The sequence below is a fragment of the Sciurus vulgaris genome (assembly GCF_902686455.1).
Source record: "Sciurus vulgaris genome assembly, chromosome: 13".
Taxonomy (NCBI): domain Eukaryota; kingdom Metazoa; phylum Chordata; class Mammalia; order Rodentia; family Sciuridae; genus Sciurus; species Sciurus vulgaris.
Genome location: NC_136474.1, coordinates 85406624 through 85478712, shown reverse-complemented (window position 1 = coordinate 85478712; position 72089 = coordinate 85406624). Strand labels below are relative to the sequence as shown.

Genomic DNA, 72089 nt, shown 5'->3' with positions numbered 1-72089 from the left:
TAGAAAAATGAATGTTCTCATTTCCAAGGCCCTATGTCTCCTTCTTTTCTAGTTTAGGGGAAACCACAGAAATCAGCCTCAGGTGGTTTGGCCACTCTGATCTCAGTCAGTGTCCAGTGGGCCATGTGGGAGAACCCAGGCTCCTGTCATAAGAGCGATTCATCCTCCCCACTTTAGTTTCCCTCCTCAGAATGAGGCATGGGGCTGTGCCTGTGAGGACTGCCAGGAGAGCTGGGTTTCACACGTGACCTTTACAGGTGGCCTTCGCCCAGTGACTGATAGGGATAAAAGCTGGGAGGCAGTGGTTGGTGGGCCAGGGGTTGGCCAGCCTCCCTAGGTGAGCAGAAAATCTGAGGTGATGCAGAACAGATGAAAGAGGGAACAGGCCAGGCTTGTTTACAAGCCCGAGGGGACTTTGGATTACTGACATGACTGTAGCAGCCTCTCCATTGAAAGGTGGTGGCATCATCCATTTCCATGGGAAAATAAACCCTACCCTGCGCAGGTCTACTTAGAGAGTCAGGAGGGAGTCAGGGAGGGAGAGCAGGAGACTGAAATGTCATGGCCACTGGAGCGGATGGCCTTGTGCAGAGGTAGGATGGGGGCTGAGTCTACAGCCAGGGAGCCACCTTGCCATTGCTATGAAAAGCAACAGGACTGTCAGAAGTCCAGAAAATGGAAAAGCATGGCCTTGGAAAAAATTGCCAGGGGGATGAATAGATAAAGATGCAGAAGATTACAGAGGCTGTGGAGAAATCTGCCCCGTAAGAAGTCCCCAGCGAGGGGCCTTGTGGTATTCATGACTTGTATTTCTACAGGGCCATAAATAATAGTGGTCTGGAGTTTGTACTAGGCACTTGGCTGTCTGCCATGGTGGTTTCCCTCATTGATCCCTCACAATGGCTATTAGGAAAGAAGTGCTATCCACGTCCTCAGTTTGAGGTTGAGAAATGGAAGCATAGGAAGTTAAGTAACTTGTCCAAGACCACAAAGCCTTTCACCAGTGGGGACTCAACACACAGCCTGAGCCAGAAGTCCACTCTCTTGACTACCAAACTGCCACTGCCACAATCTGAAGCAAGGCCGGTGACCCACTAGGCCTTTGGGGGAATTCGGAGGGCTGAAGGTGGTAGGGACCATCTGGGCTCCCTGACTGGGCAGAGAGGAGCACAGTGCTGAGAGGTGGACCAGGTAAGCAGGAAGCGTGCCTCGAAGCAGCGCCCAGAGAGCTCCTGCCCTGGAGGATGCGCAGGAGTCTTGGGGAAGGGCCACAGAGCTAGCCTGCAGCTCAGCGGCAGGAGGTCCCTTGAAGGGCTTCAGAATCATATGTCATCCTGGATGACATTAACAATTTCCAGTTTTTACCAGTTGGTTTTCATGTAATTAAAACAAAATTAAATTGTGACAAAATACACATATTTTGCTCTTTTGATCATTTTAAGTATATCATTTAGTGACATAAGGTATATTCACATTTTTGTATGACCATTATCCCCATTCATTTCCAGAACTTTTAAATCTGCTCAAACTGAAATTCTGTTCCCACTAAACAATAGCTTCCCATTCTCCACTCACCCCAGTCCCTGGCAATAACCGCTGCTGTTATTTTGGCACATATGTGTCCATTCCCATCTATGTAGTGTCTCCATGAAGTTAATTACTCTAGGTACCTCATGGAAATGGAATCAAACAACATTTGTTCTTTGTTGGCTTAGTCAGATAATGTCTTCAAGGTTCATTTATGCCATGGCACATGTCAGAATTTCACTTCTTTTTAAGACTGAATAATATTACATTGCTTATGTATGCCACACTTTGTTCATTCATCCACCAATGGATGCCTGGCTTGCTTCTACCTTTTAGTTATTGGGTCTGAAGTGGCCCTGGACGTGGGTGTACAAATACCTCTTTCAGTCTCTGCTGCCATTCTTCTGGGTCTATACCCAGAAGTGGAGTTGCTGAATCATATGATAATTCTATGCTGATTTTTGGAGGAACCCCCACATTATTTTCCACAACAGTTGCCCTGTTTTACTTTCCCACCAGCACTGCATAGGGGTTCCAATTTCTCCACCTCCTCACCCACACTTGTTATTTTGTGTGTGTTTTGACAATAACACCCTAGTGGTTGTGTTGCCAGAATATTTTAAGATTGTATAATTGGAATCACAGTGTAATTTTGTCTCATGCCTTTTTTTTTAGCTTATGCATATTATTGTTTGTAGCATTATATTCATTTTTACTCTTGTAGTGTAGTCAACTGAAAGACGTGTCACACCCCATTCTGTGGCTAAAGGACATCTGGGTTGTTTCCACTTGGGCCATTTTGAGGAAAGGTTCCAAGTCTTCTTGCCCATTTCTCCTATGCACTGCCCTGTCTGGGTGGGTTTCTCTATGGTGCATCCCTCAGAGTAGAATTTCTGCATCGTGGGGGATTTGCCCACTGTTCTGCGAGGTGGCTGTCCCTGACTCACATTCCCATCAGCAAGGTCAGAGGTCCTGCACTTCTGTTTCCTCACAGCTGATATTGTCAGAACTGTTCCCATTTTGCCAGTTTGCTGGGTATGTGACAGTATTACACTGTGGTCTTACTTAGTATTTTCTTAATGAAAAATGACCTTGGGAAGTTTTTCATATGTTTACCGACAACATGGATTTTTTTTCCCCTTGGAAAGTTCTTGTTTGTGTGTTTTGCTTCTTTTTAGAATTAATTATCTTTTTCTCCCTATTAATTTTCTTATTTCTAGGATCCTTTACACATTTGATACCAGTACTTTGCCAGTTCCTTGTATTTCCTATATTTTCCCCTACTCTGAGGTTCTCACTTATGCTCTTTTCAAGGTGTCTTAATGAAGAGAAGTTCCTTTCGTGTCATTGAATCTGTCAGTCCTTTCATTATGTGTCTTCCTTACGACCATTCCCCTATTCTAAGGTCATGGTGATAGTCTGCTTTTCATTATCCCAGACATTCTTATCTGGTCCTCTTGTGCTCAGCCCCACCTGCATCTCTTCTTTCTGAGGCTCTAAATGCCTGAGCTCTTCTGGTTCCAAAACACTGAGAACCCTCCTTCTGTTCCACTTATTGATGGCCAAGACTACTTTTGACTTTCTCTGATCTGCCCTCAGTTACTTCTCATGCATCTGCCTCTGAGCTGTTAAAATGTAGGTACTTTCACCCTCTTCCCCTGTTATCTTTGTCCTTGAAGTTTCTACCATCTACATCTGTGAGTGTTTATCACCTTGGTAGTCACGCTGTCCTGTTAGTGGTACGTGAGGAGAGAAAGGCAATACATCAAAGTGTTCTAATCTGTATGTCCCAGAGGAAGTCACAGAAGCAGTAACTATACAAGCAAACAAAACTGGAGACCACCTAAACACCCAACCTCTTTGCTTAAAGTACTTCTTCACACAATTACCTGGATACAAAGGAAAACAAATGATCATCTTGCCTAAGAGTGTGGATGGAGGAGTCCTTTCTGCTACTTGTCCCCCAGGTTGTTGTAGACCACATGTATGCTGAGGCCACATGGGCAGGTATCACCTTCCAGAACAAGGACAAACAGGAACAGAAATCTCACATTAGCTCTGTGATTGCTGTGCCTGGCACAGAGCTTGGTGCTGAAGAGAGACTCATACTCATTGAATGAGAGGATGGAGAAAGGATTCAGGAAGGAGATGCTGTCTCGCCATGAACCTCTTTCCCTCCTGGATCCGGGAGCTGCTTGACGGGAGAGTCTATCCATGATTGTCTTTATAGCCCTGGGGCCTGCTGGTACACTACAGATCTGAGGTTCAGTGAGGCACAACTTGAATGAATAAGAGAAAAAGGCAGGACCCATGACACTGTTTCAATCACCTATGGCTAAATAATAAAACTCCCCAATCTCAATGGCTTACAATGACCTCTGTTAATTGCTCACAATTTTGTCTTGGGCTTGGCATTCTTAGGCTCACTCATGAGTCATCAGTCTCACCTGGAGGCTCACCTGGGGTTGCAGGGTCTAAGAAGTCCTCCTTCAAATGTCGGGGGCTATTGGCCAGGGAGCCTCGGTTCTCTTCCTCTCCAGTAGGATAACTGAGGCTTTTCCGTGGTGGTGGCGGAAGTCTCTCAAACCGTCAGGCCCCGGTGCACGGTGTTTATTGGGCCTCTCTGTCGGTGAATGTTCTGGTGACTATTGGCCAAAGCAAGTCACATGGCCACACCCAGCATCACTGTGGGAGGGAACTAGTTTCGGAGGTGTGATTCATTAGAGGCTATGATCAATGTAACAGCTTACCACAGGCAATTAACCCAGGTGTAGCCCTGAGGCCCCAAATTCCAAAAGGATCAGTTTCTTTCCCTGACTACTAATGAACTTGGAATAGAGGTGAATTCACATTTGCATCAGTGACAAAATCAAGAATGAGTTAAGATTAGAACAGGATAACGTGGGGGTGGGGGTTGATTATGTAGAGGGGTCTGTTTATCCTGATTAAGGCTTCTAAGTCCTTCTGCGCAGTGTAGATCATAGTAGGAAGTAAAGACACAGGAGACCCTCTTACCCCCTCTTCCCCTACCAGTGTGAATGACATTGGGCTGGGCGTTGCTTCGTTTTTCATATCTTCAAGATGTTCATAGAACTAGTCAGAATGGGGCAAAGGAGTTTGGAGTCAGGGATTTTCTGCTGGCTGTTTCTAATTACTGAGGTCGATCTGATCGGAAACCATGACCCTATGTTGACAACTATAGAGTGATTCCCTCCTGAATCCCTAATTCTGGTACAAGGTGCTTATGTCCACCTGTTGCTATCAAATGTTAGTGTTTGTTCAGGTTGGGACATTATCCCAGAGGTGTGCTGTGGTAAAGTGACTCTCAAACATTTTGGGAGGTTTAAACTCTTTCAGTGGGACCCAAGATATTTCTGAACTATTTTCCTTTACCCACTTCCTCACCCAAATTTTAAATAGAAGAAATAAAGACCTCATCCCCCAAATGTGTTGGATGAGCACGGGAAGTCACAAGGAATAGTGTGGTACAAAGGGCTGGGAACAGTGCAGCATTACCATCCTTGGGTCTAAAGATGCAGGGATGGAAGGGCTAGTGGAACTGGACACAGAGAAACTGGGTGAAGAGAGGCAGGAGCTGTTACCTTCAGTCACAGTTGCCCCTGCAGAGTAGGAGTTGGAGGGATCGAGGCCCAGCTTTGCTCTCCCCCTACTATCTCCTGCTATGGTTTCCCACTGGCCAAACCCAACCAGAGGTCAGAGGGCAGGGGACCTGTTGGTGTGGTCCATCTTCTGTCAGCCTCCACACAAAGCAGGGCAGATGGAGGATAGAGTATAGATTCAGATGGCAAACCAGAACACTTCCAAACCAAAACACTTCTAGAACAAACAGAGACCATATCAGGAAACGCATTCTGACCATGGAAGCCTCTTTTGTCTGAATATCTTTATGTTCTAGAAAAGAGTGATAGATCTTTGGGGCTGCCCAGTACAGCTGGGTCACTAACTGCATTAGTGTCTTAGGGCTGCAGTCATGAGCTATCACAAACTTGGCGGATAAAAACAACAGAAATTTATTGTCTCATAGTTTGGGAGGGCTCAAAGTCCAAAATCAAGTACCCAGGGAAGGATCCTTTCTTGCCCATTCCAAGCATCAGGTAGTTTCTGGCCATCCTTGGAGCTCTTTGGCTGGTGACAGTATCATTCCAACTCCTGCCTCTGTCTTCATGTGGCTGTGTTTCTGTGGGTGTCTGTACGTCTGAGTCTTCCTCTCCTTGTAGGGACACTGGTCGTTGGATATAGGACCTGTACTTATCCAGTATGATTATATAATTTAATCAAATTATAAAGACCCTATTTCTAGACATCCCAGGGGCCAGCAGTTAGGAGTTCACTGTATTTGGGGAAGGTGACACAATATGTACCGTAGGCTACAAGTCTGGGAAAAGTTTGTTTTCTGTTTTTTGTTTTGTTTTAAACAGGAATTGAGGAGAGAGGTGCCTACCCTTTTGCTTTAGGAATGCCCTTTTATTTATGCAAACTAAAGCAAATATCCTGTTCTGAAATAAGGTGGTTTAAGATAAAGCAACTTATATGATAATGTAAATCTGTCTTCGTTAATGGCATGTTCCCATCTTCTGGGCCTAGATAATGGGGTAAGGCAAGAACAGGTTCAAGTGCATTTGCCTTGTTAGGGTGGCCAACAAACAAGGCTGCCATTGTCTGGCTCCCTCTGGAGCCAGACTGAAGGCCAAGGAGAGGTTTGTCCTGCGCCCACTACAGTGTGCTAGAACCTGCTGTACAGACTTGGAAAACCAATCGAAAAAGCTTCAGGAATTCTGCAAGCTGATTGATCAGCCAGACTATCATTTAAAATTAGATTATATAAAATTTTAACTACAAAATTTATATTAAAAACAAATAAATACTAATAATTATTTTACCGCATGTTTCTATCAGCACTCTTGGGCCTGCTGCATGGCGTGGATGTGGGGAGATGCTATACAAGGCTTACGCCTCTGTGTGTCTCTTCCCAACTCCTGCTCAATGACATCGCAAGGGAACCTTGAAATCTACCCCAGGGGAGTATTATGCCACTGGAATTACGATCACTAGGCATCGGCCCCCTCCAGCAGCTTGGTAAACATTCACTAGCAGCCCACCTCTGGGGACACTGTGGAAGTGTTTGGCCTGCTGACTCTGGCAGTTGTCTGATACCCAGTGCTATTTGTCTTTTCTGAGCTGAGAAGCATGCACAGGCTAGCAGCTATGCCTGGAATCAGTGTGGAAGAGCCAGCAGTCTGGGGAAGCAGGTGACAAGGTTTCGAGAGGGGAAGTAGACAAGATGGAGCTCAGACCCGAGAGCCGACACCTCTCAGGGTCTGCAGTCGTGGCTGAGCCCTGTTGACTCAACCTGGTACCGAGGGCCCCCAAATAAAAACAGTTTATGTAAACATGGCTTGAGGAGTGTCAGGAGCAGACTCAGAAGGGACCTGAGTGAGGATTTGGTCTCCTGTCATCCTCCTGGAAGGGGGCTCCATGTGTTTCCAGACAGACTGACAATGTTGAAGTCCCAGAAAGCTCACAGAAGTCATTTCTATAGGTTTTCTCAGAAACTTTAATAATCTAATGTGCCCCCATGATTCTCTAAGAAGATGCCTTCTGTAGTAACTCCCAAAGTTATCCGTCCACAAAACAAACAGCTCATGGCTAAGGCTCCACAAAACACATTTTGGAAGGTCCTAAACTAGACACCTGCGTTTCTGGAATCTACCTGGCCAGTTGACATTTTCCAGCCCTATTATAGTTCAGTGAGTTGTAAGAAGGACCTGTTGGGAAGTGTGGGAAGGACCCACACTTGTTTGTGCTTAAATAGTCCCCTTCCTTAAGACCTTTGTTCATCACCAGCACCCAAGAAAATACTACGGAAAATATTCTTTGTGAATGATTTTGAAAGGAAGAGCAAACTAGAATATGGACATGTCTATCATGTGGCCAGAATGTATCAATGAGGGCAAGATTGCTAGATTTAGCAAATAAAAAGACATAATATCCAGCCAAGTTTGAATTTAAGATAAACAAAGAATGGTTTTTAGTTTATATGTTTGTCTCATGCAACATGTGAGACATACAAATACCAAAATCTTATTTATTGTTTATCTGAAAATGTAACTGGGCAGATTATTTATTTCCTGGCAACTCTGGTGGGAGACAGCTTTTTAGGGGATGCCATGAGGTCTTGGGAAGGCAGTTCTGGGGTGGTGGGAAGAGAATACATTTTTGAGTCAGACAGGTCTGTGGGACTTTGAGTTTTAACACATAACTAGCAACATAAGTGAGTTACTGTACCTCTCCGACCCTTGATTTTCCCAGTCACAAAAAATTCTGCGAGTAATATTTTCTTCATAAGATAGCTGGTAGGATTAAATCTGAAGATCCATGGAATAGACCTCAGTGCACGGATGATTAGCACACGGTGGTTGTTTGATTAATGGTAGTTCTACCCTCTCCTCATACTGTTTCCTTTTGTTTGAGGGAACAGTATGAGCGATTTTGTCCCGAAAAATACAAAGCTTTCATCCCTATCTCCCTCCCCCCTCCCTCTCTCTCAGCTTCTTTGGGGCTTCTGCAGTTCTGAGGCAAAGAGCTGATGGACAGCTTCTTGTTACTCCCTGCACAGCCCTTCAGGCCTGAAGACCTCAAGAGACACATCCAGAAGTCATTCTAGGGAAACTAAACCTAGCTTTCTCTACTAATCCACAGGTCTACAACTTCTGCTGGAGACAACTGACCCAAAGCTTCCAGAAGCCTCTGTGTTCCATTTGCAAATGTTGATTTTACAGACAGTGTTTTATTCTCTTGGCTTGCAAACACTGCCAGACAGCAGGCCAGGGGGAACAGAGGAGCCCTGCCCCAGGGGGCACTCCTCCTCTGTGTCTCCCTGTCACTCTCTTGCTGAACACATTTTCAATTTCCCAGGCTAATGAAGAAGAACTGCAGAATTGATGCTCCAAAGAGGGTGAGCACTTCAAGCTGTGCGTATTCTTCTCTATCCTGGCTTATATAATTATTTTGATTACCAAACTAATTCTCTAATTACGTTGCATTTGGACCAGTGCTAATTATTTAACATTAGTTTGTAGCACATGTGGACTGACTGGGAAACAAAAATCACTGTCTTGGGCAATGAGGGGAGTTAAAAGGAAATTTGGGGCAGCTCATTCTACTAAATGGGCTGTGCATCACTGTAAAAGTAGATAATGGATCATGCAGACAGATAACTGACAAAAACAAACACAAAAGCAAGCCATTTCCTAGAAGAGAAACGAGATCAGTCCAAGGCTGCCATTGTTCTAATTATGGCTTTGGTTTTCCCCAGAGCACAGGAATCTTCACATTCTTTTCAAAAAGCATTAAGGAAGTAGAGAGGTTCCTGTTAATGAGAATACAACCTCATCTGAATGCTTAAAAATACCTCTTGAACATAGGACCAATTGCTATCCTACCTATGGGCCGGATGACGAGGATGTTGTTTGTAATAGTTTTAATTAAGTAATAAGAAGGAAAAAGACACAATTTAAGAGTGTGACTACCTAAATTACCCAGAATACCTTATCTCATTATTGATTTCTTTAGCTTGATCTAAAGCCTATAGAACCCTTGCTTCTAGGAAATAAAACAAAATAAGCAAACAAACCCTGCCCATCATTAGGTAAACTATTTTTAGAGTCAGTTTGTGGAAAATTCCAGTGACTGGCGAGGACGTGGCGTGAGCATGTCTCTCACACACTGCTCTACTGCACACAAGTGCCGTGCTCGAGCTGTTCGTGTTCCCCCAAATTCATGTTAAAATCTAACTGCCGAGGTGGGTGATGGTGTTAGGAGGTGGGACTTTGGGGTGACTGGTCATGAGGGCAAAGCCTTCATGAACGGGATTAGTTTTCTTATAAAAGAGACACAGAGAACAGCGTGCCCCACTCACCTTGTAAGGACATAGCAATTGATGGGCAGTCTGGGACCCCTGGAAGGGGCCTCACCAAAACCCCCTGTGCTGCACCCCGCTCTTAGACTGCCAGCCTCCAGAACTATGAGGAATCAATTTCTATTTTCATGGGCTACTCCCTTAAGTTTTATTATGGAACATTTTGATTTCTGGAGTGACCACTATGTATTTTAACTTTCATCATATAAAAACCCCTCAATTTTATGAAAAAGCAAAACAAATCAACACCCAGGCTATGGTATTTTGTTATAGCAGCCCAAAGGAACTAAGGCAATATACCTACTATACAATCCAGCAGTTCCCTTCTTTTTGGTATTTGTTCAAGGGACATGAATGCCTATATCCATAAGACAAACAAACAAAACAACAACAAAAGAAACCCTATATGTGAATGTTGAGAGCAATTTTATTCATGACTGTCTTAAACTAGAAATAACCCAAAGGTAGCTCACTCATGAATGGATAAGTGAATTATAGTACAACCAGGCAAAAAACCCCACATGTACAAAGCAAAACAAAAAAAAAACACCCAAAATGATACTACTCAGAATCAAAAGGAACAAGCAACTGATAGATGCAAAAACACACCTTATGCTAAGTGAGAAAGCCAGGCCTAAACAGCTACACACTGCATGATTCCATTGATGTGACCTTATGGGACAGCAGATCAGTGGCAGCCAGGGGCTGGCCACAGGGGAGGCAACTGAGTCCAGAGGAGCAGGAGAGAGCTGTGAGCAATGGTGAGATGTTCTGTCTTGGCTGTGGTGGTGGGTGCAGGACTCCAGGCTTTTATCAGAATTCAAAGAGCAATAGACCTTGAAAGGGTGCATTTCACTGTATGTAAATGATACCGACTCAAACTGATTTTTAAAAATGAATCATTTTGTGACCTCCCAGGTATCATGCCAATGGTAAATAGACTTCCATTAAAGCACCTAATGCAGGAAAGCTTGGGGAAAGAAGGTGGGCAGGTGGTAGGAAGGGGCAGTGCCTCCTCTTCTCTTCAAATAACTACCCTGGTGCTGCCTTTCTCTGTCGGAGCAGCAGACAGATGCACTAAGTTGACAGGGCTCATGACTGACTGTAGCACTCTTGGAGAACAGCAGCCACCATCTGCCTGTGATGGTAGATGTCCGCCATCCCACAGACACAGGCTCATTGTCCACGCCATCCATGAATGCCCCGACCTGAAATGTCAAGTAATTGCTGAGTTTTTATTAGTTTGCTCGGCTAGGCATTAAAGATCTCTCAAGCATGTCACAGTGGCTGTTCATTATGTACAATAAATGCTGTAATGGCTCTGCCATCTTTGATACAGATCTATAAGGCCCTGCAGCATACAGCTAGCAGGGTGCAGCATACAGCTAGCAGGGTGCAATAAGGATAGATGCCCATCAGCTACTGCGAGAAGGGTTGCTCACCCTTCTTGTATAGCACATGAACTTCTGCTTGCTCAAGATGCTAAAAACAGAATGACCAGTATCATCTTATTCACAGACAGGAATCTTTTCTGGGGTGTAGGACCAACTAACTTTATGTGAAGGCTATTGTACTGATCATGGGTTTCAAGAGAAATAGAACCAATAGGATCTATCCATTTACTGATTGGGGAAAATTTATAACACAACTATCTAGGATGAGCAGTCCCACAATCTGCCATTGCAAGTTGGAGGTGAGTTAAAGGAAAGCCGGAGGTGAGTTAAAGGCCTGAGAGCCAGAGCCCTGAGGACAGAAGACTGGGGTCCCAGCTTGAGTAGGGATGACACTGGAGATGGGAACCTCTGACCAGTGACAGTAGGAATGAAACTGAGCCAAACAGAATGGACACACCAGCAAAGCCTCAGCTGGGGGGTTCAGCCTCAAGGAGGGAGGAGACAGCACTGAGAGAGAGACGGGGAGAGAGAAGGTTGCTCCCAGAATAAAGGAAGGGACATGGCTTTTACTGAGTAGCTGAGGTGGGCCAGGATCTGGTTGATTATTATCTCAGTTTGGATTTTGCCAAGTGACTTTGGTGAATTCCTTATTGCTTGGGGTGGGGGCAATCTAGCTCCCATGAGATGATTGCTCTTGCTCAGGGGGGCAGCCTCAGTTCCTGTCATGGGGTAATTGCTCCTATTTAGGGGCATGATCTCATCATGGGGTGATCTGTCTACAAGACTCTGCTTTTCCAGGAAGGTGTAGGGCAATGATCAGAGACTTCTAGGCTTCTCTCCAGGGGGTCTGGAACAGGATGATGTAAAAGCAGGCAGCTGAATGTCCCTGAAAATCTTGAAAATACCTTAGCCATTCTTATCTTGGTGTCCTCAGTTTTGAGGGGGGTGAGATAGGGTGGGTAAACTTATTGGTAATAAACCTTGTATTACCAGTTTTCAGACAGGCATTCCTTAAGTGATTGACAGGCCTGTGGGTGGAAGAATTCAGAGTGCCTCTATATCCTTTGTCCTTGTGTGGTCCCTGATGGTCTCGACTGGGCACAGTGAATTCAGCTTTTCTCTACATTTTGTATACTTAGGCCCTCGTGGTCTGGATATTTCCCACCCACACTGGGGTGGTCACCTGCTTGGCTCAGTCCACTGACTCAAATGCTAGTTTCATCTAGAAACACCCACACAGACACACCCAGAAATGATGCTTGAGATCTGGCATCCAAGGCCCAGTCAAATTGACACACAAATTAACCATCACAAATACAAAGTTTCTAGTGCAAAATTGTAGGACTTACTAATTAATCTGGAAAACTAATGAAAAGCCGGATATTTAAAAAAATTCCCATCATTGACTCTTCTCTACTCAAATCAGTTCAACTCTGGTGTACATCATCTTGTTACAGCTGAAAACAGACTGTCATTAGAGGAAGCAGAAAATTCTGGATATAAACATGACCATTTATTCACGTAGTCATTACAAGGGTCACTGAAAACTTTGAAGTTCAGGCATAAATCCCACAAGCTAGCTTTGTGAACTTGGGGAACTTCGTTAATCGTTCAAAACCCATGTCCTCTTCTATAAAGGTAATAATAATCACTCACAGGTTTGCTGTGATGATTACATGTGCAAATATTCACATAGCAGCAGGTGCTTGAGGAACCTGTAGCTGTTTCCTGAGTGTTAACCTTAGCTGGTGTGAAGGGGGGGCTTCTCCTTATCTTGCGTACACCCTACATTCTTGTTTTCCTCCTCTAACAGAGCTGCCAATGTCTGCTGCCCTGCCCTTTCCCTGTTGGCAGCCACCCACAGAGGTTTAAGGTCAAGAGCAGAGGTCAGTGCCAAGAGGTCTGGACTCAGCATCAAATGACAGCTCAGTGTCAGTGAGGTCCTGGCCCAGAGCTCTGGGCCCTGGCTCTGTTGCCACACTGCACTCCGGTCATGACATCTGAAGCCCTGCAAGGCCTAAGGTGTGTTTCTTTTATCGTCAGGAATTGTTCTTGTCCCTTCTTGACCTTCAGATTCACAGCCAGCCCAGGCTCCATAAAAATGCCTGTTTTACAAAGGAGGAGGACACACGAAGAGTGGAAACAACAGTCCTACTTGTCCCCCAACATCTTCCCACAACCTTGAACTCTGACCTCTTCTTGCCATGCCTTCGCCTAGAAAAATGTATCCTGAGACATTGCATATGGTAGTGGGTGAGCTGTGCCATTAACAGATCAAACTCATTTGTGTCTTTACACCATGTCAGAACTTACTGAATGACAAAAAAATCACAGGCTACACCACTGTCAGTGGTGGCAGTTCACCAAAACCTCGTGGGTCACCTGCTAGTCATAAGCTGGGCAATCACAAGTTCTTTTATTCCAATTTTAACTACGAAAATTTGTGACACTCAAGTCACACGTCCCACTTTACACAATTAAATACATAGGGTACAGAGAGGCAGATTTTGCTTGCTCTCTCCAGACCCTGACACCATGAGAGCAAGCCCAGCTCAGCAGCGGAAGGATGGGAGACCACCTACAGAGATCTCTGGCTAGCCCAGACCATCCCCAACTCTTGCTGAGCAAGTCCCACCCAGTTGGGCCCAGTCCTAAGAACCACCCCAGTTGAGTTGATCCAACTATAAAACCTTGAGCTAAGTAAGTGGCAGTTGCTCTAAGTCACTAAATTGTGGGGTGGGCTGTTACACCGCGAGAGTCCTTCTTTCCCCTTTCCTCCCTAACTACTCCTGACATGTGCAGGTAAAGAAACTAAGTCTTCCTTTTTCTAGCAGCTGAGTAGAACTCAGATAGAAAATAACACATCCCATTTCTCTCTCAACTCCTTCACTAGGTGCCGGGCTGTATTTAAAATAATTTTCTTATGAGATTAACAGCAGATATAACAACAAGGAGAGTGTTTTCTCTCCCAAGCCTGTTGTCAAGGGAACCACCAATAAGACACAATAAAACCAATGTTTGGCACCACAGCACACCAGGGAGATCAGGAACAAGTTGAATCCTGATTCTATAAAGAGCCCTGTTTTAGCAAGCCATGAAAAGTAATCTTCGATGGTCAAATATAAGTTTAATAATCTATCACATCCCCCAAGTAATTGTGTATTATTGTCTTCATTTCATTCTGTTTACATTTGTCACATACATCTCCATAATTCACAGACACAGACGGGTATTTGCTACACATTTCCTATCATTTAGTTGCCTGAGGAACAATACAGAATCAGTAGGGATCCATGTGGGAAAGAATGTTACCTTTTTCTGAAAATAGAGTAACGTATTTATATAGCACCTCTGACTTAAGGAGCTCAAGGCACTTCAGCATTCACTGTAGCATCCTTTCAATAACTCTGGGAGGGAAACCATGATAAACTATCATTATTGCCTCTTTATAGAAAGAAAATGAAAGCACAGGCAGGCAAAATCATCTCAGCGAGATGAAGACAGTCAGAGTAGAAAAGGGTCTTTAGCTCAGCAGCCTACTTTGTAAACTTATACCTTTGTTTTATATATTCCATATCAAAAAGTACAGAGGTTTCTTCCATTTGTGAACATCTCTCTTTCACTAAAAGGGCAAAACAGATGGTACATTCCCACCAACAGATCATCCTGGCACTGCAGTTATTTCCCACAGTTCTTTATGCCATGAAGGAGCCCTTCTTTGTTTCTCTATTAGAATCACAATCAACTGCCCCCTCCCCCTCTCCGGCTGCCCCAGCCTTTCCACTAGAAAGGCAACCCGGGAAGGTGAAGCCAGGGAGGGATGGCCATTCTCTTTAGCTGGACCCTTATGATTGGTAAAGTCTGCACAGCGACCACCATTACCACTACTAGATGTGCAAAATTACTTTTAATTTGCTCAGGGGATTTTCTTTTTCTTCAGTGTGTGAGGAGCACCAATGCTCACTGGCCACTGAAGTGGATAAATCCCCAGGCGACTGCTGGTCTGACTTAACACTGTTTCCTCACAAGACAACCAATGCCAAGAGATGCACCCGTAGGATAATAAATTTTCCTACATTCACAACATGAGGATTTGTTTGCAATTTATATGCACTGGAAAATAGCAGGAATGTTTTGTACTTCTACAAGTCTAAATTAGAGATGCACAAGGATTGAGGAGGAAAATACAGCCCAGTGCCAACACATTTATGGCATTCATATCTAGAAAGAGAAAATGCAAATTAATATGTCAACTTATTCATTCTTTCTTGAATTTTCCTGGCACCTTCCTTTCACTTTGTAAGCAGGCTGGCCTTGTGTCCTACTCATTTTCTACATCTTTTCCAGAAGGACATCAGTAATAAGAATGCCAAGATGCAGCAACTTGAACTTTTACATACTTAGTTGCCAAGAACCTGTTACCTCTGCCAGTGTGGACATGTAAATCCGATATTGGGCAAGGCCAGGTACTGAGTTTAATTCTGCTCACGGATCTAGACAAATTTAAAAACATGGTGTGTGGTCCCCAGGCCGGGGTGGGGGTGGAGGGCGGGGCAGGCCTGTAATCCAAGTTACTCTGGAGGCTGAGGCAGGAGAATCAGAAGCTAAAGGCCTGCCTCAGTTAGGAAGACCCTTTCCCCAAATAAAAAAGAGTAGGGGGTGTAGGTCCGTGGTAGAGCACCTCCTGGGTTCAATCCCCAGTATCAGGGGTGGGCATGGTGGGGGAGGGGGAACATTCAGGGAGAAAATGGGATTTACCATTTTCTTCCTTTTAGAAAAATGAGAACATAGAATGTCTTTCTCAGAAAATGAGTCCCTCCACTCGTTTGCTGCACCTCACTCTAGGTTTAAAGTGCCTAGCCATCCCCTGAAAGTGGTTAGGCACACAGCCGGGAAAGCCATCAGAAGAACCCCGTGAGAAGAGAAGGGGTGCGAAATAGAAGAGATAAAGGAGACTGTCCCTCCAGGATGATTCTGGAGAAAACGAATGGGGGGGGGGGGCAGTATCAAGAAACATGGTATGAAAGAACGTGAAATATAAATATGGGGGGAAAGAAAAGAAAGACCTGGCTGGAACGAGGCAGTCATAAAACAGGTCAAAAGGGACAAGTTACCGTTTGAAAGGTAACGGGTGGCGGGAGTGGGAGGCGAGTTACAGGGTAGTAAGGGGCGCGCAGACGGCAGGCGGCGGGCACCTGCGCGGCGAGCGGACCCGCGGCCGTGGACCTCGGCGAGGTCACCGTACTTTTCCCTTTTGCAGTCACTGGTTTTCTGAAGAGCAAGGTGCGCAGAGGGTGCCGGGCATTGCGCACTAGTGTACCGATCCGTGGCGGGGTCCGGAGGAGGGCGGCGGCTGCAGGTGCCACCGCGCGGCGGGAGGCGACACCGGGTGTCCGCCGCGGGGCTGGCGACGCCGAGGGCCGGCCTGGCGGCGCTCACGCGGCCGCGCCCTGCTCCTGCACCGGCCGCGAGGCCTTCTCGGGCCCCGGCGCGCCCTGCTCCTGCAGCCCCGCGCCCAGCCGCGCCTCGGCGCCCGCGCACGAGTCCGGGAAGCGCGGCGCGTTGCCCGCGAAGGAGTCGCGGCGCGCCAGCGTCTCCTCCTGCACCGGGCGGCCCACCGGCTCCGCCGCGGCCCCCGGCCCCGCCGCGCCCTCCTGCGACGTCTGGCTGACGTAGACCACGATGATGTCGCCCTTGAAGTTCATCACCTGCCCGCTGGAGATGAACGTGGAGTTGCTGTTCCCAGTCACGTTTCCTGCAGGGAGGGAGAGCACACGGAGAGGCTGAGTCGGCGTCGCTGGGGGCGGGCTTGTCGCGGGAGAGGCCGGGCCGGGGCGCCGCGCCCCTCCCGGGCTGGCCCCGCAGGGTCCCTGCGCAGCCAGGGCATCCCGGCCTCTGGGAGGGCACCGGGCGCCCAGCGGCCACGGAGGCAGAGGAGCGGGAAGGAGGCACACTCAGGTTCATCGTCGGCCGGCGCATGGGACCAGATCCTGGCAGAACCCCCTGGATTGCAGCCTCGCAGGCGAGGATCAGATGGTACCCAGGGGGCAGGGGGCGCGCAGCAAGCACAACTAAGTGACCAACGGCCCAGCCGTGGTCATTGAGCAGAACTCAGTCCAAAGTGGAGGCCTCCGTCACCTGGGGCCTTCATCCCTTCTTCCTTCCATAGAGATCCCTAGCAGCTAGTCCTGGGATCACGGGGCCAAGTGGGCTCAGCTTTTAGCCGAGGTTAATAATTTTAGCATCAAACAAAAAAAGTTACTCCTAGAAAAAAGTTAAATTCAGAAAATTGAAAAAGGGGAGAAATTCTATAAGTCATAATTTAAAATTGTCTGAAAAAATAGTTTTCTTCTATCATGCTAAGTGAAATAAGTCAATCCCCACCCCCCCAAATAAAAAAAGGTCAAATGTTTTCTCTGATTTGTGGACTGGACAAAGCGGAGTGAAGGGAAGGGACGGGGAATGGGAAGAGGAAAGACAGTGGAAAGAATCTGACATAACTTTCATGGTACATATATGAATATCCCAGTGAATCTCACCATCGTGTACATCCACTAGAAATTAATTAAAAGAAAATAAATATGGGTAAATGGTAGAAAGATAGATACAGGAAAGGAAGTAGGGGTTAGGGGGAGGGAAGGGGAAGGAGAGGTACTGGGGACTGAATTAGAACAAGATGAATTTCATACTTTCATAATTATGTCAAAATGGAGTCTACTGTCATGTGTAACTAAAAATAACCAATAAAAATGGTTTTTCTTTACTATTACAACATTCTTGCTGTTTCTGTTATTCTTCAATATCATATAAAACTACATAGAGGGTATCTCTAGCCACTGCATGAATGATTTATAGTTTTGAATTTAATCACATCTCTTCTTTATCCTCTTCATATTTAGATGTATCTAGTTGTATCAGGGTATACATGATTTATTCACCATTTAAAATTTTATTTTCCAACAAATCATCATGAATCCATTGTTGTTTACTTCTTTGTCAGAACCATCAAGAAGTCTAAGCTGAGGTTTAAAAAAATCAAAAAACTTTTGGGGGCATCATCTTGCACATAAAGATCTTTGTAAAAGTTTGCATCTTAAGAATTTCATTCCATGCTATTGCCCTATGGGAAACAATGTCTTTGATAGTGATATCCTTAAAGTTCTATAGGACTGATATTCTTTCCAGTTTTCTATTTTTATTTTCAAAACAGAACTCAAACCCTTTAACTTAAGGGGTATATTTTAGCATTTGGAATCATTTTGATTCATAGACTGGATCAATAATCTTATTCTTGGAGGGCCATAGGTGGGTGTCAGTGGGGAAGACAATATCAAGGTCTTTAAATTCCTGACAATTAAGATACAAAGTTAACTAGAAAGTGCATGAGATTCTCAAGTTTATTCTTCAAGTGTGTCTTTACCGAAGGTATAATTTGTGACAAAAATAACCTTCAACCACATCCATCATGCTGCCTTTTGTGAAAGACAGTAAACTGGTACAGATTAAACTTAAAAAAAAAAAAAAAAAAAAAAAAAAAAAAAAAAAAGTTCCATTGATTTGCCAATAACAGTAGTGTCCACAGGGTGGCCTTCCTGGGCATGTGACCTGCATGGAGGCACAAAGCCTTGAACTCAAGGGCCCCAGACTTGTTTGAATGCTCTACTGTCATCATCTTGAAATTTCTATTAATTTTTGCACAAGGTGCCTTGGATTTTAATTTTTCACTAGACTCTGTAAATCATGTTGTCACTTCTGAGGAACAGCTACTGTTAGGAGTATTGATCTGAGTTTTTGCCCCTTGGTTGCTCTAATATAGCATTACTGTTTGGGGAGGTAACATCTCATAGGTTGGACATGTTTTAATATTGCAGGAGTGTTTGCCAAACAATTTTCTCTATTGATGAACTAAATATTCAGCAAAACACTGAATTATAGAGGTTATCCATTGGTGCTTGTAAGATACAGACCCAATTATGTGTTTTCCTGATATCAAGCCTCCTGCCACTTGCTGGTGAGATAGGTGGGCTCTCAGGGAGAGGAAAAGAGACACTTGGTAGACCCAGATCTACAGTCACGACCCACTCATGCTTTGTTCATTTAGTTAGATGAACAAAACTTCCAGCGTATGCTTGTAACACATCAACTAGGACAAAAGCAATAAATTTAAATGTCACCAGATTAAAAGATTTACACAAATGTGCCCACAAATGATCCATGGCTAGACTGCTTAACCAAAAAGAAACAGTCTAATCCCCAGATATCAAATTATTGTCCTGGAATTTAATTTTCAAGAAAAAGTTTACCTGGGAACCTGCACATTTCTTCCCAGGAAAATCTCATATGCAATCAAGAGCTCAATCCTGGGACATCACTTGTCTTCTCCTCTCTGAGGCAAGGGGTGCCTGCACCCTACTTTTGGGGTGTGTCCATCTTTGCTGTCCCTAAATAAATCTTTGCATGTGCCTTGCTTTTGAAATATATTGGGATTCTTTTTAGTAGCAAAAGTCAAGAACCCCCAGGCTGAGTTGAGGCTCCATTCTCCTCCTTGGAGGGACCTTTTCAGACCCTGGTCTAGTGGCATGAATGCCAACTTTCTGATCTAGAACTGAGTCATGTCCCACTGAGAATGAGTCTTCTGACTGTATCAATTATGCCTTTAATGTTAAAGTGGCACAAAAATGAAGTCACTTGCCAAAGAGGCTAAGTGCAGAATCCTTCCAGAGTTTTATTTCCCCAATATTTCTCATAGCTGTCTCTTCTGCCTCAACTTAAATAACAAAATATTTTTAGTAACTCATTGTTTGAATCACCCAAAAGCATTCAACAATTTTCATAGAAATGATCCTCATGCTTATCAAACTCATTTTTTTGCCAGTTAATATAACAATGAAAGTTTTAAATTACACCAAGGTTAATTTACACTCATAGGACTGGGCACACCCAGGGATTGGGGAAAGTATGGTTATTCACCAGCGGGAGCAGAGGGCCTGGGAATCCTAGGGTAGTCAAGAAGTTGTGAGTTATCAGTGTGCCAAGGGCTTCAGAAGGCCTCCTTCACAGAGAGGAGAGTGAGGGTTAATCTGAGCCTTAAGTTGAGATAGATTAAAAGCATCCACCCCAATAATAAAGGTAATAGAAACATCACTCCACATCCAGACTTTTCTGTGGGCTCTCTCTAGGCTCTTGGTTGCATTCAGACACTAGCTTGCAGGTGCTTTGCATATGGGCACTCCTGGTGGTTGGCTGGCTCTCCCCTCTACCAGCTGACATGTTTCCAGGGTGAAAACTGTCTTACAGCCTTCTTTTTCCTTGGCTTCTCATAACCCAGACTCACCTGAACAATCTAATAACATCGGTATCATCATGGGGTTTCAGTCTCTGGGGATCAGAGGGGAGGAAGATGGACAACAGGCATGAGTGTATTAATGGCGTCTGAGCACAGGAGTGTAAGAATTGGGTCAAAAAGAGGAGACAGCAGGGGTTCAAGAGAACTCTGTTCTTGTCCCGACTTGGTCCTCAGTGGTGGTGAGAATTTGAGACAAACTACCTAAAAACTCTTCAGGTTTGCTCACATACAAAATGAACATCGGTGATCATGTCATGCTAGCTTGGCACGGGCAGGCAAATCACATATATTTGTTAAATAAGTGAACTCAAAAACATGTGGCAATCTGGTGGGATGGCATAGGGTCAAATGAGATGATGGGCTTGAAAATGCTTGGGAAACAGCACAGAATTAGTCATGGGTGCCGTGATGGCACTACGATGACCAATAAGTAGCATCAGCACTCACAAAATCCCGAAAGGGACAGAAATTTGTGAAACAGACTGAGAGATAATGTCCTTTCCATCCATCTCGTTGGAGGCTCTCCATGTATCTTAAAGATTGAAAGGATGTTTTCCTCTGGAAATCTAGCCAACTTCTGTTTTCTTTTCTGAAATCACAGATCATGATTGCCTTGGGTTAGACCACTCATCTAAAATCTACACTAAGTCCCACAGTCTCAATTCTTGTCACGCTAGTCAGCCGTGAGTTGAACGTTTGCTAGATTAGAGAGGCTCAGAACGACTTGGTGATATCCTCATCCTTCAGTACAGCACAGTCCTGAAGTGTCCCTGCTAAAAGCAACAATTCCTAACAGTTTGCATCCTACATCTCTGCACAGAAGAGTTTCCATGGTTACATAAGCTGATCTGAGAGGACAAGACTCTGGGATGGCAGCATCCTTGGGACACCCACGTGAGTGACCTGCATAATCGGGGGTGTTGCGGGTCGCCTTTCCAGCACAGTTACATGGTTTGTGCAGTGGTTACATGCCCCTGAAGAGTAACTCTTTCCACTGAGTCCTGAGGATGTTCTGTTGTTAGAGTGGACCTCTCCTTTGTTGGGGGCAGTAAGGGAGAATGTAAAAGGGGAAGGAAGTTAGGGTGAGGCTTACCCACGATGGCCCAAGAATAGTCTGAGACTTAAGAGATTGAGAAGACAAGCCACAGAGTGGGCAAAAGTATTTGAAAAGCCATTCTGATAAAGGACACTTACTCAAACTATTCAATGAACTCTTAGAGCTCAATAAGAGAAAACAAACAACCCAATTAAAAAATGGGCCAAAGACCTTAACAGACACCTCACCAAGGAAGATTATTCAGATGACACATAGGTATGTGTGTATGAAAGACGCTCCACATCGAATGTCATGGAGGGAGTGAAAATTAAAGCAACCATTAGATCCCACTCCACACCTATCAGGCCCAAATCCAGAACACCAACACCACCAGTACTGGTGAGGATGGGGAGCAACAAGAACGCATTCATTGCCAGCAGGAATGCAAAATGGTTCAGACACGTTAGAACACAGTTGGCAGCTTCTTACACAACTAGTCATAACAGGCTCACCATACAAGCCAAGGATCTTCTCTTGAGAATTTAACCAAAGGGATTAAAACCTTATGTCCAGGGCTGGGGTTGTGGCTCAGTGGTAGAGCGCTTGCCTAGCATGTGTGAGGCACTGGGTTCAATTCTCAGCACCACCTATAAATAAATGAATAACATGAAGGTCCATCAGTGACTAAAAAATAAAAGTTAAAAAAAAAAAACCCTTATGTTCATACAACAATCTGCACGTGGATGTTTACAGCAGTTTCACTCAAAATTGCCAAAACTTAGACATGGCTAAGATGTCCTTCAGTAGGTGAATGCACAAATAAACTGTGGTAATCCAGACAATAGAATATTATTTAGTGCTAAAAAGAAATGAGCTATCAAGTTACGAGAAGACACGGAAGAGACTTCAACGAATGTCACTAAGTAAAAGAAGCCAACTGAAAAGGCTGTGTATTACATGATGGAGGCTGCGAGGCATTGCGGAACAACTACGAAGACAGTAGAAAGATCAGTGGTTGCCAGAGGTCGGGGGAGGGATAGAGAGTCAGCACTTGGAGGATTTTTAGGGCAGAGAAACTACCCTACATGATGCTGCAATGTGGCCCTGCAGCCTGTCAAAACACAACGCCGTGAGTGAACCTTCATGGGAGCCGTGGACCTGGGGTGAAGATGATTCACTGTAGGCCCATCAGTTGTAACGAATGGCCCCATCTGGTGGGGGATGGTGGCAACGGGGGAGGCCACGCATGGGCTGGGGCAGAGGGCATGTGGGAAATCTGTTCTCCATTTTTCTGTGAACCTAAAACCGCTCTGAAAAATAAAGTCTGTATGTTTAAAAAGGCCTGAGGCTCTTCTGTGTGCCATTAGGCCACGGAGCCTCTAGGAACTGGCAAAGCCAAGAGCCCGTCGCTCCTCCCGGCCGCTCTCCTCAGGCTGCCTTTCCCACAGCCTCCTCCATCAAGACCACCCCTCACATTTATTTTGTTTCAGTTGTGAAAAAAGATGGGGTTGGAGGCTTTTGAGAGAAAGGACTTTCCCCACAAAAGAATCAGCAATAGTGAAAACAGAAACTTCCAGGGGCAACTGGCAGCAGACAGGAGTCTCATTATAGGACAAGTAACCCTAACCATCCCTTCCTGCCCATTGGAGTGTCCCTTCCTGCGGAAACTTCTGGGCCTGGCCTGGCCTGGCCTCTGCCCCTCACTCAGCCAGTGTAGCTATTTATCCCAGGCCTGTGGAAACTAAGGATTCTCCAAGGCACAGAAATCAAATGAAATCAGTATCCATTTAGGAGATGGGTGGTGGCTGAAGGGACAGGCTTCGCTGTCAGATATTGAAATCCTGGCATCGTGGCTTCATAGGTGTGTGATCCTGAGCAAGGAATCTGCCCCACAGGAGTTCTGTGAGGAATTAAGAAGCTCACTACAGCCTGGCAACTAATATCTAGAATACCACAGATAAAACTGTCACCTTCAGGATAGCAACACAGTTGCACCGGTCTCTGAATGCCATGCAACAGCAGAAAGGTATTTGAAGGCTACCCAAAAGTTGATTTGAAAGCCAAATGACGTGGGGATTTTTATAAAGTTGAGGGTTTTAATATTCATAATACATGAGTTAACTGAACATTAGTGTGCAATGTGATTTAACTAGAAAAATGTTCAGATAACTTGAAAGTGTTAAAAATAGCAACTAAGTCAACAGAGATAATGAACAAATGATGTGTCCCGTTATGATCAGAAAGATTTATACATTGCTAAACCCATGCTTTATATAGCAGGCTCCATGGAATCTGTTTTTCTCAGGCAGAAAGAACAAGCTTAGGTTTAAGAACACAATCCCTGACAGAATTTACATTTTTTAGCAAGGTAAAGCACACTTTGCTTCTCAAAAGCTCATTACAGTTGTTTAAAATGCATAACATATGAATATTAAATCATAAGAACTATGCCAAATAATACCACCAAATTGTCATGTAGATTTTCTTCCAAGTAACAGAACTAAAAATATACACAAATACACTCAAACTACCCAGGCTTCATTGGGTTCTTTTGGAATTAAAAAAAAAAAAAAAAAAAAAACTTATATATTTAACCCATATGCTTCTCATGTGATTTTCCTTTTTATGGAAATGCAAGCTCTGTTTCAGGCATTTGGAAGAAACTGGGTATATGATGATAAAGGAAGGGAAGCAATATTTAATAGTTCCATTCTGAATCATGCTTGAAAATCACATAGAAAATCTTAGCATCAAACCCTACCAAAATGAGCTCTAATGGTACGGAAAGAAGGGAGGTAGCACTAAACTAAACAAGACATACAGTGTAAATTTTTTTAATATATTTTGAAATAATGTATTGACTTTTGGCACCAATGAATGCTGAGCACTATGACCAAGAAACCAAATTATGAAATACTAATTTTAATGTAAAGATTCAGGACCATGGATTGATTAGTACCTGCCTTACAAGACTGAGCTAAAGTGAAAAGCTGACGCATGGCATTTATTCTAACAGGAGAGTGAAGAAAATAAAAAATAGAGGCCTGTCCATTGCTGCGGGGAGTAAAGGGGAGGGAGGAAAATTCAGAGAGGAGAACCATTTCCTGTGCTCTTAGGATGGAAACGGATGGTCAAGGACAGTCATTCAAAAGTAGGTGGGCCCAGGGAAGGGACTGCAGACGGGGGAGAATGGTGAGTCAGGCAGGTGTGTTCATCTCCAGGCATCTTGGCTACCAGGAAACTCTGGAGGAGTCTGTGCCACTCTGGTGAACTGGCTCACATTTGCTCTGTGGACTCTGCCTCCTCTGCCCAGGACAGCTACATGTGCCAGGATGGCCACTGCCAGTCCTTCCGTCCTCTGTTTCTCCCCCAGCCTCCAAGAACAGGTCAAAGAAGTGGGGGGCTAAGAGCACACCAGGAACGAAGGGGGAGCGATGGTGCTTCTGGAGGCCCGCGTGTTCTGACTGGTGGGATCAATGCGCAAATACATACTGATCCCCTGAACACGCCAGGAGCCACCTTCAAGGTACCAGAAAGATGAGGGATGACGAGGTTATAAGAACCTCTACTGACTCGTTGTGGCTGCTCAGGAGGAGTTGTTGATGAAGGGTGGCTCAGTTAGAAAATGTCCAAGACTCACTGCAAAAAACAGGTGGCAGGTGAGAGGGGCGGACTGGGGAAGGATCCATACTTCAGAAAGCATCAACTCTTTTTGAGTTCTCCATTCCTAATAAAAAAAATCCCTACTTGTATTCCAGGCTTTTCCAAGTCACGGTAGCTCAGGAGACCTTCAAAAGGGTTTTGTAGACAAGCAAATATGTCACTGGAGTTCATCAATAACTGCAGGGGGCCCTGTAAATAAACAACTCTCCCCACATCATAAGTAGTAGAACCCTTTAACCCACTCCTCGGTTTATACCCAAAGGACTTCAAATCAGCATATAACAGTGACACGGTCACATCAATGTTTATAGCAGCTCAATTCACAAGAGCTACATTGTGGAACCTACCTAGGTGCCCTTCAATAGACGAATGGATAAAGAAACTGTGTTATATATATATATATATATATATATATATATATATATATATATATATATATATACCATGGAATATTATTCAACCATAAAGAAGAATAAAATTATGACATTTGCAGGTAATGGATGGAGCTGGAGAATATCACGCTAAGTGAAATAAGCCAATCCCCAAAAAAACAAAGGCTGAAAAAATTCACTAATAAGTGGATGATGATACAAAATAGGGGGGTGAGGGGGTAAGAGAAGAATGGAGGAACTTTGGATTATGTAGAGGGAAATGAGAGGCAGGAGGGAGCGGGGGTATGAAAGATGGTGGAATGAGACAGACCTCATTACCCTATGTACATGTATGATTACACAAATGGTATGAATCTACATTGTGTACAACCATAGAAATGGTTGTACCCCATTTGTGTACAGTGAATCAAAATGCAGTCTGTAAAAATAAATAAAATCTTTAAAATAATAAATTTTTTTTAAAAAAACAACACTGAAAAAAAAGGATTTCAACTGATGAAATGCAGGGAATGGTAAATGGTAATAAGTAAAATGTCTACTTATTAAATGCTAGTAGTTACCAGTTAGTATCAAAAATAGGATATTTTCTAATAGAGGGAGTGTTCCAATGTTGACCAAAAAAAAAAAAAAAAAAAAAGTAGTAAGTGGCAGAACCCAAAGGCTGATCGGAAGCGAATGCCAACTTGTTGGCCAATGATAGGCACATTAATTACAAACAGTTGTTACTCTTTCCATATGAAGTTACAGTTCTACAGTGGCACAGTGAGAATACTAACTCCATGTGAGGGGGCTTGTAACCAAGGCAACCATCCTGTTATCAGGATTAGGCATCATTGAAGACCTAAATTAAGACATGGTTGTTTAAGACATAACCAAAAGCAGGTATTTCACCCTTCTTTGGTCATTGCTAACAATACTCATTATCCTTTAAGAGTTAAAACATCCCTAAAATAGCCTTAACAACTTTGGGTATTGGGGGTTTTGTTTTGTTTTGTTTATTTTTTTAAATTGTCTTCACTTGCAGATGCTAGCACAATGGAGACACTACTTCCCGAGGAAGACTGCAGACTCTGTTATCAGAAAGCACTTGGTTTGGTTGTAAGTTTAAACAAACAAACAAAATAACATCTGGGTATAAAATCAAAAAGTCAGTGAAAGCGGCGCCGGGCTCAGGTCTCTGGGCGGGGGCACAGTGCTCTCTGGGAGACGGAAGGGGGCCAGGCCCTCCTCTCCTTTCTCACACAAGGACCATCTTCTTTCATGCACTCTATGGCACATAAACTATAACAATAAACAAAAAAGAATGGAAATGTGGTATTTTGACCAGAAACCCTAAGGCCTGTTCATGTAGATGTGATTGTGAGGAGAACAGCACAGCCTCTGAAATCAGCTGGCTGCCGCTTCTCAGGCGAAAATGAATTTGGCCCGCTGGCTGGCGACAGAGTGCCGCAGACTCTCCACGGTGCTGAACATGGCTCGGCACCAGACGGAGAGAAAAAGCAGTGGAAACTCTGCAAATTAACACCACTCAGTTGATGACACACTTTATTTCTTTCCCCTAGGCCTCGATGTTTAGTACTGGAGAAATAAAAGGCGAGGAAAAGCAGAGGAGGCCCCGTTTTCTCTTTCAGGACAGCAAAGATTTGGCTTTTGGCTTCATGACACTGAGAGAGTGTGTAAGTGTGTGGGTGTGAGTGTGAGTGTGAGAGCGTGTGTGTGTGTGTGCATGTGTGTGAGAGAGTGTGTGTGCATGAGTGTGAGTGTGAGAGCGTGTGTGTGTGTGCATGTGTGTGAGAGAGTGTGTGTGCATGAGTGTGAGTGTGAGAGCATGCATGTGTGTGTGAGTGTGAGTGTGAGACTGTGTGTGTGCATGAGTATGTGTGAGTGTGTGAGTACATGTGTGAGAGCATGCATGTGTGAGTGAGAGAGTAGAGAGTGTGTGTGTGAATGTGTATGTGTGTGCGTGTGAGTGTGCGCGTGTGTGAATGTGCATTGGAGTGTGTTCGAGTGTGTGAGTGTGTGTAAATGTGCGTGTGTGCACGCGTGTGAGTGCATGTGTGTGTGTTTGTGAATGTGTTTGTGAGTGTGCGTGCGTACGCACGCACGCTCACATAGTATATCTCTTTAAATTTGGCCAACCCTGTTCTTCTAAGAACTGATTATGTTTCCCCCACAGTAGCAAATGTCATCTCCTGGTGTCACCAACTGAAAAACTGGTCTGTCTTCTGGTACTGTCAGGACCCAGGTGCTGCCATAGACTGAGCCGCAGTCTTCTCCTTCCCTACAGCCTGAAAGACTAGTGTTCAGTGTCTCTCCAGAACGAACAGAACCAAAACAAATGGCTAGAAAGATGGAGAACAATGCAAATGACCAACAGCACCTGATTTTTTCATCATGGAAATTCCTTACAATCTTAAATATATATTCTGAAGCTTCAGAAGGAAAACTATACCAATTCTTTTAAAAATATCCTTAAATGTATTTTCTTTCAGTTTGCCTGGCCATTGATATAACAGGATTTATACATCAGTGCATTTGTGTGGTTACAGCAAACCACAAAGCTTGGGGAACACCAGCCCCAAAGTGAGACCAAGCAAGCCTGGAGCCCATGTTATGGGGGGAAGAGCAGCCTCCAAGACAGGCGGGGATCTGCCACCTCAGGGTGACAGAATAACTCAAAGACAGCTATAGTGCCACTTACAGCCTAAACCAAGAGACTGGAAAGAAAAAGTGTCTCTGGAGAGGGACGGCCTGTGAATGGGCAAATTTTTTTTCTTCTTCGAGTTGGAAGATTTTTGTGAAGTCCCTTAAATAGTATGTATCCATATATTCATGTTTCTGGAAAGAGTATCTGTAGCTTTCAGAAGACTCTTAACAAGATCCCTGACTTCTCATGGGGCTAATGATTCCAGAGCCAGAGAAAGCCCTCCCTGTCAGCTGCGAAGTCCTTTGAAACTACATCATAAAGAGAGGTGTTTTACCCTCAGGAAAAAGAGTCATAATGTTATCACTGGTGGCTTGTTCGTGCTCAAGCAGTGTTGCAGTGATAAATTTTCAGAATGATGCTAAATTGTAAATTATCCTCAGGTTCCATAACCACATTACATGTAGTGGTTATAAAGGATCTTGTTCTAAAAAGCATTAAAAGACACTCACTGAATCATTAATTTGGCACAAAACCAAGATGCTGCCTAAATAAATATTAATTAAGGATCAACTTTTTTGCTTGTCCTCCTGAAATTTATGAGAGCTTTCCTGGGGGAGCTTTCAGAGGCCTGTGCTGCTTTTAAAACAAACCTGAAAAACAGAACCGGAAGGAACACCTTGATTTAGCCAGTCCCGGGGTCAACACTGACTTTGTCCTTCAGCAGTCAATGTTGGGGTTTGAAGAATAATCTGACCGTAAGAAGCCTGAATACAAATGTGCACTGGGTGTGCATACATGCAGTAATCGCCCCCGAAGTAGAAGATGAAGCCACAGGGCAGTGGGCACAACCCACAACCCCACAGGGACAGCAACCCAACCCCCTCTGGAAAGACACCTATTAAGAGAAAATGGTCAGGCTGGATTTTTCCCATGTTCATTTCCTTTTCCATAAATGGCCTGACAACTGCCCCCAAACCTCAGCCCAATAATAGGACTTTTTGCTCAAATGTGGAAGACTAGGAGAATTACTTACCAGATGCAGGTGGCTGGTCACTGGGGGAGGTTCCAGACCCAGCACTTCCCCTGGCTGAGCTTGGTGGCCGCCCGTCAGCCCCGTCTGCAGGCTGATCTGCCCCCTCTGCACTACCAGCCTCTTCTTCGGAGGGAGGGCCCATGCCACGGGCGCACTGGGGCAAAGGTCCGTGTTTCAGGGAACCCATCAGGGGTTCATGGTCCTCCCCAGGAGGGTTCCCACATCCTGTGTAGCTGTCCCCCATGCTGGAGCTGGCTGCCCAGGGGGCACAGCTGCCACCCTCCACCTCTTTTTGCAAGTACTTTTCAGGGGACACAGGAATCCAGTCAGTTCTGCCTGGGGGCACCATGAAGTTGCAGCTCTCTGAATCCACCGTGCTCTCCGTCCCTGTGAAGCACTGGCTTAGACTGTCATTCTCCCCCACCTCCAGTGGCTCAGGGAAAGGGGGTGCGGATTTGCTTCCAGGCTGGGTCAGTAGCAGTAGACAGTCTGCGGGCTGCGAGGGCCTGTCCATGTACTCGTCTTCCGTGGGAACTTGCCTGCTGGGGTCCACCTCAATCTCCACCTCGCTGACCAAGGAGAACATCCTGGCATCTTCACCCTGTGCACAGGGCTCACCTCCTGCACACGCATCCCCACAGACAGCAGCACCGTCTGCACAGCACACAGCTTCTGGAATCATCTTCTCCAGTGTCAGCAGTAAGACACCTTCACACACTTCACACTGACTAGAGCCTGCCGAGGGAGCGCTGATACAGCTGTCGCCGGAGGACGCCTGCGGATATAAATTCAGAAGGCAGAGGCGTTAATACCCAGCGTTATTAGAACATGTTCGGCTAAGCACTGCTGAAAACAGTGTTTATACTAATTATTTCCACCATAACAAGTACAGATGACTCATCCACCACGATACTTTATTTGTGCTATTCAGGATTATCCAGTGCAGGAGAATCCTAAGATGGAACACAACCAGAAATGAAGGGATCTTACTGCATTTCAAAGGAACAGAACATCCGCATCTAAGTGGGCAAAGAGCAAACCCAAATAATGTTTTAACACAGTATTTTGACTCTATACCCTCAATATAAATACATAAAAATGACATCATACTGGATACTGTAGTCGGTAGTGATACTGGACTCTAGTTGGTAGTTCTGTGTTTTGCTGTGGTATAGGTTGGTAATTCTAAGCCTACTTTCTGTGTGTTCCAGAATTGAGCAAAGGGGTGACCACACTGAGAACAAGAGGAGCCAGGTGTCCTGCTAGAGACGGAAGATCCAAATACGAGGGAGGGAAGACTAGCAAGTATCCTGGAGTGCTGGGTCTGGAACTGGAGAAGTCAGTGTAATGTTTAAAGTTGATAGATTTTTAGACCTACGAAAATAAATCTAAGGGACAAAATGGAATTTTAATATCCAGTGTGTATTGGGAGAGAGTCTTACCACTCTTAAATTTTTTGATTTTGATAAATGTACCATGGTTATATATGAGAGTGTCCATGTTCTTAGGGAATACACACTGACGTATTTAAGCACATGGGAACACACGGTCTCCGTTCACTCTACAGCGAGTCAAGAAAAAAATGTGCATTTTCATATGCACACACAGAGAAAGAAAACAAAGAATAAACCAGTGTGATGAAATGTAAACAACTGGCAAATCTGGGCATAGGGCTATGGAAGTTTGTGTAATATTCCATTTTTTATAATTTTGAAATTATGTCAAAATAAAGTTACCAAAATAACTACAAAGCAAATGAAAGTTGTAGCTCATTTTGCCTAAGAATCTGTACTAGGCAATCAAGATTTGTACCAAAAACATAACACATACACAAAGATGACAGAAAGGAACCAGGACGGGAGTGTGGCCCAGTGGAGAGCACTTGCCTAGCATGTGCCTTGGGTTTGATCCTCAGTACCACAAAAGCAAAACAAAACAAAACAATAAACAAGTGGAAAGTGCTAGAGCTCTAAGGCACGTGTGCCTGTAATCCCAGCGATTGGGGAGCCTGAGGCAGGAGAATCACAAGGTCCAGGCCAGCCTAGCAACTTAGTGAGACCCTGTCTCAAAACAAAACAAAATACAAAAGGGCTGGGGATGCAGCTCGGTGGTAGATGTCTCTGGGTTCAATCTGCAGTACAAAAAAAAAAAAAAAATGTAGAATGAAACACAAATAAAAAGATGCATTTAGAACAAACAGTGACGGGCCCTGGGTTATGCAAAGGGGATCGATCAGTGCTGGGATTTGAGCTTTGGACATCACGCATGCAGGTGCCAAATAAGCAATGGGCTCAACAGTTGATGAATCAGAGTTAAATCAGTGTAACTGTTCCAAGGACTTAAAGGGGCCACCAAACAATTTTCGTTACCTTATTTCCACTTAGATGACTGCAAACATCATTGATCCAGTGCCACAAATCAGCTAGAAAAACAAAGCAAGGGCAAGGGTTTCATTAACTTCCTATTTCTTTTTTTTAAAACTAAGTTTATTTTGTGTACTTACGATGTTATAGGACAAATGTAGATCACAAAATGGTGACTAGAGTGAGCAAATTACTCAGCCATCATGTTGCAGTGGCCCATTTCTTTCAAGGTAACAGGAGCTGCTATGGACTCATTTCACAAAAATCCTAAATACAATACTGTTCTCTGGACTTGTTCATCCTATGCATCTGCTACTTTGTGTCCTTTGACATATAATTCCCCATTTCCTATAGATTGAACTTTTTGTTCTCTTTTTGATGAGTCCATGTGTAAGTGAGGTCAGCAATATTTTTATGTTTGTGTGGCTCCCTGTTAAGTAGCACAAGTCAGTTCAACATTATCTTTACACATGTTCCACTGCATGTGCTTCAGTGAGCATTCCTGAAGTAAAAAGCATTTAAAAGTAAATTAGCAAGGGCTGGAGGTATACAGACCAGGGGTGGAGCGCTTGCCCGGAGCATACAGACCCTGGGGTTCCATCCCCAGCACCATACACACAAGAAAAGAAAGAAAGAAACGGTAAATATAGAAATGAATGACTTAAAGGCTACAAAGGCATCTTGTTCCTATCAAAAACAGAACTTCCTGTGTAAAGCAAACCATGGCCCACTAGTGTTCTACTGAATATCTGTGGGCATGCCTGGGGTTCCCAGAGTGCCCACAATGACTATGGGCATTCTTATTCCTTTAACAAATTTTCTTTGACTTAGAGGACCAGGCTAAGCCTGGTAAGGCAAAAAGAAAATGTCTAGGAGACTGATTTTCCAGTAAACTAGCTCAAATATATGCAATAAAAGGGAGGTGCCTGCTAGAGAGCTAAGCCTCAGATTCATTGAGTTCTGACGGCCCCCCAGACCGTTTCTACTATGTCTTCTTGGTTCTCAGAAAAATATGCTCTGTGGCATATGCCAAGGACATAGCCTTTAACTTTTATACAACAGAAGTGATAAAGTCTAAAAAGTCGAATCTATGATTTTTTTAAAAACTGCATTCATATTATACCTCAACGAATATTCAAATATTCAATTTTATGTTAACAATTAAGATTGAAGTTAGGAGTCATCAGTTCTTCAGTGGAAGACAACGGCAGTTCATAATGATGCCAGTTACCTCATACCCACTGAGCCCTGAAATGTGCCTGGCCTGGTGCCTGAGCAGTGCCTCCAGGTAATCTCATTTATGCTCTAGACTATGATGTGACCTTGCACAGTTTATTGAACATCCCTGAGCCTCAGTTTCCTCATCAGCAAATGGGGAAAATCATAGTGTCTGCCTCACAGTGCTTTTGAAGACTCCCTGAGTACATGTACAACATACATAACCTTGGTGGCACACAGTAAATTTCCAACACATGTCGATTACCGCTATCATCACCACCATTAGTCTTCTTTCTTTTCCATAATTTTGAAATTCAATCAGAATAAATTACCCCAAATAAAAGGACAGGCACAGTTCTTTCCTTGTACTCAGTTTTAGACAAGCACAAAGGTACTAAAAACAATACTTGTGCACAGATCCACCATGATCATCTCCCCACCACACAAGGGCAATAGCCTTTCAAAATGGTGCACCTGCACCACTCGGACTACACCCCCAAATTTGTTTTCTACACTAAAACAAGAGGGCTGTCCTTGACGTCCTGGGCTAAGAATAAGGAGCAAACTCCTCAGTAGGTCTGAAGGGCTGGGGCATCTGGCTGTTCTTGCGCCAGGTCCCCAACTTTCTGCTCCCTGCTCTTTCACGCCCCCCCCCCAACGCTCCCCCTCACGTGGTCCTCTCAGTGGGCATGCTTGGGATGCTCTCAGAGTCCCTTCAGGCTAGTAAATTCCAGCTGCTCTTTCTGGTCTTAGCTCACCCACTTCTTCCTCTGAGGTGCCCTGGCTGACCCCAAGACCAGGCAGACCTCTGCCTCTCTACCTGGTGCTCAACTCCTACCCTTTCGGTTCTCTGTTTCACTCTGAGATCCCAACATATGCCTTGCCACTAAGACACCTCCACCAGGAGGGCACTGGTCTGTGGGGCTCCACACTGAGGCCAAGTGCCTGTCCAGTCCTTGATGGACCTGTGGAATGAAGGGATGAGGACAAAGCTAACAGTCACAATTCCTGAAGGCACTGGTAGGTCTATTGTTTTCTCAATAAGATAGGGTGGGAAATGTTATTAAACGGTAACAACATAAAGCAAAATATCAGGAAGCCCGTCGTCTCACAAACACATGGCTGTTCAAGTGGTCCTGACTGTCTGAACAATGGGGCCTCATCATCCAGCCCCTGCTATGATGTCAAGGAAGTGAAAATGCATCACTTCCCAGGCCACCCTGGGCGGCATTTCTGCTATCTACGACATAGCGTGGACTCTACCGTTTCCTTCATCCCTCCTCCTTCACTTCATGGCTAAAACCTTTATACCATGAGACCTTGGTTTCCATGGACTTTGGCTTTTCCTCTCCTCTCTTTTTGACAATAACTTTAATTCCCTCAGTGTTGGGAGCAGTGGAGGATGGGAGAGCAGTTACTGGGATCAGAAGTCTCTGATGCCCTCATGGCTGTGGCATGCATGCCAGGTTTCTGGGAATGTTTCTGTGCAAAGGCACAGGATGCCTAGCTGCTGTAGCAACGTCCTGCATGAGAAGGCTCTGTGCAAGAGCCCTCTCAGTTCTAAGGAATTCTTATGCTAGACAACCACAATGTTTCACCAGCTCTGCTTCTCCAGTTCCTGCCCTCCTTATAGCAACTTTTAACAATGAACTTTCTTGAGAGTTACACAAAGCTCCTAACATTGCACTTTGCACCCATGGATTGCTACTGCAGAAAAGCTACATAGATGTCCTAGCTTCTGTAACATTCCTGAATACAAAGAATAATGCTTGCATAGTCTTTAACCTGATAACAAGACATATATAAATAAAGATTGCTGGCATAATTCTTTAGACTTGTATCTCCATCAGAGAGCAGGCTCCACCTGATCCCAACCTTATCTTCAAGATCTGTGTCTGTCGATCTTTATTTTCCAATCCTCCTTTCCCCATCACTGGACCCTAGAGTTTGCTTGCTGCTAGCTACACCTCAGTAATTAATGGCCTCTTTAAAAAGGTGGTCCCCACTCAAACACTGTTCTCTGCATAACAATTGCATCTTCAATCCCCATCTGGCTTTTTAATTAATATTCTGACTGCTCAGTGTTATATTAGGCATTGTAAATATTAATAAAAATAACAAGACATACAGGGATCCATGAAGTTCATGGAGTTGATGTGGGAGAACTGACCAATTCCCAGCAGAGCAGAGGTGCACGAGGTGAACAGGTGAGCGCCGGGAAGGGCATGTCAGGTGCTTCAGAAGAGAACGATTTGAGCAGTGAAGTACTAAGAAGCCTAGTTAGCAAACCTAGGGCAGCCGTGAGCTCTTGAATAAAAGTGACTCTTCTTTTAGTTTTGTAATATAAAAGTCAAATGTGATGTGATGTTTAAAGACACTCTCAAAAGTAACACTGATTTTCCATTCTAAGCTTGGGTTCCTTGTTTTGGCTAAATATAACTTATTTTCATAATTTTAGAGTCACATTTCAAGATAACACCCTAATCAAAACCCACCATTTGTCTGCACATTCTCTATTTTAAGTGGGTACATTAAAAATGGATATATTCCAGGATAAATGCACGCAACTCCCTGTATGTGTGCTGCTGAATACTGCACAACCTAAACTCACACTCACAAGTCTTCAGTGTCCTGAATGTTAGGATATCCTTGTTAGCTCATATACAGACAGGCATGATGTTGGCTTCTTGTCTTGCTTTTTGCCTGTATTTTATTTTGCCAGAGAACAATGACTAAGATACGAAGGGTGCTTTGCCTTTAAGTATACTCATCTCAAGGCACTTATTTAAGCAGGTCCCATGGATAGTTGGTGGACAATCTACTCCTATTCCAAAGCATTTGCCTGGAAGATTAACTTTCAAGCACCAGCACAAACACAATACCTGTTAGTGCTTTCCCTTTTTTCCTGTGGTAAACACCAAAGACGACAACAGCAACTAAGGCCACAGATATGAAGAGAAGCAGAATAATTAAACTGGGCAAGTAAATCCGGTGTTCTGTATTGGAAGAAAAGGAGAAAGATGGCATTAAAATTATTTAATTTTATTAAGTTTAATAACAAAACCCTGTATATCCAATCCCAGAATAAAGATGTGGGTCTGGGATAATGGAAGTAGGAAATGCCCCAGGTCTGACTGAAGTTGCCACCTTGAGAGCGCTCAGTCTGAAGGGTTGGCTCCCCACCTCACCCACCCTGCTGGTCGGGCTCCACTCCACCGGAGGCCAACCCCAGCCATCATTATGTCCCTACTTTAGAACAACTCTAGTCATGTGCACCCACCACCCTGCTTCATCTCTGCTTGCCTCCAGAACCCCTCACTGTCCAGCTGAAAGACTGCTGTCCAAAGACCAACATGGCACCAGGGTTTTGCTGGCTGTGAGAGCAGAACAGCCACTCTGGGAAGCATTTCTGTTACTCTTCTGTGATGCCGTGTGGACGCCCCCACCTCCTTCATCCCTCCTCCAACACTTCATTGCTAGCACCTCTATAGCACACACCTTGCTTTCCTGGACCATGACCTTTCCTCTCCTTCTCTCATTTCAAAATAACCTTCCATTTCCTGATTTTCTTGGCCACAACCTGTTGACCCTATTGTCCTGTGGCTTGCATTCTCTTGATTTAGTAGAAGGGTCTTCTTGCCACTTCTGCTATCTCTTCCAATGTGCAGACCCACCTACACTGACCCACTCATCCAGAGTAACTAGCATCTCTGTTAACCAGCGTCTTTGAAACTGTATGAGATTAATTGGATCTACAAAATGTTCCACGAATAATGACTTCTGAATGCTCATGAATGGCTTCCTCTGGCTGATGACCAATCTCCCCATGGACACTCTCATTGTGACCACCACCACCCTTCCATGTCCCGGCATTTTCATTTATGTTTGCAGCTTTCTTTTCTTTTCTTTGTGCATGAATACACATCCAATGTAAAAAAAAAAAAAAAAAAATTATCAAGTAGCCTAGTATACACAGAGCCCTGGGTTCACCTCAGCACTGCAATCAATCAATCAATAAAATCAAAATCAACATATCTGGCATTGAAATACTGATACAAATGAAATATTGAGCTGCCAGGGTTAGGATGAAATGAAAAGGGACAGAGGAATCCCTGCAGCTGCAGCCTGTGATTTTGGGAGAGAAAGGCAGCTGACAGTGCTGAGCGCATCTACCCTCCCACGGGCTCTGTCAAGCGTACCCTTCGGTGGTTTTCTAGATGGCAGAGAAGAACTGCAAACCACATCTGATTTCTCCGTTCCAGGATGTTCCTCTGTCTTTCCAAGGATGGTACAACTGCAGAGGGAAAAGTAGTTAAGTGCTTTGGTTTAGTATTCTTGTTTAAAACACCAAACGAATGAAAGACTCCACTGCAATAGATTGCCAGCTTCCTCGGGAGGGGGCCTGTGTCTTCCTGAAATTCAGACTCCCAGGACCTTCCTCGAGGAAGTGGACCATCACAGAGGTGGGCAAAGCTCTTGGGACTCCTGAGAGCAAGGTCAGCAGGGCACAGATGGGGCTTCAATAAAGTGGAGCCAAGTGCTTCAATTCCTGTGGCTACGTGAAAAACTTTTGAAGTTAACGAAAGTTTCAATATAAAACTTGGATAAATGGATCAGAAAATCAACATTGAATAAGAATATATTAGAGAGTAAAAGAATCCTTACATTGATTATTAGTATTCAATAACTAGTATGCAATGACCCAGGACAGACAGACTCACAAAAGTGTGCCATTAAGTGTATAGATTGAGCATTCCTAAAGTCTGAATTGCTTGAAAATCTAAAATTTTAGGCACTGACATGACACCACAATGAGGAAGTCCCAGACCACTAAATTTAGTTTTATTCATAAAAATAATTGAAAATATTGTATAATATTACCTTGAGGCTATATATATATAAATAATATATAAATATATATAAATAAATAATAAATATAATATAAATAATAAATATAAATAAATATATATATATAGTGCATATCAAACATAAATGAAGTTTGTGGTTAGTTGTTGCCTTCTTCAAGACATCTCATTATGTATATGCAACTATTCCAAAATCTGAAAAAATCTGAGATCAGAAATAATTCTGGTCCAAGCATTTTGGAATAGGAAATACTCAAACTGTTTATGAGATAATTTACTACAAAATTAGTTATTACTGTGAGATACTGAGAACACTGTAAATCTCTTTCAGTCTCTACTGACAGTCCCTATTTATTAAACAAATTATGGCACAGTTCTGCAGTGAAATACTATTCAGAGCCGAGTACGGTGGGGCACACCTATAAACTCAGTGGGTGGGGAAGCCGAGGTAGGAGGATCATGAGTTCAAAGCCAGCCTCAGCAACTTAGCAAGGTCCTGAGCAACTTAGCAAGACCCTGTCTCAAAATAAAATATAAAAAGGGCTGGGGATGTGGCTCAGTGGTTAAGCACACCTGGGTTCAATTCCTGTTACCAAAAAAAAAAAAAAAAAAAAAAAAATGAGAGAAAGAAAAGAAAGAAATACTATTCAGCTATAAAGCGCTACAAAGAACCTGTGAATGAATATAGAAAGAGCTTCAAAAAATAAGTAAAAAAAAACTCAAGGTGTTTATACTGTGCAAACATTTATATAGATAGTTTCTACCTGCATATGCACAATACATATCCACAATTTTCCGATGAATAAACCACGGTGTTGGGAAATTGGAAAAAGCAGGGGTGGTAAGTAAATGATAATAAATGTCATGAATCCGGCTGGAGGTGCAGCTCAGTGGTAGAGCAGTTGCCCAGCATATTGGAGGCCCTGGGATCAATGCCCAGCACCACACACACACAAACACAAATCATAAATCATTTTCAACCAAATAAAGTTAGAAAAAGGAAAAGAAAAGCTGCAACTATAAGTCACAGCCTATTGAATCTAAAAAGTAGCATGAAGGGCCCGTACACTTCTGGCTAAGAATTGGCTCCATTGGTTCATTTTTCCCACACTGAATTGACAGACTTTTTCCGAGAGGAAGCCAAACTGAATGGAATCAGCCTTTTTTCAACCCAGACCAGAGTAGAAGTTGTACTGTTTAAAACTTAAAAACTCTTTTGGTTCCTTTGTGGTCACTTACTTGGTCCAGGGTTTGCATTTGTCTGTGGAAGAAAAGGCATCTGAGAAGTAGCCCACGTGGCAAGGCCTGCACACCGTGTCCATGTTGAGCTGCACTGTCACGAAAACCAACAGAGACAAGTAAGGACACTTAGAGATCAGCCAGGACGCCCCGGAGGAGCTCTGCCCCCTGCTCCTCTCTCCCCAACTCCCACCCCGCTGCCAAAGCCCCTGCTTGGGTCTAGGAAGCAGTTCTGATGCCGGGGTGAGCTGCAGAACTGTGATCAGAAAGGCAGCTAGCAGGTCAGTACTGCCACTATCTGACTCCAGGTCCAGGCGACTCTGGTCCTGAGCCTTTGCTGGACAGAACACTGTCCTGGGTACCAGCGTGCTGTTTCCTGGTCTGGAAGCCGGTGTCTCCTGTTTTTGCCGTCTGGCTCGGTTTTAGGCAAGTGCCTCTTCTCTCCCCTTTCTGCCTTGATGGATGGCTAACCCAGCCTCCTTCTGCAGGGACTGGCAACTCTATTACTACTTTTAAGGGAAATTTATTGTTATGATCCCTTGTTGTCAGCTTAACCTCACATGCTCAAATATTATTGAAGTATCAAAAAAGGTTTCTAAAACAAACAAAAAACCCTTGTGGGTCTCTTTCCTTTAAAACCAAAGGTTGGTGTCCAACTTTTGCTGTAAAGCACTGAACAGTGGAACCCTCGTGGTCTCTGCTGCAACTACTCACATCACAAAAGCAATCATAGACAAAATGTAAAACAAATGGACATTGCTATGTTCCAATAAAACTTTATTTATAAATACCAGGGGTGGGATGAATTTTGGACCCCTCCTTAATCCACAGGGCTTAACGCAGGAGTTGATCCTTGTTAGTAATCTTGACTTGACTCACTCATAGTCCTCATAAACTATATTATTAAAATGAGAAATGCCTTAGATTTCCTCTATTACCTTTACTGCAATTGGCACATGCTGACCCTTTGGTGACTACTATAAGAAATCCATCAGGCAACTGGTGGTACCAAAACCACAAATTACTCTTGAAATCAGTAGCACTTCTGTGATTTATTTTCATGAATATGACATGAAAATAAGGAATTAAATTTTCTTGTCCAAAGTCAGATAGAAAGTACATTCTTAACTTCTGCAATTTGGCTCAGTAAGTAAAGCACCTGCCCCTTTATTTGACAATAAGATTTGCCATGATATTATGTTAATAAAGGCCAGTTAACATCTGATAGGTCACATTAATTTAAACGACTTTTTAAAAGGGGAATACAATCTAGAACTTCTGAGAAGCCCTCAAAAACAAAGAGGCTTCCCAAGGCATTTCCAGGATTATGAAGTTTTAAAGGTATTAATTTCCACACACTGGACTTGGTAAGACTGACAGGTCAGAAGCATCCTGCAGGCTGCTCTTTCTTTCTCCTTCTTTCGATCATGCTTCTCCTACCTACAGAGGAGGGCATGCTTTGCATCTCCCCCCAATCCTGCCAGAGGGCCAAGCTTCAGAGATATCAGAGCGACAGTCAGAAGCACTGGTGATGGAAAACTTTCTGTACTTGTGGCATCCCATCTAGCAAAAATGTGGCCGTGGGAATGGGAATTTGGGACCGTGGTGAGCTGTTCTGAGTTCAAATGTACCGCCAGGTGAGGCAGGAGGAAGATTCATTCACCCACGTCAGTCCCTCTATTCTCTATGGTCAGATCCACATTATTCCCAGAGGTGCAAGGCAAACAGCATCTACCAGGAACCTGCAGGTGGCAGCACCTGTTTCAGGCAGGTGACAAACTAGTGGAAAGGCTCTGGGCTTTTTCTTAGAATCAGAATTCAGAGGGAGCTAGCTGTGATAGAGGTGTGTTTTTAAAATTAAAAAATTAGGCTTTTTCTAAGAGAAAGTATACCTGGGTTAATCAATACATTTGAAAATATGGGCTGACTGTGCCAACTGGACTCAGTGATAAGCCCTTTTTATTTTTGGAGACAGGGTCTCCCTAAGTTGCTTAAGGTCTTGTTAAATTGTGGAGGCTGGCTTTAAACTCTTGATCCTCCTGTCTCAGCCTCCAGAGCCTCTGGGATTACAGGGGTGTACCCCTGCATCCAGCAAGAATTTTGGCTTTTAAAGAAAGTGCTTCTGAGTGAAAGATGAACAGGCATAAATAATCATTTGTTACATCTTGAAAAAACTGCTTTGTTATGTTTCCTTGAAACAGGGAAAGCAAATGATTCTAAGAAACACTTTTGTAAATCTAAAGGATCTCTATTTCTTTCCTTTTAACAAAATTGAAAGACATAATTGAGTTCTCAAATGATAGATCATTAAGGATAACTTAATGTCACTGAGTGATTGGAGACCTCTAACTCAGAAAAGGACTGAAAGAATGAGGGACACTCCCATAACAGAAGTCTTTCTCTCCGAAACAACAGAAAGTGGAAACAGAATTGATGTTCAATTCTATTGCATTTTAGCAATAAGTAATATTCAATTATGAATATATAATTGGGAAAAAAGCCCACTTGTGAAATTCGAAAGCTTTTGCTCTTTTTATATACTGGGGGTTTAACCCAGCTTTGCTTTACCACTGAGCTACATTCCAGTCCTTTTCATTTTTTATTTTGAGAAAGGGTCTTGCTAAATTGCTGAGGCTGGTCTTGAACTTTTGATTCTATGGCCTCAGCCTCTGGAGTAACTGGGATAACAGGTGTGTGCCACTGCTCCCACCCAAAAGCTTTTACTTTTATGATTATAATATAGCAAAACATATTTACTTTTGGTTGACTGTGTAATAATAAATGTGGTGACAATCAGTCTGGGGTGGAGGGAATATTTTTAACCTTGAAAAGTGTGTCCCAATACTTTTTTAAATTGAGATATTAAATAGGTACCTATTTTTTATGTAGAGGAATATAATAGGGTGATTAGTAATCCAAGTGCAAAAATCTACTAGGATAAAATTCTGTAGGGAAGGTGGAGTGGACACCAAAGGAAAAAAGGAGCTTGTAAATTTCCAACAGTTAGACTAGTTTAAATGGATGGTGGTGGGTATCAAATTGCTATTTTGTTTACATTCCGAGGACTGTTTTAAAAAAGCATTGCAGTTGTATTCCCTGATAACTAAGTCACTCTTTTAAATTTGTAATAAAAACCGTAGGTGTCAGCTTTAAAACACGCCCAGAGGAGCATGTTTTTTTTTTCAAAGTTCTTCTAAGGGGGTGCACAATTTTTAAAAAATGTTGGCGGATCCCTGCGCTGTCCTGTTTGACCTAGAGTTTCACAGATGGAGGACCCCGAGTGCCACAGGGGCGTGACAAGGGCACTGTAGCTGACGGCTGACACTCTCTTTGGAGAAAGCTGGGGATTCATTCCCAGGTCTGGCCTGCGCCTGCAGCTCCTGGAAAGTCCAAGCTCCCCCACCCGACCCCTGCCCCCAGGTCCCCTGCGCTCCCTAGAGCATTAACGACGCGGTTATTAAAGCTGCAGCGCGGCGGTGGCAGCGGGTGCGCGCGCTCTGCAACCGTACAGGGGTGCTGGGCGCCGAAGCCTGGCGCGCACTCGGCGTTGCGGCGGCAGCACTCGCAGTCCTGGCTCCAGTGGTAGCCGGCGGTGCAGGCGCAGCGCCTCGGGGCCGTGCGGTTGCCGGGGTCCACGGCCACCAGGGCCTTGCCTGCGGGAGACAAGACACAGGTCAGCAGCCCGCGAGCGCGGGAGGCACTGACGCAACGGCCCCAGTCCTGCAGCTGTCCAGCGCCCGGCCCCAAACCACCCCGGCAGGCCGCCTGGCTGGCTCAGGGTGATTCATGGGGACACGGTTTAAGGAACTCCCAAGTTCCTCCTCGCACTTCCTGTGTGCTAGCACGTTTTTTTCTTTTCTTTTCTTTTTTCCTCTCCTTCTCTAATAACCAGCAGTTTTGTGAGCTGTCTAAAAAGTCAGTTTTCATGTTAGTAGCAAGATTCAGGACTGGGGCATGAATGACCACTGACTATTTTAGCAAATGCTAAATAGTCACACCACACAGTACACTCAAATATCATCAGTATTATTAACACCAAGGCTAGTCTGGACCCATGAGAACGGAGTTTCTGGAGATTCAGGACTCATCTTGGGTTCCTGAAGGGTCTCAGGTGGTTCGCTAAGTGGAGAAAGTACGGAGGCAGGAGGAAGGCATGCTTCATGCTTGGGGATTGGTCTTGACTTCAAAGGGAGGTTAACACATTTTTCTCTTTTTTTCAAGTGCTTGTCTTTTTACTCCAAATCTCCTGGCCCCCTCCAGTTTTTCCTCTATACAGCTACAGGGAATGTATCTATTGTAAACTACACACACACACACACACACACACACACACACACCTCATTCCTTATAGATTACTACTTATGAATTCACCTATTTGCCATAATGTATTTGTAACCCCCAAATCAACACTCAGCACTTCTGCAGTCACCTGTGGATGTGTGCAGAACCACATAAATTAGGAGTCACTCCACACTCAGGTTCCAGCAGAGGTTGGACGCTCTGACTTCTCAGCCCAGCTCTCACACTGGAGATGCGGGTCCTTGACACAGTTTCTCTGTGTTCAGTCTGCCACATTTCTCTCTCTCTCTCTCTTTCATGTGTGTGTGTTTTTGCTAGTGATTTTTCTGTTTAAAATGACCCCAGAGCAGTGCTGAAGTTCTGTCTAGGTCCCAAGTGCAGGAAGGTTGCGTCGGGCCTGACGGGGAAGACACACACATGTTGGATAAACTGTACTGGCAGGAGTTGTGCTGAAGGTCAGTGCCATGCTAAGGAGTCAACGACACATCGAGTAAACAGTGACACACAGAAAGCCAGGTTGCACGTCGACCAGTGGACAAAAGCGTCATGACCAGGGGTTTGCAGGGACCCAACCCTGTACTTACCCAAGGGCAGTGTTTCAGGGTTAGCCATTCGGTGTTTTTGGTGACTATAGAACATAACTGCTTTGATTGGAGACTCAGGGTACAGGCACGCGCACACACACACTATAAAGACATTACATTATCTAAAACAGACCTGGAATCCCTGTGTGACTCCACTCACTTGGATTGTTCAAATGGACTTTTTGCCTTATGTTCCTGAATAAATACAGGAACTCCCAGGGAGAAGGAGAGAAACAAACCATTCATGGGCTCAAGTTACACCAGCAAGTAGGGACACTGTTTCCATTCATTTTGGACCTGAGCATAGTGAATCTGTAGAGGTCCCTTTTACCTTCTGTGCCCACTCTCCAAGCCCAGGTCAGCTGTGCAGTACCAAGGCCAATATGCAGAAACGTGTACACAAGACCATATGTGGACACATGCCATTTCTCGGGAAAATTCTAAGTACTCTCAGTATTGTACTCCACTGTAAGAAAGTAAATCTGTGGAGTGGTGAATAATTTTGACGTATATTAAAATATTTGAATGCAACCAGTTTTAGGCTTTAATCAAATTTGGCAGTAGACAGAATGAATCTTTATTTCCAAGAGACAGCAATGAGTCAAGGTCATTACTAAGCTGTGGGAAATAAAAGACTTGATCAGATGCTTCTGCTCAGTGGAGTTTCCATGGACCTTCTCCAGCCCCAAATCTGACAGCTGTCTCCAGCACATTAGAAAAATTATGGTTTTAAAAAGTACTGTTAAGGGCTGGGGAGATAGCTCAGTCGGTAGAGTGCTTGCTTTGCAAACACAAGACCCTGGGTTCGATCCCCTGCACCGCAAAAAAAAAAAAAAAAAAAAAAAAGTACTGTTAAAAGTAGTTTTGTCCAATGGTGGGGGGAAAGCCGATAAACAAAAATTGACCCAGCAGCAATGGATCCCTAGCAACCCCACTCAAGTCCTAAATATAATGTTGCACTAAAAACAATCAGGAATCCTTGGAATAACGACTGTTTACAGCTCTGGCAGGAAATGTCCAAGGTAAGCCTAGAATCAAGGGAGCTCTTAAAGATATAGGGTTGTACAGAAGATTTGGGGCCACCTCAGAGAGGTGGGGTAATCTGAGCACCAGTAAAACTAATAGAGACTGTGATAGAGTGAAACACCTCAAGTATATTTAAATCCATGAGTTCATAATATTAACACGAATCCTTGGGAGAAAGCTGGAATATCAAGTCATTATTTGGAAAAGTGATAAAAAGTTACAAGTATATATTCTGCCTTTCCTATATGTACTGCACTTCAGGGTAACGAATAGTTGATGAGGAAAATGAAGAAGGAAGAAAGGAATGACAGAATTACAATGTCACCTTTCTGCAGCCCCTATTGAAAAGCAGCTGCCAATATCACAAAAAGATGATGGCGTTTTGTGATTCCAATATTATATTATACATATGAACTATACTATGTATGAAAGTGTTTTGCCAAAAACAAAGCTAAAGCACACACACACACACACACACACACACAATAGAATCTGATCAGTCTTCTAGGTTTAACAGTCAATTTACAGGGAACACGAGGGACAGAAAATAGGTTAAATGACATTAAAGGCATGTAAACAGCCAAATCCAGACTGGAAGCTCCATAGAGATAATATCACAGGTTCTTCACATGATAACGGAATGGAAAAAGGACCCTTCAGGTTAGGAGACTTAAGAAACATATTTTGATCTTGATTCCTACAAATTATAACTTTTTAAAAAGTTGAGGAAAAAAATTAAAGTTGTCTGGTAAGGAGATCAAACTTAAGAGCTAATCAAACATTAAGATGTAGGAAAAAGGGGTATAAGTCAGAAAATGGGTTTTGAGTCCTGCTTCTCATCTGTTAGGTTTGGAGAAGTCATTCGACCTCAGTTTCCTCATCTTTAAAATGGGACAAGCATGTGCACCTTACAGGGTACACAGGGTTTAGGGAGGATCAAATGATTCACAATTCAAAACTCGTAAAAAGATTTTGTCCCCTGTAAGATGTGTTCATGATTAAAGGCAACAAAAACATATTCCAGAACAAGAGTTCACAATGAAGAGCTTTAACTCAGGGCTTTGAAGATCTGAAACCCATCTTCCTGGGGGTCCAGGGTCTTCACTTTTTCCTGTGTCCTTCAAAAGAAATGGCATTGGCTATATCTTAAAAAGCTTGTATAGACTTGAAGGAGAAAGATGACATACGATGTGACTAACCCACCTGTATCGCAAACCTTATGCAGCAAGCATTTATCTTCTTCATTCCAGGTATCCAGGTATTCATCCGGGCCACAGGGCAGACACACACTGTCAGAGGTAGTAGTGCATTTGGAGGACATGTACTTTCCTTAAATTGGAAGGGGGAGAAATGCACCAATCAAAAACAATAATCACAGCCTGGCACAAAACAATATCCCAAAACACATCAACCAAAACCACAACAAAACAACAAGAAAGAATACACTGGCTGGAGTGTATGTAGCTCGAGAAAAGAGCACATACCTAGCATGTTTGTGGTCCCCAACACCAAATAAATAAGCAAAACATCAGTCTGCTGCTGTGATTTACATGACCATGATCCCAAGATGACCCTGAGAGAATGCTGTACGTGAGATGAGGACTGCAGCTGAGACACTGCTAAATATCCTGTCCCAAGTTGGCTGTGCCTCCTTTGGTCCCCTTCTGGGTCTGCTGTGGTCACAGCTGTCCCTTACCTATCTAAAGGTAAGACCAGTCACATTTAGGATCCTATAACTCTGCTCATGAGTAGAACTAAAGATTTAAACTGGGTCCGAAAACCTTGAAGTGTTGGTGGAACCCACTTGGAATAAAGTGTGTAAGCAAACGTAACTTCCTTATCCCCTCCCAGCGCCCATCTTCAAACTCCCCTCTGCCTTCACTCTGGGTGGTTAATGCTGTGGGCTTCGGGTTAACTTGATTTGATCAAGACTCATGCATGTGAACCCACTCTTAAAAATCACCAGACCTTGGTTCTGCACATCCAGGGAATATTTGCAGTTGAAACATCCAGAGGGTCTTGTTATAAGGTACGTGACTCCCCGCCTGTCCTCAGAATAATGAGAGAGGGAGGACCCAGTGGCCTGGGGCCTCCTCAGGGGTGTAGAACTCCTTGGCTGCACTCTGGCAGAACAGCCTTGGGAAGGTGGCATCAAGTCCTCTCGAGTGCCCCTCGACAGGTAAATAGGAGAAGGTCTAACAAGGATTGGGTGATTCAGTAATGACAATTCCAGTATGGTTATTCCAAAATAAAATTCCTGTGAAACCAATTTAAAATTATTTTCTCACATTTGGAGAGTTTGAATCACAAAGTGCTAAAACATGGTTGTATAAACCCTACCTTCTCAAGAAATAGTGTTTTGGAAAATTGTGTTTTAGCATAAATTGAGTACCAGCTTTTGAAACTGGTTTTATTTTTAGGAGATTTTATCTATTGAAGAAAGTCTATCCAAGTTCTTTTTTCATCTGGTGGAACAGAAAAACCAAAACAAAACAGAAAACAGCCAAAGCACCCCTGCCTTGGCAAACACTTGAATGTACCGGAAGCTGGCATACCTGGCTCACATCTGCTGCAGCAGCGCCCAAGATGCTCATAATGCCTGTCACTGGTGCATGGAGAAGTGACCTGGAAGGTCACCTGAAAAGAAAAATTGATATCAGGCAGACATTAGACACAAGTCCTTTCTGGATAACACAAAAAGTGAATCGCCACAACGGATTTCTCAAAAGCATAGGAAAATACCATCAGCTACTATACTGTCACCTCCAAAAATGTCAATTCCCTAGTCCAGCCCATTTTCCCCCAAGAAAGTATAAAACCAATCTTTTAGCACAGAACTTGAGACCTGTTTAAACATTAAAAAAAAAAGTATTTCAGTAATGCTCACGGGGGTATGGTGGATTAAAGGAAATTAGCAAATTGTGCACAGAAAGTTGAAAACTGTTTTACACAGCCATGTACAAAACTGGTCCTAATTCTCTGGGGTCAGGTGGTGAACAATATGCTCAGTCAATTGTGGTCATAAAACTACAAGAACAGAATGAGGCCCCTTCATATGATTATCCCAGGGGATGCTGAACTTGGTCTTATAAGCTACTTCTGAATTTTAAAAGATATTTAATATGGTTCAGCTTCCAAATATGTTAAATATGTAGAGAATTTTTTAAAGTGGGCACAGCAAGGCATTATAAGGACTCCTCCGGCTGTCCTCACTCTTAGCCACTTACTGCCTAAAGGACTCGACATGATTACTGAAGCATATCGAGCCACTCTTTCTTTCTGGTCAAAAACAGTGTGATTCTATGTTGTTATTATCTGGATATGAGGTGTCCCCCAAAAGATCATGTGTGAGACAATGCAAGAATGTTCAGAAGTAAAATGGTTGGAATGTGAGAGTTGTAAACCTGATCAGTAGATTAATCCACTAATGGATTACCTCGGTGATAACTGCAGGTAAGTGGGGTATGGTTGGAGGAGGTGGGTCACTGGGGGGCAAGACTTTGGGGTTTATATTTTGTCCATGGTTGGAAAGATCGATCTCTCTCTCTCTCTCTCTCTCTCTCTCTCTCTCTCTCTCTCTCTTCTCTTTGCTTCCTGGTTGCCATGTCTTGAGCTGCTTTCTTCCACCACACTCATCCACCATGATGTTCTGCCTCACCTTGGGCCCAGAGGTATAGAACCAAAATATACTTTTCCCTTCAAAGTGGTTCTTGTCAGGTCTTTTAATCATAGCAATGGAAAAGCTGACTAAAACAAATGAAAATACTAATTTCTGGATCTGCTTGTCTCAGTAAAACACAAAATAAAAGAGCCAAGTCCCCTGTAATCCCCAGGGAGTCTCAGAGGTCTTGGCAGGAAAGTTCCCTTCCTCAACACCTTTCTTGGAACTGGTAGGTAGAGGTCACACAAGGGGCAAGGAAGCTTCTGTAGACCAGGTGAACAGTCCAGAAAGACACAACGAGGTCTGAAATGGCCTTTGGGTGGGGGGTCAACATGAGACCAACATTCTGCCTGGAGCCCAGATCAGGTTATCCAATCATTTCACCTCTGAACATTCTTGCATTCAGCTGAGGGTGGGGGAGAGGGGAGTGAAGGCTCAGAGCTCAAGGTCAAGGAGGGCGTCATGTGCGTACTGGAGAAGTTGGAGGGAAAGTGCAGAAATGATACGGCTTGGATGAAGTCATGAATCTTCAAAATACTTCAATTATGGGAGGAAGATTTTTATAAAGAAAGCATCAACCCAGGAAACCCAAGGCCAGCTGAGTGGGCATTGGGGAGGGGCCTGTCTGACTCCCCCTGGCCAGGCAAGTGGGGGCAGGAACACAATGACTTTGACATCCATCAGGTCCCCAGGGTTACTGGAGCCAGGTATGCTGGAGGGCCCGGCTATCATGCCTCACGGACATCAGATAACATGCACTGGAGGCTCCCCAGGCATTCGCCAGGTGACAGAGGCTTAAGGACATCACAGAGTCCGGTGGGAACTGGGAAGAATGACCAATGTGGTCACCAGGGCTCTCCCTCCTGCTCCTTCTCTTTTACAGGAGCTACTGTCCTTCTCCAGCCCAGCATGGAGATCACTCCCCGGGGGAAAGACGAGCAGAGGCAAATGGTAAGACTGAATGTGGCTGATGTGGACCTTGTCTAAGAGACAGGCCTGACGTGAGCCCAGGGACCGTGCACACCACTGCACGCTGGTGGCACGCAAGCAGGATGAGTGTGTGGGCGGCCGGTTTCAGACAACAAAGGTTATCGATTGCTTCTGGCCCAGGAGAAACCTGCAGCGGGGTCTGTGTGATAAGCATGTACTCTGTCTCTGTGACACACACAGTAAGGTGCTTTTTAGGGGAATTTGGGGAAAGGCCTGGGACAGCCACTTAGGAGCACTGTCAGACACCACTGGCTCTGTCCTGAGTTCCAGGCCTGGCGCCTGAGGAGCCTCATCTGACTGAACACGTGGACACTTCTCCTCTACCTTCCAGAGTGTGGCTGTGATTCATTCCACCATCCAGCGCCTGACGCAGGAGCCACAGAAATGGGGATTCGTCACTTTCCAGACTGACCAGCTGTCCCAACTCTCAAACAGACTTTCACAGGTTATGCCTTCAAACCCACTTCTCTGTCCCAAGCTTCATAGCTTGACTTTACACCCAGACATGTCTCCCCCCACAAAAAAACCTGAGATCTAATTCACATACCACAAATTTAGTCAAGTGCCATTAGGTGGTTGTAGTACATTCACGTGATTGTTCAACGACCACCACAGTTCTCTAATTCCAGAACATTCTCACCATCCCAAAGCTGGCATACTGACCTGACAGAGCTGTAGGTTTAGAGATCTTTTAAGGAACAGCAGAAGTTTTGCCCTGGGAATATTTGTGATGGTGAAGCAGAAAATTATGAGTTTAATCTCTTTTTAGCAATAGCTTAAGCAGAAACCTACTTTATTATCTAGTTACACGACATGCTTTGAAGCATACCTTCAAACCTTCACAACAGTAATACATATATAACTTAAAAGGCAACATTCATACATCCATATATTTAAGGAAATGTGGTTTGGGAATACATTTTTAAAAATCTGGAGAACTCTTAAGGATGCCACACATCCTTCTGTGCCTTTATTGTCCCTTCTCCTCTCCCTTCCTGGCTCTCTGGTTCCAACTTTCTTTCCTTGCACTTTGGTGACCCTGTTTTTGGAGGACCCCTTCTTAGAGGACCTGCAGGTTCCAAAGACCCTCGCAGCATCTTCAGTCCCTCTTGTGCTGGCCTCAGTCTGATCCCTGACTCCAGTCCCAGTGACAGGCTCTCTGTTGCTCTCTGAATGACAGTCTTGATGTTGGTGACTACTTAGGAAATCCGGTTCCCACCCTTCAACTGGTCTTTGTGGGTCCAGGGCACTTAGAAACCTGACCCTGGATGCTGCAGGTCAGATTGGCTCTCTCCTCACTCCCAAGTCCCAGATAGTGACTCGAGTCCCACCTGCTTGGGCTTGGTTTCCTGTTAGTCTGCACTGGATCTCCTTATGCTGGTCTCCCTGTGTCTGGATCCTTTTGTGTGAATGAACAGATGTTCTTCACCCAGATGGTTGGGTCCCTGCCCCACACAGATTCCTCCTCTTGCCTATAGGACTCTAGTTGTCACATCCACCATCTCACCCCTGACCGCCCTGCCCACCAGCCACTGGTGAGAGCCCCCAGACTGCCCAACAGCCTTTCAACAGCAACCCTGCCAGGCTCTCCTGCTGTCCAGAATCCCCTAAGACCAAGCTTCCCCTGGTTGCCAGGTGACAGCTATTATTGATAGTCATCCCAGTAAAGTGATAACGCTGTTCCTGCCAACACTACCACCAGGGGATGGGAAGGCTGCAGGTGTTCAGCTCCTGGGGTGAGTGACAGCCACCTGCAGTGCCTCTCTTTCTCCAAGATGTACAACAGAAGGCCCTGGGCGGCCGAGTTGAGATGTACAAAAGTGTGGTTATCTAGATATTTTCTGGCTCACCTTTACGATGGGCTTGTTTCCTTCTGAAACAGTCAAAGCTTTTGAACCATAGCTATCTTCATGAAGCAAACAAGGTAGAACCAACTATTTCAGCTTTTATTCTGGAATAGAGAATATAGTCATACCATACAAAATTCAAGAGGTAGGACAGCCTCCTCAGGGAAGTCTCCCTCCACTTTTCTCCCAGCTGTGCTCCTGATATTACAGTTCCTGTTTTGGTTTTTCCCTGGTGTATCTTTCTGGAACTGTGAGGGGAACTGATTTGGGATCCACCCAGGAGGCCATTCTTTATAATATTGCCTCAGAGGCAGGGACCAAGTCTGTTTCCAGAGGAAATATAAGTTGACTTATGGAAATCAGAAGTCTTATACAAAGCGGCCATGTGTTGACAGGGCCTTACTACAGTTTTTAATCAATAAACTATAAAAATTCAATTTGACTCACAGAATTTATACCAACTAACCTTGGTTTTCTAATAGAACGCTCCTGAATCAAAAAGGAATATTAGTCTGTTTATAGCAAACATCCTCTACACACACAAATCCTCCCTACAAATTTCTACAAAGTGGGATAATGATGCAGTTGATTTATTTGTGTTTTTTGGCCTCACTTTCAAGTGTCTTTTTGTGTCTTGTGGATAACTATTTCAGGGCACGCAGGCTGGTGTTTATCTTAATGGCCGACAGAATCTTCTGGATAACCATGTCCATAGTCTATGCCAGGCTTGAGGAGGGATGGGAGATGATCAATTGTATATTTAAATTTTCTTTTTAAGACTCTGTGGATTTATTTCACTACACAAAGCCATGTTGGATCTAGTTCTGAAAAAACCGTAAGCTGAAGAAACATATGATTTCTGCCAGTAGAGCCACAGGGACCAGTGGATCTGTATTTAGAATCCCATGGAGAAGGTTGACTTAAATATCTATTTTTCATGCTGCTAATGAGCCTAACTGTAGGAAAAGCCATTATGGATACTAAAATTACTTTCTTGCTCCACTGAAAATTCATGCTGACACAGAACAAAGCAGAGAGACTTGGCCTCTTCTGTCAAATCAAGAGGGAAAGAACCTCACTCAGAAGGTCGAGTAAGGGATTTTCCACAGGTTTTATAAAATATCACTCATGACTATATTTGAGAATTTGGCTATAATTTCAGAAAGGATGGTATCAAATTTCTGAATGTTACAGTAGAATTGAACTCTGTGGTTTTGTTGAGAGAGACTATTAAATGTGAAAACAACATTTTACTTAATAGTCCTGATACTCTTGAGAAAAAAACCCCTTCAAGAAAATCACTATTGAAGCTGACCCTACCCAGAATAGAATACAAATAAATTACTAGTGACCCCAGAACACCAAGGCAGCTTCCTTTCCATGATAGTCTCGTGATGAGAAGTTAATTCTCTGGGAGGCACTTTGCCTTAGAAGTAAATAAACAACCAACCAACCAACAAAAGGTAGCATCAAAAGATCAGAGTAATCTACAACCAACACCTTGGTTTTTCTCCACTACTTTGAAAGCCTTTTTCCTCAGTCTGTTGAGAAGACAGGCCAGAGAGAAGGTCTGTTTCCCTGACACGAATGTTGCAATCAGTGAGTCACAACACCCTTTCCACTGGGATGTTCTGGGAGAACTTCTCAGCTTTCCTGCAGAAGCTTCCTGATGCCCTCCTGTTTTAGAAGCTTTGGGGCAGGGGTTGTTTGTTTTGGGGTGCTGGGGGTGGAACCCAGGGCCTTGTGCATGCTAGGCAAGTGCTCTATCACTGAGTCAGCTCTAGCTGTCTGTTCTTGGTCATATGCAGAGTCATGTCTATGAACAGAAAGAATGCATCCCAACATCATGCTTCTTGCTTAAACACTCATAACAGGGAATAGAAATGATAGAGGGATCATGTGTAGCTCAGAAGTTAGATAAGGCAGTTTTCTTTTTTTTGTCTTTTTCTTTCTATCTTTCTTTCTTTCTTTCTTTCTTTTTTTTTTTTTTTTGGTGCCAGGGATTGAACCCAAGGTTACTTAACCTCTGGGTCACGTCACCAGCTCTTTTTCATTTTTTATTTTGAGACAGGGTCTCACTAGGTTGCTTACAGCCTTTCTAAGTTGCTGAGGCTGCCTTTGAAACTGTGATCCTCCTGTCTCAGCCTCAGAAGCTGCTGGGATTACAGGCATGTGCCAGCAGGCTGTTTCTGTCTCCAGAAAAAAAGCATAATTAAATATTAACTAAAGTCAAGTTGGATCAGACACAACATAGGAATTGTAGTGAACAGGGTCCAAAAGAACTCGGCAGGAGGAGAGGACATGGTACACAGTATGCAGGGGACCTGCTAAGACAGAATGAGGCCTGGCCTGGCAGCCCTGTGGGCCAGGCAGGGTAGGCTTCAGTGCAGGGAGATTTTTCTACTTGGGTCTGTACTGGGAATTGGGCTTCCAGTTTGATCTGGATGAAAGAATGCTTGACATTTCTTTAACAAAACTATCCACACTTCTACTATTTGAGGACCAAAAGGCAAAAGACAACAAGGTCAACTCTAAGCCTTAGTCCCCTCACCTGTAAGTGGGGCTGATAATTGTGCCCACCCTACTGCATTGAGAATCAGAAGTGATGATTCATGTAAATGACTCTGCATTGGCCAGTGGCACTACTCCACAAATCTTAAGGCTCTATTTCGTCACTTCGAAACTACCTTTGGAGTGGGTTGCTGGGAGAAGTGGGGTCTGTATCCTTGGGGGAGAGGAGTCATGTGCACACTTCAGCAGAATGCAGTAGAAGTCACTTACAGTCAATCATTCTCTGAGGGCTACAGGAAGGAGCAAAATGGACCAGAGACCCAGAAAATCCCAAAGGCTGGATTTCCCTGAGCACACCATCTTTCTTTACTTTTAACCTGGCCATGGCAAACCAAGGCTGCAGGACCCGGCCTTCTAGCAGCGTGTTTGGGGGAAAGCATGCATTAGGAAAGCGTGTTTGGTTCTAAATAAAAAAAAAAAAGTTTGTTCATGGCATCAAAAACTTGAAGCACTGCTCTGAAATACTGACAAATGGTCCACGTCATTTCTGTGGTTTTGTGTCTGGGGTTCAGCCGGCTGTGTGAGCCACCTTGAGTGCAGGCAGGGACAGTATCCTCAGTGTGTCTGCTGATAAAACTGCTGCTAGATTATATCTGTGGGTAACTGCTGTTAAATAAGACATTAACCAAGTTATGACCGAATGTCCTTCTAGACTTAGAATTTTAAGCTTACAGATGTACAGAGGAAAAATAGCAGACTCATTTTTCTTTTGTACAAACCAAAACTTTGCACTTTGTACTTCAGAACATTGCAGAGGCACCTAGCAAGATGCTGTTATAAATTAAAAACACAAACAGAATAAGGGCAGCATCTGGGAGTGCCTGTGTACCCCAATGTATCACCTGGCAAACTCCCTGGGGTATGTTCACCCCACGTGTCGACTAGCACACTACAGAAGCTATTGGAAACTTGGAGAGCCCAGGTTACACCAGCCAGGTATGTGGTTTAAGGCAGGACGGAAGTGGATACAGAAAATCAGAAGCTGTAACAGAAATCTCCCTGAGTGTTTAAAATAGAATTGATTTCAGGGGAAAAATAATCTGCCAAAAGTGAGACTCACATATTTGTGATTAGCATGACATGAAAGGATACGTTTAGTTTGTTGGAGAAGATCATGAAGAAAATTGCTGTCATAAAAACTATAATTGGCCTGTCACTAAGGATGTAGGGCCTCCTAACCTGTGAATATGTGTAGTGGAGTTTTCAAAACTTCAGCCCCACGGTGCCCATCCCAGCTGGTCATCTCCGGCTGGTGCCATGAAGGTTACAGTGTGAATGAAGCCCTCCCCACATGACACCAACCCCTACAGCCCTTGGGAGTCAATTTACTCACTATGCAAATAATAGAGAAAAGCCAGTCAGCCCTTTGCCCGACTCATTCATCTTTATCTCGAAACACAATCTGTCTGGACCAGAAGACAAGGTTTGGTCTGGTTTAGTGCATAACAATGGAGAGCGAGCATCTCTTTACAAAGCTCTGCTATTGTGATACCATCAAAGTCACCTTACAGAGTTCCCTCTCATTTTCTTCCCTGGAGCAAGACTGAAGGATGGCCCCATCCCTGATCTTTTAAAGCTTTTCTTTTGTTTTCTTTTCCTGTGATTTTTCTCCCCCTGTGGTACTGGGAATTAAACCCACTGAGCTGAATCCCTAATGCTTTTTTATTTTTTTTTTATTTAGAGACAGTATCTCACTAAGTTGCTGAGGTTGGTCTAGAACTCAAGATCTTCCTACCTTAGTCTCCTGAGCCACTGGGATCACAGGTGTGCGCCTGTGGGCCTGGCAGGAAAGGTCTTTCGTTTAAGCAGCCTCAGGAACCACTTTGTAAAGACTGAGGATGAGAAGCAATGTGGGCGAGATCTCATGGAGGGAGGGACGGAAAAGAGCTGGCCCAGCAAAGTGGAGACAGGCTGGTACCTGGGAGGCAAAGGATGCCGCTCAGTCAGGGCTGTGGCTGCCTCCTGCTGTGAAACACCAACTCTGGCTCTTTTCCGTGCTTGTCCTTTGCCATTTTTTCTTAACTTTTGGGTAATTAAATTTAATTAGGTGTTGTCTGTGGCAAAAGACCTGTAAACATAAAATTTGCCATTTTACCATGTTAAGTGTACAACTCAGGGGCATTAATTGCATTCACAATATTGTACGACCTTCTGTTTCCAGAACAGTTTGGTCACTTCAAACAGAAGATCGGCCACCATTAGGTGATAACTCCATTCCTCCTCCTCCAGTCCCTGGCTGCCACCACTCTACAGCCTAGCTCTGTGCATCTGACGCCTCCGTCCGGGTGCCCATCTAAGAGGAGCCACATAGCATTTGGCCCTGCGTGTCTGGTTTATGTCACTGGGCACAATGTCCTCAAGGCTCATTCATGTTGCACCATGTACCTGAACTCCCCTCTTCTTTATGGCTGAATAATACTTCATTACGTTTTCACTACCACCAAGGAATGTCTGTGGTTTGAAAGTGGTTTGCCCCCACCAAAACTGCAGCAAGGTGCAATTCTATGAGGCAGCGGCATCGAAAGGGGGTGATCGAGGCACGACTGCCCTTGTGAAGTGACTAGCTCTGTTCTGAGTGTGCTGGGTCTCGGAGGAGTGGATAGCTCACGAGAGCAGGTGGTTGTAAGGAGTGCTCCCGGCCCTCCTGGGTCTCTTGCTCCATCTCCTACCACATAACTTCTTCCAAACTCATTTGATGCTCTCAGCTCTGGGGCACACTCTGGTGGTGTAATGCCACCTGCCATGTGACACAGCCAGGGGGCCCTCACCAGATGCCAGCGCCATGCTGGTTTTTGTAGCCACCAGAATTGTGAGACAAATAAGTCTTTTTTCTTTATCAAGTACCCAGGCTCAGGTGTTTTTTAACAGCAATATGAAACAGACTAAGACAATTTGCCACAAAACTTTTAAAAATCTTTGTGATAAAACACACGTAACATAAAATTTATCATCTTAACCATTTTGCCAAACAATATATTTTGGAATAGAGAGCACACACAGAAAAGATGACTTGGGTCAGGATTGACTAAACAAAAACAAACCTCAAAAATATGGAGCAAGGGTAGCCTTTTAGAAGTCTTGACATATCCCCCTTTTGATTTAGCAAACATTAGATAATGAACTTCATATGCTGCCTTGGAAGGTGCTTTCTACTTCCAGTGCCGAGGGGCCCATGTGCATTTCCCCCACCCCTTGATTCCAGAAAGATGTGCTCAGAGGCCAACCAAAGCATTATTGCCAGGGACTGGGGAGACAGCTCAGATGGTAGAGTGCTTGCCTTGTAAGCACAAGGCCCTGGGTCTGATCCCCAGCACCAAAAAAAAAAAAAAAAAAAAAAAAGCATTATTGCCTTTTGCTCGCCCTCTTTCTCACTTTCCTCACAGTGCACTTATTATGCTCCACTCCTTGAAAAGAAAACGTGTGGCCCAAGGGAAAGTGAAGAAATCACCTTGCATTTCAAAACTTTAATGGCAAGTTTCGTTGTCTTCCAGAGAGAGAGTGAAAACACTTTGCTGCTGTGGGCGACTTGAAAAGAAAGTGCAGGGACGGTTTGTTTCCTGACACTACAGTAATGAGGATGGCTTTGACTTGTCACACCACCCACTCGGCACGACCTCCACAGGCTCTGCTGAGGACTCCTTTATTCTCGCTGGTGAAAGCCCTTTTTTTTTTTTTAAGTTCTTACTCGTTGGAGATAAGATCTGCCTCTTTTCTGTAGTAAAATTCCGCCACCTCTGTGCACATCTTCCAAGAGCACCCTGGTGTGCTGGAGGCGAAGGACCCTTCCAGGCTCCTCCTCCATCTGTGGATGCAAACTGCTAAGGCCATGAGACCCTTAAAGTGGCCAAAGAATTAGCCCTCCTGTCTGCACTTCCCCTTCCGTAACTTCTCCTGACCCTCACAGTGAAATCCACTGCTTCTCTAACGTGCCACAGGATTGTAAGGAAGTCCTGTAAAATGCAGATTCTGATTCCGTACACCTGGGGTCTGGGGCAGGGCCAGAGACTCTGCATTTCTAACAAGCTCCCAGGTGCTGCCGGTCTTTGAGTAGCAAGGTCAGAGATTAGGTAACAGACCAACTTTCAGTCCAGCTGTGCAGTCCGGTGCAAAAGGCCCCTCCCACCTGCCGTGTCTCACCTCCAGCCACTTTTCCTGCTGTCTCCAGTTGCTGGCCCAGGCTCCTCGGCCAGGACACACTCCTGCAGCATACTGCTCCAGCAGCTGTGCAGTGCTGCGCAGCCTTCAGGCTCATGACCACTACTAAACCGAAATGTGAAATACTGATCTCGACTGTCTTGGTTTAACCTACGATCTCCCTCACACTGAGACCAGTTAGACTGTGGGGCTAGATGGTTTCATGCCACTTGGACTTCTACCCCAGACACTTTGACACTCCATGATAGTTTTTATTTGTTTGCTCTTCTTGCTAGATTGCGAGTAGTGACTAGATCCTTAGCACACCATCCTCTTATTCCCCAACATTTGCAGTAAGATATCCCCAGTCTCCCACTGGGTACCCCAGGCTCGGTGTGCCCAGTCATTCCATGCTCAATGGTATGCCAAGGCCCGGGCACCTGGCTCTGTGTGTACCCGCTGAAGTCAAAGACCAGAGCCAGAACTTTCTCACATTCTAAACGCCGTGTGGTATCATTGAGAATCGCTTCTCCCATCACTGAATGCAGACACCATTTATCTTGGAACAACTGACACTTACGAAACACCTACTACGTGCCAGGTACTAGGTTCCTGGCTCTTGGCTTCCCTTTCTGCCTGCATCCTCACAAGAGAGAGGAAGGAACTTGCTCAGGTGGCCAGCGATGGGCAGACTGGGGCAGCGCCAGGCATGCGGCTGGTGCTCAAGCGGCAAGCGAATGAATACTTCTCCCCAAAGGACCACGTGCTCTCATAACTTCCTGCATAGGAGACGATAACAGTTTCCAACTAGTTTTGAATCAAATTCTCACTGCATGCATGATGTGGAAAGACTGCCAATTGGGGGCAAAATCAGACACCCTGTGGCAAAGGCATCACAAAACCAAGACTCAAAATCTCTTCCAGGGCTCGAAGTTTAGTTTCAATGAGGGCAGAACACAGAGCTGCCCCACCCTCAGTGCAGCCGCTCTGGCCTCTCCAAGCCTGTCCCTCTGGGGACATTGCTCTGGGTGTGGCTCTTTCCCTGGACTCACTGCTGGCACAGAGTTGCTGCGTACCCATCGCTTCCACGGTCCCACTCTGAGGACTGCTCCGCACAGTTCAGAGGCTGGGTGTGCACCTGGTGCTTTGATCACTTGTAATTTTTACACATAAGTTGGACCCCAGTGGCCTTGTCGTAGGGACTCCAAGAGGAGCCCATGCTCCTCCAGGTTTTCCATAAAACCTGGCCCATCAAAATGGGGCAACTTTTTATGATCTCATCTCTTCACTTTTAAACCTTGTACCCATTAATGGGTTAGCTGGGCATGGTGCACATGCCTGGAGTCCCAGCCACTTGAGAAGCTGAGGCAAGAGAATTACAAGTTCAAGGACAGCCTGGGCAACTTAGTGAGAACCTGTCTAAAAAGGACTGGAGATGTATACCAGTGGTAAAGCACCCCTGCACCCAATCCTCAGTCGGAAGGAAGACAGGAAGTTAGTAGAATTCAAGACAAAGTCGTGTTCAAGGGCAGACGAGTCCCCACTGAACACTTACTTGCCCCCTCTCACCTTCCACTGTGGTAGGTTTGGGTTCTGTTTCTAGATTTCTGGGCACTGTGCCTGGGCAGCACCAGGATGTCCTCACCCTGTCCCCAGGGGCATCCCCCATCTCACGCCAAGCAAAAGCTCTAGACTGACAGTGGACCCAGAAGGCTCTGTATGTTCTGACTCTATCGTATTTGACCTCTCTCCTATTATTTAGGGTATGCCTTTTAAGGAATTGAAAAAATGTCAATAATGGAAAATGATTTTGATAGGTTCCAGAGCAGACATTCGAAATAAGGGGTCAAAGGAGGTGTCTCCAGAGTCACTGTAATTATAGTAAAACCAAGACAGACCCTTGAAAAATATCATGGAACTACCTCCCCAAACCTGCAGACCAAACGTTTGCCCTCTGACTCTAGGTTGCTCTGGGCCCCCAGATCCAGCTCCCCGGCCTGGCAGATGGCTGGAGGCCTGGAGTAGGACAAAGCCGGCAGAGGGAACCTGCACCTCTGTGGGCAGCAGCAAGCTGAGGCTCTGAGGTCAGGCCGTTTGCTGCTGGTGTGGGGCAGAGGGGAGCAGAGGCGCCTGGCTTCAGGAAGTGGCAGGAGTGATTCAACAGGTCACACTTCTTTTCCTCCTGAGTCAGGGATCTACTGGTACACACAGCCTCTGCTGAAGATGCTCCGGGTGTCTGTCTTTTATCTCTAGTAGCCTTAAAGACACAACATTTTTTTATACCCAAAGGACTTAAAATTAGCATACTACAGTAATGCAGCCACATCAATGTTCATAGCAGCTCAGTTCACAATAGCTAGATTGTGGAACCAACCCAGATGCCCTTCAACAGATGAATGGATAAAGAAACTGGTGTATACACACACACACACACACACACACACACACACACACAAAGGAATATTACTTAGCCATAAAGAATAAAAAATTTTGGCATTTGCAGATAAATGGAATTGGAGAATATCATGCTAAGTGAAATTAGCCAAGCCCAAAAAACCAAAGGCCAAATGTTTTCTCTGATAAGAAGATGATGATACATAATGAGGGTGGGGGGTAAGAGAAGAATGGAGGAACTTTAGATTGTGTAGAGGGAAATGAGAGGTGGGAGGGAGCAGGGGTGTGAAAGATGGTGGAATGAGACAGACATCATTACCCTAAGTACATGTATGATTACACGAAAGGTATGAATCTGCATCATGCACAACCCATAGAAATGAAAAGTGGTACCCCATTTGTGTGCAATGAATCAAAATGCAGTCTGTAAAAATTTTAAAAAGACACAATATTTTCATTTCTGCCTAACAACGGCCATAGAAAGCCCTCAACAAGTATGTCCCCTAGAAGACAGCACAGACCCCCACAGACGCACACTGGTGATGGTTTCTTCCAAAACACTAGGAAGCTCGCTTCACCCCACCATTCCAAGGGGGCCCTTTCTCTACCCGATGGGCTCCATCACAGAGCAACCAACTGCGCAAGCACTTCGACAGAGGGGTGAAGCCCAGGGCAGGGGTGTGGCTCAGTGGTGCCACACACTGCTGAACAGATAAACAAACCGGGGGGGTGAAGACCGTGGCCACCAGAGCAGGCCTGGGGAGGAGGTCCACCCCTGCTGCCGCCAGCTGCGCCAACTCAGGCAGGTCGCCTAGCCTCTCTGCCTTGTTTCCTTAGCTTCCCCGCATGGTGCCGTGAGCTCGGAGACAGAGCACCTAGCACCTCCTGGCACACAGGAGGGATCCAGTTAATGGCAGGAACTTTAAATAGAGTAACCATGTTCACTGTTAACTTAGACTTGGGTTCAAGACTTTGCCATCGAATCCCGAGGTCTGTGGCAGCAGCTCTGAACTTGGAGTCTCCCAGGGAAGGTTTTAGAGCACAGATTGCTAATACCCACCCCCAGGGTTTCTGAGTCAGGGGGTGTGGGTTCCTGGTGGTGCTGAGGCTGTGCCCAAGGACCGCAGCTGGAGAACTGCTGCTCTGCTGCAGAGTCCCCATTCCTGAGCTGCGCTTGCCCAGCCCTTTGGGATCAGAGCCGCAGTTCTTCTGCAGCAGGCTGTAGCCTCCCCGCTGGCCTGGCATCGGCGGCTCAGGATTTTCTCAGGTATGCTGTTTGCCCCCAGGCTCTTCTCCCCCTGCGCGCTCTGCCCTTCAGAACCCGCCCTTCCAGGACCAGGTCAAACCTCCCCACCCGCCCTCCCCTTCAAAGCCATCCTCCCTGGTCAGCGCACCTGGTCTGCTTCTCTTCTGCAGAGCTTCAGAAGGAAAGAAGAGGGGTGCTCCTGAGCCCGGGGCCAGAGGGGCAGGTCCTGACCCTAAGGCTTCCCACCATGCCTTGCGGGGTCTTATTTGATTGAGATGATAATTTTGTCAGTAAATACAAAATAACTATCCATTGAGTTAGAAGGAGAAAAAGCCCACAACGAGGTTAGAGAATCTGGCGTGAATAACCCTGGAAAAGGGGAAGCTGTGGGTTAACAATCCTCAGCAATAGAAATATTAAAACTAAAGAAGACACTGGCCAATGTCTTTGTCCTATTAAGAACAAATTTGAGGAAACGTGGTCAAATTGTGACATGTTAGATTCAGGTCTGCTTTGAGGAAGTCCCTGACATTAGGAATTATTAGACAATGACATGTGTTAGCCAGGGCGGATGTGAATAATCTCTACTGAGCTTTCAAACAGACTGTCAGTCCCCACAAGTTTTAGGGTCTATTTGGGGGCCAACATTGGGAGAAGACAAGGGTCTTCCCAGGGCTCTGTACTGCACATGGGTTTGGTGGCTGCCTGAGCTACACAGGGGCACACTTTCGAGTCAGATGCTAATTACCCTGGACAAAGAAATAAATACGTATTGCATACTTATTTGCATGTGCATATTTACATGTATGTGCATATATATCCGTCTCCCACTCGGGAGATGTGCCTGAGCCCAGGCCAGCAGGCCCTGGGCACTCACAGGACCGCAGGCAACACCACACACCTCTCCCCCACTACGCCGTTTAGCCATCACATTCACCAAAAGCTAGAGTTTTTCTTCCTCATTTTTAATGGAAAGTCTTCAAATTTCTGATGGCATAAGGAAGTGGCTCTGGTACTCTCAATGCTCTGAACAGGAAATGTAATAAGTTATTATTACTCTGATGAACTGAAAGTATAGTTTGGGCAGTTGCTTCCGACCACTTGGAAAGCTGGCAGCTCTGGCTTTGCTTGTGCTGGGCAGGCTTCCGTGTCACCTGCTGGGTTAGGGCTTTGTGGGGTGGGGGAATCCAGTGGGGGCTGGTTCACGTGGAAGGGAAACACTCATCTTGGGCAATAATGACCTTCAGGAAAACGTATATGCAAACCAGAAGTCTCTGCCAAGCTGTGCGTCCAACACAAACACTGCTTCTCATGGGGGCAGGTGACCTATCTGAAGCTGGAGCAGGATGGCCAGGGGTCAGGTCACACCTGCTGTGACGCTGGACCCTCTGGGGATCACTGGCTGCTTATCTCTGTTCAGTGAGAGTTTCAACTCCTGCTTCCACTCTGAACTCTTCATGCCGAGGACCCCTGGCCAGGAAATGGCTCTCTGATTTCCAGAACACACAAATATCCTGTGCGTCCGATGCTGCGGCTGCTTTTCGCTTGTTTTTCTTGACGCTAGGGAACTCTCTCTCTGGCTCCCACCAAGATGATCAGGAGGGGCTGCAGAAGTGGCTTCCCGCTTCTCTCCTGCCTGGAGAAGGACTCGAGTCCTCCTTCACTTGAACCTGAGCAGCACTGTGATTTGAACTAAGATAGCAGCTTCCTTATGAAGCTGTGAAAAACATAATCCAAATGGTCAGCTGGCATCTGTTATGTCTGGTTTTTTTTTTCTTTTCCCTTAAATAGGTCTAAACAGCCCCGTTCTCGCACCCATGCTGTGGGCACCTAGCACAGGCCGCCGGCTCGGAAGTCACCCTGCCCTCGCCTCTCCTCACACCGTGGCCCTGACCTGATTTGAGATTTTTCTAGCCCTTCCATACACCGAGGCAGTGGCCTCCTTACTGGCCTCGGGCCCCACCCCTGACACTCCTCCCCATAACACAAATCTGATCACCGCCCTCCTGGGCTCGCAGTGCAGCAAGATTACATCTGAACTATTTTGCTTGCACATGAAGCCCTGCGCGCGGGCTCCTGCCTTCCTCTCCCCCACAGGAGTGCCGCACCCTCCACCGAGAGCTCCCAAGACACTCCACCGTGAGGCTTCCTGCCATTCCCGCCTCCACACAAAGCACCCTGGAAGCCCAGCCAACTGTCACCTTCGGCGCTTTCTGCAATGCTTTGGACACACACGACTACAACGAGGAAGACGGACTGGAGATCTGCGACTCTTCAGATCACTGCTCCCCATCCTGTGAGCCCACCATGCTTTGGAACGTTCCCAAGAACAGGGTCCTGCTCTATTTTCACCGTCTGCACTTTGAATCTCCTGAGGACAGGGGCTGTGGTCCATGGTGTCTGTCTCCTAGCCTATCGCAGAGTGTCCCATAGGCAGAGGGCGTTGAACTTGTTGCAATAAAGAAATGCGTTTAACACACCCTCCGTCTTCCTGCTCATTACTGAATGCGATGTCCTGCACGTGGCAACCCCCAGCAATCAAAGGTTGAAGGTCAATGGTGGCCAACAAAACAAATAGAGATATAAAGTCATCATCACAGCTAAAGAGAATGTGCTTCTGTCTGCTGATGGGGACCCTTTAGGCCTCTTGTCTGAGAGCACATTGCAACTGGAACGCACTGTCATGAGAACAGCCGCACCGGCCGGCCCTCTGGGGACCGAGACAGACAGGGAGCTGCCTGGGAGCACTGGCAGGAAGCAGACTCAGAGCATCTCTCAGAATCAGGACAGAAGACTCAGCTGTGAACCTCCCTCAACGCCCACACAGCGTCCAACCTCAGAAGGAAGAGCTTCAGAGGGACCAAGCCTGCTAGGTGAAGCCCACCGCGCCCTCCTGGTTTCCTTAGGCTCAGTGCTTGGAAGCAGAAAAGGTGAGCTGAACCGAAACCGTGAATAATCAGGAAAGGCAGTGAATATTCAGGAAAGCCCACACATTGCACCTCGTGGGAAACAGAGAAAGGCCTTTCCACGATCAGGGAGAGGACACAAAGATGCTTCGGGAAAAACTACCCATTGGAAAGAAGCTTACCCACCCAGGCCTGGGCCATGCCAAGCTGGAGTCAGGGGCCCTTGCAGATGGGGCCATTAGCCAGTGGATAGATGTCCTAGGGTGTGCACCACCTGGACAGCTGAGGACCATCAGGGCAGGATGCAGACCCACAGCGGGGAACGGGGGCGGGGGGAGCACAGACAACATTCCTAGAATCCCCTGGACACACCAGGTGAGAAAACACCACTTCTTTTTTTCTCATGCACTCTCCAAATGGGCAAGTATGATGAGGGAGATTTTTTTACTACTGACATGGCAGATAAAGTTCACACCACACCTTCTTAAAACAACACACTGCAACGGAGGCCCGGGTTTGGAACTCCCCTTTCCATGGCTCATAAAACACTGATTTATTGACCTTCAGAGACACATCTTTATTGTTTCTGTCTTCCTGGTGTAAGAACTGGTAGATAACTGACAAAGCAGGCTCATAGCTCCTTATCGACATGGAGAGTGTGCTCCTATCACAGCTTGGCCATTTGGGGGTGAGATGGTGGAAAGGAAATCACAGGGAGGCATCTGAAATATTTATCAACCAAATACACTGAAATCCCACCATTTGTGTGTGTGTGTTCTCAAGCAGGAATTCATCTACACCCAAGTCACCTCTAGGACGGGATGGGCAGCAGAGCACTCACCTACCCTGCAACCCAGCCCCACCCTAGGGGATTTCCTCCCAGGGCTTGCCCCACAGGCCCTTCCAGCGCCCTTGGCCTGCTTTTTATCTGCCTCCCTTACCACCTCAATAAGGGCCATACGAGAGTTATCACAAAACCATAACAGTGTAATGTCCCGTCTGTTTGCTGGGACTCCTGAATGAAGTGCTGTGTGTAGCCAGGTCATAAACAGGCCCTTCCTTCTGGCAGGATTCCCCTGGAGCTGAACCACTCTCACCTCCTCCCCACCTGGAGAGCCTTCCTCCTCGGCCACCTCTCGGAACCACTTCCTCCCTGACCCTTGATGCCCTCCCTAGCCACCCTGGTCCCCAGCCTTCCCTCCCTGCTCTCTGTGCCCTTGTCATCGCAGGCTGCTTTATTATTATGGCAGTCTCTCCGCTCTGCTGTGACACCTGTGACCTGTGAAGACACAGTTACCTCTCTGCCCTGTTTCTCACAAGCACAGTGTTTTACACTCTATAAATGTCCTGGGACTATGGGCATCTGCCCTTAGGTCTTGGGGGACTGGGGTAAACATGGCTGTGCATAGTCAATTATCTTAAGGCAGAGTGTGTGTCTGTATTTGCTTATTTGCAGCACACAGCAGACGATCAACATGAAAACCCATTTAAAGTCAAACATTCTTGTTACATCTGAAAAAAAATTCAGTCATAAATACAAGCAGACAGATATACTCACAGAAATGTTTTAAAAGGGAAAACTTAAACCTTCTAGGTAGGTTTGAATCTAACGTAATGTAATTGACACTAAGTGCAATGTTTGCACAAAATGCACTTTTCTATTCTTTTTTTTGGGGGGGGGGGTTACTGGGGATTGATCTCAGGCGTGCTTTACCACTGAGTCACATCCCCAGCCCTTTTTATTTTTTACTTTGAAACAGGGTCTTGCTAAGTTGCTGAGGCTGGTTTCAAACCTTTGATCCTCCTGCCCTAGCCTCTCGAAGAGCTGGAATTACAGTTGTGTGCCACTGTGCCAGCATAATGCACTTTCTAGAAGCTGTTTTTGCCAGCTTTATTTTGCACAATTACCCAACTAAGCAGTTCCTCAAGACTTGCCCAGGGTATGATCACTAAGAACTTCCATGGATTGCCAGTGCAGTTCCTAAATCTTTGAATTAATAGAACGGGGTTGACCAAAAAGCAGTAATTGAACACAGGGAAAGCCTGTAAACAGTATCTTTGGGGGACAATGTCGTAACACTGCATCTAGCCCCACTTTTCAGACAGCATGCATTTCCACCAGAGAGGCTGTGTACAAACTTAAAAAAATGGAAAAACATCCCAGAGTTATTTGATTGGAAATGACAAATGTAGAAGTTTAGGTATGCTTAAAAATGCAAATCAGAATACTCAATGTGAATCCTCATCATTTGTGGTATCCTCTGAGTTACAACTTGCAATTTAGCAGTACCTGTTCCCAACTGATTCATTGGAAGTGTTAATAAAATATGCCTCATGTGACAAGAAAGTGTACGTGATTAAACAGCTTAAAGGAAACCACAGGGTAAACAGTACTTGATGAAAATTCACTCTGAAAAATAAACTTCTTTTGATAGAATTTGCTATTAACATCAGCACCCAAAGTATGCCATGCACGTAGGTGTCAATGTAGTTTTGCAAAAGCAGCAGGAGATGCCTTTGGCTGCGTGGTCAGGCAGGGTTTTCTTAGGTGGCTAGCTGTTCACTGAAGCCCTAGTCCTTTAGTTCAAATAAGGTAGCACCCTGTTCAACCTGTTGAACACTTAATTAAGCAACACCTGAAAGGTTTAAGATGAAAAAATTCCTTTAGGTTTTTCCTCCTCCTTTTCCTGCAACCACCCCAAGAGACACATACAATTGGTAATGACAATGAATCCTCCCTAGAACTTTCTGCTTCAGTCTTCACCACATTCCCACTATTTGTGCCAAGGCTTTCACCTAAATTGGCTTTTTCCTTTCTCCACACAGCAAACATAGGTCTCCAAGTGCACAGGGCGCAGTGCCCTGCTGTGGAGTGATGTTAGCAGAAGTCTAAGCCAATTTTAACCAACAAGGGAAATCTCAAACTGCTGAAACCAAGAAAACCACCATCATTCACCCTTCCTTCTGGGCAACTTTCAGGCATAAGTGATTTTTCTAGTACTGTATTTGATGTGCCAGGTTTGCTGCACTAGAGAGGTCTCTTCCAGGCCAGAAAATCAGTACCTGCCTTAATTTACTTGATAACTGAGAATCCTGGATGGCAGAAGAGGTCTGAGAAGCTGCTACTCAATATCAAGCAGTCCTGCTAGTGGGGCTGAAACTTTTTTGTTGTTATTGGGTACTGGGGATTGAACTCAGGGCCTCACAAATGCTGGGCAAGTGCTTTACCACTGAGCCACATTCCCAACCCCTTTATAATTTTTTTTTTTTTTTGTAGTTGTAGATAGAATGCCTTTATATATTTATTTTTATGTGGTGCTGAGAATTGAACCCAGTGCCTCCCACATGCTAGGCAAATGCTCTGACACTGAGCCCCAGCTCCAGCCTGAGAGGCTGAAGCTCTTTATCAGTCATGAGGTGTTCCTAAGTGTGGGGGTAGGGGTGACCCCAGGGGGTGCCCACAAAAGGCAACCCACACCTGGGCTCAAGGGTCAAGGGATTCAGGGTTCTTTCTGGATGCAAGTCTGGCTGTCTGGTGAGTGGGTTCTTCAGAACAGATTTGCCTACTCCACAGAGTTGCAGTTGGACACCAGGGTGCCCCAGGGGCATGCCAGACTTGGGAGTCTCAGAAGGGCCTTAGCCCCATGAGATCAGCCTTTGTGAACCTCTGTGCCTTCCTGTGCAGTTCCATCCCGGTCCCAGCTCAATCCCAGACTGAGATCATGGAGAGCGGGCTCTGTGTCTGGCATTAGTACTGGCTTAAAGCATATGGTGGTACCCTGATTTCTCCAATTGCAAAAAAGATTTCGCCTGAACATAGAGAGTTTCTGAGAACAAGTGATTCTATAGTTATTCAGGTCCAGAAACTGAATTGGGGGAGCAAGAGTTTGGAGGATATGAAAAAGAAAGCTCGTCAGTTTTTCTGAAGAACCTTCCAAATTCTCTCCCTGTACACTTAGGACACCCCCTGTCCCAAGCAGGGATTGCTCTGTTCTTTCGTTGTAGAGGAAACTGAGATAAGGAAGGGTGTGTAGCCCAAGTTAGAGACCCAGTACTCCTGAAGGGCTCAAAGGGTCTGAACGCAGAGCCCTGAGAGAGATCCTCTTTAAGAAGTTATGCAACGTGGGTGTCGTCTGGGACCCTCCATGGTCCTGGTTCCATTCTCTATTCCCACCCGGTGTCTATACCTACGCGCCTCTGCAGTAACCATTTGCCCCAGGCGCCTAGTAGGCGCTCAAGAAGTGTTTGGATGGCATCAACTAGTACTATCAAAGTCTGCGATTTAGTGGGGCATTTGGAAGAGCCGGTGCTCTAGTGTTTGGGTCCCGGCAACCTCCTCGTTCTGCACCCCAGTAGTCCTCCCTCCACTCGCCCTCCCCTCCTTCCACCGTCCAACTCCAGTAACCGCCAGGCAACCCCAAGATTCCACCGTCTCCGACCCGCAAAGCCTTAGCTCTTGCTTCTGGAGGCAGAGGAGCCAGAGCGCCGCGCGCCCCTGGTCTCAGGACGTGTCGCGGCCCCTGCTCCTGGGTCTTGCCCAGAGCTCCCAAGGCGGCGCGGGTGGCGCGAGTGGGCGCGGCTCCTTACCTGCAGCGCGGTGAACAGCGCGCAGAGCGCCAGCAGCGCGGGCAGCAGGCCGCGCCGCCGGGCGCGCGGGGCCATGGCGCGGTGCGGGCGGGCTGGGCGCCGCGGCCTCTGCGGCCTCTGAGGCCCCACGGCTCTCCGGACCTCGGCCTGGTCGTCACGCCCCGCCGCGCCCCGCCCCGCTCGGCACCTGTGCGCTAGGCCTGCGCCCCCCACCGGCCGTGCCGAGTGGTGCGGGTCGGGGGCGCCCGAGCGAGGGGCGGCAGCACCGCCCGGTTTCTGCTCCCGGTGTGTGCGGCCGCACCAGGGCGCTGCCGGGGACGGCTGGGGAGGCAGGGCGCCCTGGGAGTGTTAACCGTGCTCCATGTCTCCTTTGGTTCCTCCGCCGGTGGCCCAGGTGGTCAGTCCCAGAGGGTGCGTGAGCTAGCCAAGGGAACGCCCTACCCTCGGCTCTCCAGGTGGCGTGCCACCGCGGGCAGGTTGACCCTGCCCTCCGCCCTAGTCGTCTTTCACCTTTACCGGACTCTGCCTGCCTGCACCCCAGGCTTTGCGGGCTGGCTCCGGTTCCGTGCGCCCATCCCTTCTTGGCTAAGGTGGGCGAAGGTGGGCGCACCACCACTGCGACTTAACGAGAGAAGTCTTATTATCGGAGATTTCTGTGGCAGTGGTTAAAGGAGTAACACCCATACAACGTCCAGAAGCTTCTGGTCTTCCCTTCACAGTGGCTTTGTCCAGCAGCCACTTCCTCTGGCCTGTCCTCCAGATCCTTCTCCGGCTGTCAGCCCCACCTGCCTCCGCCCCGCCCCCTCCTAGCTCTCAGGTGGGTCCCGGGCACCAGTCTTGACACTTCCCTTGGCTCTGACAGCCACATCGTTCCTTCTCTGATGTGGAACTAGCCGGATGTGAGGTTCTGAAGTCCACTTTATTAATTGTATAGTTGTACCACCTTTCCTATAAATAGCATTTACATGGTATGTCTGATTCTCTTTTGAATTTATTCCTGTTTACAGCGATGGCATATAATTGGGTCTTGCTTTTCATTTTGTTCAGTCTTACGATTTCTATTCCATTTATACCATTCACATTTAATGTGATTTTTATATACGGTGAAATTTAAGTCTACCATATTGCTTTTTTTCTATTTCATCTTTTGCTCCTTTTTTTTTCTACCTTATTTTGGTTTTTTGTTTAGGATTTTATTTTCTCACCCTGGGTCACTGTGATGACACCATTGCTTGCTTTTCAGCTCCTTACTGTGCAGGCTGGTTGGTGCACTGCCCCGTTTCCAGAAAGCTTTTGTACTTTTTGGAAAAGAATCTTGGAGTGTTGAAGAATTTAAAATGCCAATATCCTTTGATGAAGCAATTCCATATCTTGGAATCTAACATCTCGGTCTCTAAAGAGAGAGGCACAAGGATGTTTACTTGTCAAATTTTTATAGAACCACAAAAGGAAAATAATGTGCAGGTCTGTTAGAGAAATGGTTGAAAATATTATGATTCATCAAAATATTAGAATAGAATGCAACTATTCAAGAAAATTGTTTTGGAAAAATGACAATGATATAGTAAGTTAAAAAGCAAGTTACAGAGCAATGTCATCCCATGTTTGTAAACAACCATACATGTGATTTTATTTTGCAAATAAAAAGGAAAGAATAATAAATAGCAAAGACTAATAACACATTTAAGAGACACATTTGATCATCACAACCTTGTGAGGAATATATTACTCTCATTTTACAGATGAAGACTGGGGCACAGAGAGGTTGGTAACTTTCCCAGAGGCACTTGTCAATGAATGGCAGAACTGGCACTCAATTCCTGGTTGTCGGACTCTAAAGGATCAGTCCTGACTCACTAAGCACCCAAACTTTAACATCGGGTGAGCTGCAGAAGAAAAAGAAAATGCTGTTCTTATTTTTGATGTTTCCAAATTGCAAATGCTCCTTGACTTACATGGTTACAACAAAATAAACCTAAGTTGGGATAGTGTCAGCTGAAACGCACTGACTGAATGTCACAGTTAAGCAACACAATACACTGTAGAGTGTTGGTTGTTTACCCTCTTTGACCTGGTGGTTCACTGGGAGCTGCAGCTTGGAGCCTCTGCCCAGCACAGCAAGAGAAGATTGTATTGTTGAGCTATAGAAAAGATCAAAAGTCACAATTCCCAGTACAGTTTATATTGAATGCTGTCACTTTCGCACCACCCTAAAGCTAAAAAGTCGTAAGTCTATGACCATTTTAAGTCAGGAACATCTTTGCATTGGGAAAAAGCACTTTTGCATTTTTTAACTGAGTTGTGTAAACTTGGTAAGTGAATGTTAAAACTCTCAGCAAAGGGGCTGGGGATGTGGCTCAGTGGTAGATCCCCTGCCTGGCACATGTGAGCCCCGGTACTGCAAACACCCCAAACCCTGTAAGTGAAGAATGTACAGGAATGGTCCAAAGTACAGATGAAATAATATGGAGTTGTCTGGCTTACGTTCTGTGGAGACAGGTTTGCTGGGAAAAGCAGAGGTTAGGAAAGCTGGAGGAGATATGATTTTGCTAAAAGGAACTGACTTGAGTGAGAAGGTACTTTCACTGTGGCACTTCATGAGAAGTACCAAGGCTTACTCCTGGCTCTTTTCCAACATTACCCCCTTCGGTTTTCAAAAGAGATTAGAGGACTTAAAACTTCTGCTTGGAAAGCCCCAGAGGTGAGTGTGCTGGTTTTGGAAGCACTTTTGAACAGCAGAATTAAATTACTTTTTAAAGATTCCATCTGTATCATTCTATCAAATAATTCAAATATTTTATAAATATTAATGTAGAGTACCAATGGTTAATAACATTCATTAAATGGGCACCAAGGGGTCATCTTTCCTATACATATATTACATTATTATGGGAAACATGGAAGTAGAATATCTCCAATACTACTTCTCTGTATGAACCGAAGAATGCACACAATTACAGCTAGGGTGGTTGCTCATCATTTACAGACACTACTTTAAATGTTATTTGTGATTAAAAGAGACCTACATTTATAAGCACATACACAATTAAATTTTGGTTGCATGTGATGAATGAACACATGTGTTTTAAACAATTAATGCTTTAATATTTATTAAAGTTAAGTGTTTTCAATATTTAAAAATTGAATGAATCTTCTTATTTGTACTAGAGAGAAACAAAGTA

General features: G+C 45.1%; 1 protein-coding gene across 2 annotated transcripts; it reads right to left on the bottom strand.

Annotated features, from left to right (window-relative positions):
- Window positions 1-15833: 15833 nt before the first annotated feature.
- Window positions 15834-69071, bottom strand: TNFRSF11A (TNF receptor superfamily member 11a). Of its 2 annotated transcripts, none has more exons than XM_079109021.1 (10): window positions 68908-69071; window positions 47127-47208; window positions 45775-45900; window positions 42172-42315; window positions 38663-38756; window positions 36758-36852; window positions 35441-35554; window positions 31347-31399; window positions 28978-29752; window positions 15834-16615 (listed from the first exon to the last, which is right to left on the bottom strand). In XM_079109021.1, exons 1-10 carry the CDS (start codon window positions 68980-68982, stop codon window positions 16296-16298), a joined length of 1878 nt encoding a protein of 625 aa, XP_078965147.1. In that variant the 5' UTR covers window positions 68983-69071; the 3' UTR covers window positions 15834-16295. The 2 variants fall into 2 exon arrangements, with proteins under 2 accessions (XP_078965147.1, XP_078965148.1); XM_079109022.1 differs by having other exon boundaries at window positions 38663-38751; window positions 68908-69064.
- Between the last annotated feature and the right edge of the window lie 3018 nt (window positions 69072-72089).

Excerpts from the sequence above, each read along its gene's own strand:
- TNFRSF11A (XM_079109021.1), bottom strand. The coding sequence starts at position 68,982 with ATGGCCCCGCGCGCCCGGCGGCGCGGCCTGCTGCCCGCGCTGCTGGCG. Across the intron at positions 38,757-42,171 it reads CTTCGGCGCCCAGCACCCCT|TGCAGCTCAACATGGACACG; the intron begins GTACGGTTGCAG and ends TTTTCGTGACAG. Across the intron at positions 31,400-35,440 it reads AAAAGGGAAAGCACTAACAG|CTGATTTGTGGCACTGGATC; the intron begins GTATTGTGTTTG and ends TTGTTTTTCTAG.